The following is a 72,089-nucleotide window of genomic DNA, read 5'->3' as shown; positions in this document are numbered from 1 at the left end:
TGTGGGGCTGTCAAAGCGGCCACACAGTCCTCCGCTTGGGGAGGCGCACTTTAGTGCTTCCCATTCAAAGAGATGATGCCTCGTGGACCGGGCATCTTAAGCGTGAGAGATGCATAATGCGGTATTGCGTTAAAGCGGGCGAAAGCTTCGTGTCCCAGTAGTGCTTGATAGCGACTTGAGAACGGGACAATATGGAAGGTCAGCTTTTCACAGCGGAAGTTATCGGCAGAGCCGAATATAACTTCGAGCCGGAGAAAACCCATACAATGGGTGTCCGGACCAGGTGTTACCCCTTGAAAGGTTTCTTGCTGGGTTTATCCCCATGTGATGGATTGTATCCTGATATATCAGGTTTAGTCCACTGCCGCCATCCATAAGGACATTTGAAAACCGGAGTCCGCCAATTATTGGATCGAGTATCAAGGCAGTCTAGCCTGCATTCTTGATATTTCTAGAATAATCTAGCTGATCGAAGATGATTGGTTTTGACAACTAGTGGCGGGACCCTTTGGGGATAGGCCGTGTGGTGCGTACCTTTATGGGCACCGCACGTTTTGTTATGTGAAGTAAGTTCACTGTTTTTACTTCTTGTGGGAAGTTCTTTTGTTTCCTGGTGCTCTGCTTTTGGGGTTCGTCCTCGTCTTCGCTTGGTGTGTCGAGCCCCTTGTGTTCGGCATTGAGTCTGCCGGATTGTTTGAAAACCCAACAATCTCTGTGGGTATGGTTAGCAGGCTTCCCGGGAGTACTGTGTATCTGACATATCCTGTCCAGGATTTTATTTAAGTTGGATGGATCATCCCTGTTATCCTGGAGGGGTGGTTTTGTCTGATTTTGTCGTGAACCTTTGAATCTGGCATTGACTGTCGTGCTCTTCGGACTTTTTTCCTTAGTCCGGCGACGATCCTTGTTGCGTCGTGGTTTTCCGTTTCCATCCCTAGTTTCGGATGTACTTGGGTCGCTGGGGCTGCACCTTGCCAACCAGCTGTCCTCTCCTACACAAAAGCGGGTCATGAGGCTTGTTAGTGCGGCCATTGTTCTTGGCTTTTCTTGGCCGAGGTGTCTGGAGAGCCATTCATCTCGGACGTTATGCCTGAAAGCTGCTAAGGCTTCGGCGTCCGGACAGTCAACTATCTGATTCTTTTTAGTGAGGAATCTATTCCAGAACTGCCGAGCTGATTCTCCGGGTTGTTGAGTTATGTGACTAAGATCGTCTGCATCCGGAGGGCGGACATAGGTCCCTTGAAAGTTTGCTCGGAAAGCATCCTCGAGCTCTTCCCAGCTTCCAATTGTGTTTTCGGGAAGGCTTTTAAGCCAATGCCGGGCTGGCCCTTTAAGCTTAAGGGGTAAATATTTTATGGCGTGGAGATCATCTCCTCTAGCCATGTGTATGTGGAGGATATAATCCTCGATCCAAACTCCAGGGTCTATTGTTCCATCATATGCCTCTATGTTTACGGGTTTGAATCCCTCTGGAAATTCATAGTCCAGGACCTCATCGGTGAAACATAGGGGGTGTGCGGTGCCCCTGTATTTGGGTGTGCCGGATTCTGATGATGGCTTCATAGTGTTGCTTACGAGAGCTTGCTTTCTTGGCCCATAAATGGACCTGACTGGGCCATGATGTGAATCCTTAAGTGGGTCGCATGCCGATTTAGGTGCGGTGCCGCTTGCCGCTTTATGCGGTCGTCTATCTGACTGTGTGGCTTTCTCATTTTTTGAATGCGAGGGCTCTAGGGCCTCTTCATTGAATTCAGGCAGTAGCTTTCTTTTCGGATAGCTTTTAGTGCGGCGACTGTCGCCGTATTTATCTGCGGTATTGATTACTTTGCTCCATCTAATCCGGAGTGCATCTTCTGCAGTTGCAACGAGCCTCTCGTGGAGATTCTTCTGCTCCATAGGTTTATCCGGCGTGAGGTCGTCCGGAATGCCGTTTTCGCCGGAGGAGGGATGTTCGGTTTCTCTATCCGTGTTGCCCTGTTCGAATGGTTGCTCTAAGGCCTGCTCGTCGTCTACCGGCTCGTCCTGCTCTATGGCTGGGTTTTTGTCGAGGCGGGGCTTGGGTCGGTGTTTACGCTGACGCTTTGATTGCTTTTCGGGGGGTCGATCTCCCGTCCCATCCCCTTTTTCCTCGTTGTCGCTTCCTTTAAGGGTATCCACCATGTACACATCATGAGATGAGGTGGCTGTCCAATGCCCTATGGGCGTTGGTTCGTTGGTATCTCCTGCATCATCATCCATGCTGTCGATGTCTCCGGAGTCGAAGTTGAGCACGTCGTTTAAATTGTCGACAGTCGCTACCAAGTGGGTGGTGGGTGGGCTTTGAATTTCTTCATCATCCGTATCCCATCCTCGCTGACCGTAGTTCGGCCAGGGCTCTCCTGATAAGGAGAGAGACTTGAGAGCGTTCAGGATATCGCCACAAGGCGAGTGCTGAAAGATGTCTGCGGCGGTGAACTCCATTATCGGCGCCCAATTGGATTCGATCAGCAAGGGCGCGGGGGGTTCGGAGTTCGGAAAGGAGTCCGGATCCTCGGAGTCACGGATCATGCAGAGTGCGGGGCTAGCATTCGGCTCGATCGCCTTTGAGATCGAAGCCCCCGAGGTGACGTCCAACCGCTCATCCTCGATTGGCACAATAGGCTCCGAGTTAGGGGTCGGAACCGATGTGTGTGCGGCCTCCAGGACACTGTCTGGAGGCAGAGCTAGATCATGCCCCTCGAGATAGTGCGGCGCGCTTGGCCTTGGCTCGAACCCGTCGAAGATCAAGTCTCCGTGGATGTCAGCCATGTAGTTTAAGCTTCCAAACCTGACTTGATGGCCAGGGGCATAGCTTTCGATCTGCTCCAGGTGGCCGAGCGAATTGGCCCGCAGACCGAAGCTGCCGAAGACAAAGATCTGTCCGGGGAGAAAAGTCTCACCCTGGACCGTATCGTTGTTGATGATCAAAGGAGCCATCGGGCCTAAGGGCGACGACACAGAGGAACTCTCAATGAAAGCACCAATGTCGGTGTCAAAACCGACGGATCTCGGGTAGGGGGTCCCGAACTGTGCGTCTAGGCCGGATGGTAACAGGAGGCAGGGAACACGATGTTTTACCCAGGTTCGGGCCCTCTTGATGGAGGTAAAACCCTACGTCCTGCTTGATTAATATTGATGATATGGGTAGTACAAGAGTAGATCTACCACGAGATCAAGGAGGCTAAACCCTAGAAGCTAGCCTATGGTATGATTGTTGTATATGGAGTTGATTTTCTACGGACTACAACCCTCCAGTTTATATAGACACAGAATAGGGTTAGGGTTACATAGAGTCGGTTACAATGGTAGGAGATCTTGAATATCCGTATCGCCAAGCTTGCCTTCCACGCCAAGGAAAATCCCATCCGGACACGGGACGTAGTCTTCAATCTTGTATCTTCACAGTCATGGAGTCCGGCTGAAGGTATAATCCGGCTACCCGAACACCCCCTAATCCAGGACTCCCTCAGCCCCCCTTAGAAGGAGGCCGCCTGCCCGAGTCTGGAACCGCTGGAGGGTCCGGCACGGGGTTCGGCTAAGGGCCGAACTCGGAGCTCTCGGGGGCCCCGTCCCCACGGCTCCCGAAGTCCGGAAGGTCGCCTTGAGGCGCCTCCGGGACTGTCTCCCCTCGATCCGGTGCCTCTTGAGACAACACATCGGCATCGTCGGCGGGATGGGGGGAGGTGGCGGTCGGGACTGGATCGCTATCCATGTCCGACGAGCCCAGGGAGCCGTCTGATGATACCTCGATATTGGCTGAGGGCGGCCTGCATAATTGTGTTCGGTGTTAGGGAAAGCAGTGCGACAAAGGAATCATATGGGTAACTTTGGCATCTGAATACTTACGATCTCCCCAGGGGCTTGACCCTGGGCAACCACTCGCCTTTGCCTTCATCGGCGACGGTGGAACTGTCCGGAAGGAGAGTCCTTCCCTTCTTCGACCCTCCGGCCTCTCCGGTTGGGGCGGCCTTCCTTTTCTTGTCTCCCCCAGTCAGTGGGGAGCATCTTCCTCCTCTTCTTCCTCGTCTTCAGGGGAAGAGTGCGCCGCAGAGTCATCGGATGGCGAGTCCGACGACGCCTGGCGTCGGGAACTCTTTCGAGCTCCCTTCGCCTTCTTGGTCTTCTCCAGCACCTTATAAGGGGCCGGAGTCAGCATCTTCGTGAGAAGAGCATCTGCGGGGCCTTCGGGCAAGGGTGCCGGACAGTCAATCTGTCCGGACATCTTCTGCCAGTCCTGTTAAAATTATGGTGGTTTAGATCCCGCATAGAGTCAATCTATATAAAAAACAAGTATCCTGTAAAAGGTAAATCAGCTTACCGCACTGGCTTGGCGCTTCGCGCTGAATCCCCGATCCTCAGTGATAGGGGCAGGGACCTCGACACTCTTGAACAGCACCCTCCAGGCATCTTCATGAGTCGTGTCAAAGAGCCTGTTTAGAGTTTGGTGCTGGGCCGGATTGAACTCCCACAAGGTGAACTCCCGTTGTTGGCACGGGAGTATCCGGCGGATGAGCATGACTTGGACTATGTTGACCAGCTTGAGCTTCTTGTCCAACATGTTTTGAATACATGTTTGGAGTCCGGTCAGCTCCTTCGAACTACGCTAGGACAGTCCCTTCTCTTTCCAGGAGGTGAGCCGCATGGGGATGCCAGATCGGAACTCGGGGGCCGCTACCCATGCGGGGTCGCGTGGCTCGGTGATGTAGAACCACCCCGATTGCCACCCCTTTATGGTTTCCACAAAGGAGCCCTCGAGCCATGTTATGTTGGGCATCTTGCCCACCATGGCGCCTCCGCACTCCACCTGGCGGCCGCCCACCACCTTCGGCTTGACATTAAAGGTCTTCAGCCATAAGCCGAAGTGGGGCTTGATGCGGAGAAAAGCCTCGCACACGACGATAAACGCCGAGATGTTGAGGATGAAGTTCGGGGCCAGATCGTGGAAATCCAGGCCGTAATAAAACAAGAGCCCCCGGACAAAGGGATGAAGAGGGAATCCTAGTCCGTGGAGGAAATGGGTGAGGAATACCACCCTCTCATGGGGCCTGGGGGTGGGGATGAGCTGCCCCTCATCTGGGAGCCGGTGCGCGATGTCGTCAGGCAGGTATCCGGCTCTCCTCAGTTTCTTAATGTCTCCCTCCGTGACGGAGGAGACCATCCACTTGCCTCCCACTCCGGACATGATTGGAGAGAGTTGAGGTGGAAGTGAGGACTTGGGCGCTAGAGCTCGAGTGTGCGGGAGCGGATGAGCAAAGGAGGAAGAAGGCATGGATAGAAAGGTGAATCCTTATGCCTTTATATGGGCGGACGAAACCGAGTGTCCCCACCTGCCTGGTAAAACTCACTTATCCCCCAAGCGCCGCAATTGATGGCGCGGTTGGGTTACCCATGCCCGTATTGATGAGAATCCCGTAATAAGGGGACACGATCTCTGCTTTAACAAGACGTGTCGAAAAACTGCCTCGCGTTATGTGTGGGGCTGGTTAAAAGAAACGGTTTGAATAATCACCGGGCCATGACATAACGTCATTTTGCCAGAACAAGCCAGCAAATTAGATCTGCAAAAATAGTATTCTCTCTACGGTGAAATGTGGAACTTATTTTGGAGGGTCAGACACTATCCTCGTATTCAACTTCTTCTGTGATGTAATCGGAGAAGGAACCCGCCTTGCAATGCCGAAGACAACACTGCACGCCGGACTCATCGTCATCGAAGCCTGGTTCAGGGGCTACTGAGGGAGTCCTGGATTAGGGGGTCTCCGGACAGCCGGACTATCTCCATTGGCTGGACTGTTAGACTATGAAGATACAAGACTGAAGACTTCGTCTCGTGTCTGGATGGGACTCTACTTGGCATGGAAGGCAAGCTAGGCAATACATATATGGATATCTCCTCCTTTGTAACCGACCTTGTGTAACCCTAACCGTCTCCGGTGTCTATATAAACCGAAGGGTTTTAGTCCGTAGGAAAACAATCACAACATACAATCATACCATAGGCTAGCTTCTAGGGTTTAGCCTCTCTGATCTCGTGGTAGATCTACTCTTGTACTACCCATATCATCAATATTAATCAAGCAGGACGTAGGGTTTACCTCCATCAAGAGGGTCCGAACCTGGGTAAAAATCCATGTCCCCTACCTCCTGTTACAATCCGGCCTAGACGCACAGTTCGGGACCCCCTACCCGAGATCCGCCGGTTTTGACACCAACATCGGCGAAACTTAGGTATTCCAGAACTGCAACGATAAAATTGTGACGACAACACCTCGGAGCTCAACTCCCCGGGACACTGCCACAACCCCTAAATGTCAGGAGGCACCAAGAACAATGTTCTCGTCACAAAGCCATCGGAACGATTCCAAGATACCCGCGTGATCCTAAATTTTTTTTAGTGAAATTTGAGAAGAGAAGAGTCAAAACTCTACGTTAGGATTCCTCACCAGAGCGACGAAGGGACTGAGGAGTAAAAAGAATCCTACTCTCCGATATATATATATATATATAATCCTAAATGACTCAAAACATTTTTCTAGACTCAACAATGCCAGCGATTCGGTCAAGCAGGGGGGCTCCTAAGTTGGGGAAGGCTCTGATTACCAACTTGTAACGCCCACGATGCGGCTATATCTCCCACGTGTCGAAGCACGACTTAGAGGCATAACCGCATCGTAAGCAATGTCGCAAGCGGGGTAATCTTCAGACAACCCATGTAATGAATAAGGAAAAGAGGTACATAGTTGGCTTACAATCGCCACGTCACACAATAGCATAAATATCATTACATTCATCCAGATACAATCAAGGTCCGACTACGGAACCAAAATAAAGACAACCCCAAAATGCAACAAAGTCCTCGATCGCCCCAACTGGGCTCCACTACTGATCGTCTGGAAAACAAACGCAGTATCGTCCTGAGTCCTCATCGGACTCCCACTTGAGCTCAGTCTAATCTCCTGGAGCGGTATCATCGGTCCCTGCATCTGGTTCTGGTAGTAATCTGTGAGCCACGGGGACTCAGCAATCTCACACCCTCGCGATTAAGACTATTTAAGCTTATAGGAAGAGTAAAAGGTATGAGGTGGAGCTGCAGCAAGCACTAGCATATATGGTGGCTAGCATACGCAAATGAGAGCGAGAAGAGTAGGCAAAGGCACGGTCGAGCAACTATGATCAAGAAGTGATGCTAGAACAACCTACGTGCAAGCATAACACGAGACCGTGTTCTCTTCCCGGACTCCGCCGAAAAGAGACCATCACGGCCACACACTCTGTTGATTCATTTTAATCAAGTTAAGATTAAGGTTTTCTACAACCGGACATTAACAAATTCCCATCTGCCCATAACTTCGGGCACGACTTTCGAAAGTTCAAATCCCTGCAGGGGTGTCCCAACTTAGCCCATCACAAGCTCTCACGGTCAACGAAGGATATTCCTTCTCCCAAGACAATCCGATCAGACTTGGAATCCTGGTTACAAGACATCTCGACAATGGTAAAACAAGTCCAGCAAAGCCACCCGAATGTGCCGACAAATCCTGACAGGGGCTGCACATATCTCGTTCTCAGGGCACACCGGATAAGCAATCCGTACAACTAAAACTAGCCCTCGAGTTTCCCCGAGGTGGCGCTGCAAGGGGCTCTAGTTTGGACCAACACTCAGAGGAGCACTGGCCTGGGGGGGTTTAAATAAAGATGACCCTCGGGATCAGAAAACCCAAGGGAAAAAGAGGCTAGGTGGCAAATGGTAAAACCAATGTTGGGCATTGCTAGAGGAGTTTTATTCAAGGCAAGCTGTCAAGGGGTTCCCATTATAACCCAACTGTGTAAGGAACGCAAAATCAAGGAACATAACACCGGTATGACGGAAACTAGGGCGGCAAGAGTGGAACAAAACACCAGGCATAAGGCCGAGCCTTCCACCCTTTACCAAGTGTATAGATGCATTAAAATAGACAAGATATAATAATGATATCCCAACAATAAACATGTTCCAACAAGGAACAAACTCCAATCTTCACCTGCAACTAGCAATGCTATAAAGGGGCTGAGCAAAGCGGTAACATAGCCAAACAATGGTTTGCTAGGACAAGGTTGGTTAGAGGTTTGACATGGCAATATGGGAGGCATGATAAGCAAGTGGTAGGTATCGTAGCATAGGCATAGCAATAGAACGAGCATCTAGCAAGCAAAGATAGAAGTGATTTCGAGGGTACGGTCATCTTGCCTGCAAAGTTCTCCGAGTTGACATTAGCTTGATCCTCATAAGCATACTCAACGGGTTCCTCGATCACGTACTCGTCTCCCGGCTCTACCCAAAGCAATAACACAAGCAAAGGGATACACAATCAACCACATGCAATGCGCAAGCAACAATGATGCAAAACTTGGAATGATATGCGGGATGTGATATGCGATGCATATGCATGTTTCGGAAAGGAAAGATTGAACCTGGCCTCATCTTGGAAAACCAAGAGTGCCACTGGAAAGATGAGTTGATTTTGGTCGAAATCGATATAAAGATCACCGGAAACGGATGCACGGTTTGCAAATGGCAAGCAAAACAATAATGGCACCGATCTGCGATTAACAGCACGAGGCCAGCTAAATGCAACAAGAACAACAAGCTACTGCACTCTAACGTAGCAACAAAATGCATGGCAGGGATCCACTCAAGATGGTTGACAAAAGATGAACACTGAGCTACGGCTAATTCACTCAATAACAGGTTCAAACAAGCATGGAAAAAGTGCAAAAGATATCAGGTTACAGACTTGGTGAAAATAACAACATGTCACGAATCTAACATCAGGAAGCAATGTTTAGAGCAAGATAACAACATGCTACAGGATCGTATCATGGCAAGGCAAGGCATGGCATGAAGCTACTCAAAGCATACAACAAAAGTCCCTTACTGACCATAAGCCAAAAGGGATCAGAAAATACAGTGGCAACCATGTGAACATAGCAATTATCGTTAACAGATTCAGACTTAGAAGAAAAACTGGAACATGGCAAAACAGATTCACATAGGCATGTTTACGAGCTCGATGCACTCACCACAAGGCATTGGATGACAAACTAAGCATACACCCAACAAGTAGACATGGCATAGAAGCTAAACATGGCAAGAACACTCTCATAGCATGAACGGATCAACTACAACAACCTCGGCAAAAATGCTTAACACGTAAACATTCTGCCAGGAACATTTTATAGCAAAAGTAGAGCTCAATTGAGTCAAGCTAGGGTGCTCCAAAATTACAGACAAAGACATGGATGGATAGAGCACAACAATATCTACCAAACATTCTTACTGATCATGCTTCAAAGAGGCATGGATCACTTTGTATCAATATGAATACATGGCATAAAAATATTGACAGGACAAAGACTTGGAATATTTCTAAGTCCCTGAAATCAGCAACATCACGAGAGCTACTTAGCATGCTTGTGCTAGTCACCACAAAGATCACAAAAATACATGGCATACACCCCTATAAAGATGGCATGGCATACTTCAAAACACATGTAGGGCTCAAGTTCATAGGAGGCACACAATAATCATGGCAAAAATGACAAATGTCCAATTACTGATAAGAATCTGAAACTAATATAAACTAGCACTCTTGCAACAGCATTTAGGGCATCAAGATGAGCTCAAATGAACATGGTGCAATGGAATGAAATGAAGTACTCGTCGAGACGAACAATTTGATATTCTACACGACCGAAACGGAGCCACGGTTGCAGAGATATGACATGATGATAATATGCAAAAATCATCGGGAGTTGGACAAAAAGTCAACCTAGGGTTTTTTTCAGATCCGGATCGGCATGGATGACGAGGCGCTGGCCGGAGTTCCACCGGAGTCGAGAAAGAGGGGCCCTAGGGCGCCGGAGCAGGGGGGCGCCGGAGAGGAGGGTCGCGGGACGTCGCCGGCGAGCTCCTGCGGCGGCGCGGCAAGGCGATGTGGTGGCGGGTCGGGGCAGTGCGGGGCGGCGGCCGCCAGCGATGAGGTGGTGCGGCGCCGGCAGGGAAGGTAGCCGGGCGGCGCGGCTGACGACGCAGCGGCGGAGAAGAGGCGAGGAGGCGCGGTGGCGGTGACGGGCTTCGGGGGCCCCGGTTCGGGCTCGCCCGGGCTGGCTGCAGAGAGGGGGCGGCGCGCCACGTGACAACGCGTGATTGGTAGCGGCGGTGGCGTCCGGCGTGGACGGACGTGTCCGGCCGCACGGAGAGGAGCGGGGATAGGTCTAGGGTTGGAAGGGATCCAAAATTTTCGGGGGAGAGGCCTTTTTATAGGTAGGAGGAGCTAGGAGGCTCCAAATTGAGCAATGTTTTCGGCCACACGATCGTGATTGAACGACCTAGATGATGGAGGAGGTTTAGGTGGGTTTTGGGCCACTTTTGAGGGGTGTTGGGCTGTAACACACACGAGGCCTTTTCGGCTCCTCGGTTAACCGTTGGAGTATCAAATGAAGTCCAAATGGCACGAAACTTGACAGGCGGTCTACCGGTAGTAAACCAAGGACGCTTGGCAAGTCTCGGTCCAATCCGAAAACGGTTAATACCCGCACACAAAAAGAGACAAAAGGGGACACCGGAGGACATAGGAGCGCCAGAATGCAAAACGGACAACGAGGAAAATCACTACAAGAAATATGTCAACTTGTGACCTTGACTATTGGTCACTGAATGGTCATTATTTTCCATTTGTGACCAAAAATAGATGGTCAAAAGCTGGCAGTCGTAAACTGAAATTAACGACCTTCTTTGTGAAAGGTCGTAGATGTTTATGACCAAAACAAAAGGTAGTGGAACCCATGACCTTATGTTTTGGTCACTGACTGTCTGCCCAGGCCATGTCGGATCCGATGTGGCAATCTGACGTGGCAAAACTACGACCAATTGAATTGGTCGTTGGTAAGATTCAGCCCGGTCCAATTTGGTGTTCTACGTGGGCCAAGCCCATTAATTTAGCGTTTTATATATTTTTCCCTATTAATTTTGGTCAACTACATGGGCCAGGCCCAACATTATAGCCTTTTTATTTTTGGGCTGTAGCCTTTGTTTTTCTTTTTTTATGCACCCCAATTGTCACATTCTGGTAAATAGGTCCCAAATGTGGCGTTTTGGTTCGTGGGACCCTGCTATCAAGGTCGTGTTCTTCAGATTTGAATATACCAATACAGAAAACTAGCACAATACTTCAAGTAACAGCAAGAAGCAATCTGCTACATCATATAACGTACTTACAATGTGATCAACATCAAGTTTACAATTGGATAACAACTCTACAAGTGTACAGTCTACCACATGATTATCACATGAGCCATACAAGTGTACAGTCTACACCATGATTCTACCACATGAGTCTACAAGTGTAGAGTCTACATCATATAACACACATACAAATAGGATCAGCCTAAAGGGCTTCATTACTCCCAGAACTAGCTCCAGTGAGCTAGAACTATGCTTCTTCCAACTTCTTTGTCCTGATGCTCGCGAAGAAACATGAAAGGCCAGCATCTGCACGTTATAAAAAATGATTAGGAACAAAATAAAAGTAAATCTGACGGCATATTTACTTTGCAAGGAACCAAAACATATTTCTGCAGAAAAAGAACATGTATGCAAACCAACCACCAAACAAATAACGAGCTGGTTCATCTTATACCAGAATAAAAAGAACACCGACAAGGAATAGAAGCATTCCTTGGTTTTCAAGCACACCAATTCATAGACATTATTTGGATATGGAAAAGACAAACATAGCAACAAGAGCTAATCATAGAAACTCGGCCATCCTACTATTCAATAAATGGTTCAGATTTCACCGTAACAAAACACTTAACAAGCTCAACACTTGTATTTTTGCTTGCTGCAATCTAAACATCATCACCACAAGTTCTATGATGCATCCAAACTAGTGAACTTTGTGCATAGATCGGATCGAATCGAAGAGAGAAGGGGAAGGGAAGGGCTACCTTGAGGATCGAATCGAATCAGCCTGCTTCTTCCTGCCATCTTCTTGTGAACAACCTTCTTCTTCCTGCCATCAACAGAAAGCTTTTTAAGAAGTACAACAGGAGAAATGTTTCATACAGTGGAAAGGGGGACTTGATCAACATCCACTAACTTCACAAAAGAAAACACCTATCCAGGCAATAATTTCCCCCTGATTTAATAAGACAGCATGCCTGTTAAAAAACTAGGCTCATTTACTTTTTCATGGGATTCAGATAAAAAAAGGTTCAAAAAGGGACCTATCCAAGAACCACATGCTAAGATCTAGAGAATGGACGTAAATTATTTGACCATCGACATTCCCTCATTAAGGTAAACTGTAGCTAACTAGCTGATTGACCAATCAGAAAATGTATAAAGTAACTACCAATGCAACCGATTATGTTCTATTTCTAATGCATTCATTCATAAGTGAAACATGGTGAACTGGAATCTAGAACTCATCGACATAGGGAGACCTGATCCACATCCAACAAATAAACACGAGCTATATTTGAGGAAGTCAGTCAAACAAATCTGTAAAAGTAAGCATTCATGCCTGCTGGATTTGTAAGAAATTAGTTGATCCACCAAACGGGAAAGAGCATTGACAGCATTAAATTGTAGAAGCAAAACTAACAACAACCCAAAATCACCCAAATCACTAGTTGATTAGCAACAAACAAGACGCGCGTGCGTGGTAATTCGAAGAAGAAACGGCCCTGCCGACAACGGCGCCGCCCATGACAAGGAGCTGCCCTGTACAATCCACCAATTAGTATAGATTACATGACAGGTTATTTACTACTCCATAAGTACATAAGTAGTATTTGTATCAGTACAGCTACACTGGCACGTAGTAAAAACATGGTATCTCAGCATTCACTTGTAGGTGGCATCTGTATATACCTAGAGGTTAGCTCATCTTTTTATGTCAAGAATAGAAATCATATAGATTTCCTTGAATAACATAGGAGAAGAAAAATGTTCAGCAAATATGTATCACAAATTTAATGATGAGACAAGGCTAGATGAAGACATTTTCTAATTGACAAGCACCCAAATATATACAGGCACCAGTTCAGGAAATTCATGACTTGGACAGTGTATTAATAGCAGATATGACGACTTGTACTTGATCTAGTTGAATACATGTAGAATAAGTTCATGGTACAATTTGAATAGGATCAAAAAGCCATTTATGTTGCCTTTCATCCAAATTTGATGTATTTCCATGCTAAGGTGCATACGGTTGTATTTCCGTGAGGGGGGTTATTTCATATCCCTTAATTTTAATACATTGGCATGATAACATGCTAGCTTTGGCAACAATGAGACAATCAATTAATCTGCACCGAGCAATTATGAATAGGATTGAAGGAATAAATTTTGTTCAGATTCAATTATATATAACACATTCACAGCAGATTTAATTGGAAGCAACTTAAACTGCTGCATGAAGGAAACATCTGTGGACCGCTCCACCATGTAAACAACTGAATTTGAATAAATATAAACATGTAACAAAATGGAAATGTTATGATATCTCTGTTGCATGAGTTTTTATCATCAATTGCATCTCGACTCGGCAGATCTACCCGACTTCGTACCCGAAAGTCCCCATCACCAGCGTAGACACATGGCTGTGTTGTCTTCGTGCTGGATCTTGGCCAGACCAAAGTCAGCAACCTGCACAAGATAGAAAAAGCCCCATCACACTCTGAGATGAAAATTCAGAATATATCTTCCAAGAACATGTACGCATGCATGTCCCAGTTGAATAAAAGACTTCATTTTAATAGTTGGACTCCATAGACAATTCTTAGTGCTTCAAATCATTCAGTTATCTGAATTAATAGTATAGAAAAGAATTGAAGATCTCAATGACAGTAGTAATTGGAGGGATAAATCAACACTTGTTCTAAGGACAATAAGATGATTGGTGCCAGGCAGTGTGGGGTCTCATCAGTCACCAAGCTGAACATGAGTGTTTAAATTTGCCAACTAGGACTAACCAAAGTGCCAAATGTAAGTGCAACTAGTGCCCCTTAGTGATTTTGGTGTATTGAAGACTTATAGGTTAAGGGACTAATGCGTTTGTGAGTGTACACAGGTCTATAAGCCTATGAGGAGTTTGATATTTACAAAGAAAGTCGACCAATAAAAATGAAGTTCTTCGACTGAAGACTTTGAATCACTGAAGACTTTCTGAAGACTTTGAAAGTAAAGAAATTGGTGTGACCTTGAAGACTTGGTATTCGTTCGAGGAACATGAAGCGTGAAGACTTTTTGTTTTCGTAGTTTCATTTTCTCTTTCTTGAGTCATAGGAAACACCATACTGTTAAAGGGGGTCGAGGAAATACTAAGGAAAAATTTCTATGTGATGCTCAACTCAAAATCCTACACCTACCAATCCCTTCGAGTGAAGCCATTGGAAATCTCATACAGTTCATTCAATTTATTCAGTGACAGAGACGAAGTTCTTCTGGTCTCTGAGGAATTTGTCCTGACTGAGGAGTTAGGAATTCGCCAGTGCGGATTGCCTACACAGTGAGGAACATGATAGCCCTGAGGATTTTGCTACTAAAAATTCCGACCGTTGTTGTGCTATGCGCCAACTGTCCCAAAATATCTATCCACCTAATGGTCATATCATTGAAGGGCATTTATGTCTTATCATGTCCGGCTGCTCCCTAGGCTATAAATGGCCGCCCCCTACAACCACTAGCTGGTTGGCTGCTCCGAGAGAAACTCTCACTTGTCATTTGAGAGCAACCCATCCTCCAAGGACTTTGAGCGAAAATCATCAAGTGAGGAAAAACCCAAAACCCTAACACCTACAAACCCCAAGTGATTGAGCATCACTGAAGAGATTGATCCTGCATGGATCCGACGCTTGTTAGCTTTGAAGATTGTGCTTCTTCCAGACGGTTAGGCGTCATGGTCTAGAGCATCCAAGAGGAATTGTGGATCGCCGAGTGACCAAGTTTGTGAAGGTTCGGAAGTCACCTGAAGACTTACCATGAGTGATTGGGCGAGGTCTATGTGACCTTAGTTCAAGGAGAATACAGTGAGGACTGGGTGTCCTGAGCTGCGTGTTCAGGACTGGGTGTCCGGAACTGTGTGTCCTCGAGTTTAAATACTCAGCCGCTCCAACCAGACGTACAACTGAGACAGCAGTTGGAACTGGTCTACCAAATCATTGTCTTCACCAAGCTCACTGGTTCCATTTCCTCAACTCTTTCATTTCCTCATAATTGAGTTGTGTACTTGTTCATATCTGTGTTTGAAGACTTTGACTGAAGACTTTCTCAATTTCCTCAGTTCAATTTCTTCAGTCTGTTTGTCTTCATCCTTTGTTACCCTGTGCTTACGCTTCCTGTACTCTATGCCTGTCTTCATTTCATCATGATGACTATGCTTGTATTCTGTTATGTTTACTGTTGAGTACTTATTCTGTTGCTAGTAGTTCTTCGCTAAGGAATTTCCTAACCGGCAAATTCCTCAGTGAAGAATTTCATAAAAATCGGCTATTCACCCCCCTCTAGTCGATATAACGCACTTTCAATTGGTATCAGAGCAAGGTACTCCCTTGTTCTGTGTGATTTTGGTTTAACCACCTGGAGTTTTAGTTATGTCGACCGCAGGTATGATGAAAGTGACATGCCCCATCTTCGACCGTCACGAGTATCCCAAGTGGAAGGACATGATGAAGAAACGCCTCATGGCAATGAACAGCGAGCTGTGGACTATCACTGAGATTGGTCTGACCGATCTATGCAAGATGGCGGAAGCTGATGACATTCGCAAGTACACTCATCTCAACCTCACGGCGAAGGATGTCATCTGCTCCAGTCTGTCACAAAATTAGTTCAGGAATAGCATGCATCTCGATCATGTGAAGCTCACATGGGACCGTCTCTCTGATGTCTATGAAGGTCATCGAACCTGTCATGATCCTTGGATTGAGGACTTCAAGGAATCTCTCAAAGCGATGACATTCGAACCAGAATCATCATCTTCTGCATCATGCCTTATGGCAAAAGAGGCTGAGGTAACTGAATGCTACCTATCCGAGTCCAGTGATGATGAATCTGGTGATGAATTTGGACCCAGCTATGTCAAACTTGCTTCCCTTGCCACTAAACAACAAAGAGCTTTGGAAAAAGTTTACTTCATGCTAAATAAGAGTGATGATATGTTGGGTGAAGAAATGGATCAGTCAAAAGCTTTGGCTGAAAGTCTTCAGAGACTTCATACTAAGTATGACACCCTTCAAGATCAACATAACACTCTCTTATCCGATCATGAGAAGCTTTCTTATGAATTTCTTCAAAGAAAGCAAGATCTTCAGAAGCTAAGAGTGAGTTATGAAGATCTTCAGAAGGAGCGTGATTCATTACTTGCTCAACAAATCAGCGCATCTCAGGAAGAATTTGTTCCTCCATGCTTGAAGTGCATTGAACTTGGATCTGCTAATTCTTCACCTGAATGTTCAAATCCTGCTAATGTTTCAAATTCTTCACATGCCACTGCTATCACTAATTCCTCATCTGAGGACATTGCTAGTATCACTGATGATGCAGGGTTGAAGGAATTGTACATGACAGGCATGTACAAAAGCCTCAAAGGGCATCAGACTCTTTGTGATGTGCTTAAAAGGCATATCCTCAACAGGAACCCTAGGAAAGAGGGTATTGCCTTTGAGAGGAAACTCAATGCTGATGGTACATATTGGAAGCCTGAGCAGTACCCCAAAACTACATGGGTTGCTGCAAAGGGACCTCCAGTTGATCCATCTAACCTATCTGGATATGCATGTGAATCTCCTCATTATGATGATGAGTCATTTGACTCCAACTACAAACTATTCAAAAATCAGAATGGTGAAGTATTTGCTAGATATGTTGGCACTAACTGCAGGAACGGTCCCCCTATGAAGAAAATCTGGGTTCCCAAAAGATGCCTTGAAAATCTTCAGGTGAATGTCATCATGACGCCACCTGTGAAGAATATGAACCCCGGATCAAATGCTTCATATGGACCAAATTCTTCATATGGATCCAAGTCCTCATACGGACAAAACTCCTCACATGGATCGAATTCCTCAAAAGGATCAAAGTCCTTATATGAACATCATCGTACTAACCCGTCTGTTTCGCAGGGAAGACCTAAGGATTATGGATATGTGCATTATTCTTCAAATTATTATGTCCATAAGTCCTCAAAGAATTTCTCTGCTTACTCTTATGCTTATTCTAACCCCTCTTATGTGAAACGAAATGGACTGGCTTCTATGCCATCCTTCTCGTATGGAGCTCGCAGAATGATGAACTCTTTGCCACCCCTTCAGATGTGGGTGGTGAAGAAAAAGAAGTAATCTCTTCTGCAGGGGTCAGGTCTCCAAACGTACGTAATCGTCTGAAAAATTTGCTGGAGACCTGAGTATGCCTGATAGGACGCAGACTAATCATGAAGAAATGAACTTTCATTTCTCACATCCTCATATTTCTTTATCTGTTCTTTTGCTTGATGAAATTGATCTGATGAATTGATGTCATATTCTTCACTGATGAAGTATATGAGTTTGTAAGCTGCACTAATTCATCTGCAGGATGATCAACCCAAAGCCACTGAGTGGGTCCTCGATAGTGGATGTACAAACCACATGACTGGTGACAAGAATCTATTGATGGATGCTCCATTATCTCCGTCGCATCTGAAGCATATCATCTTTGATGACAAAGGCAAAAGTCAGGTATTGGGTGTAGGTAAGGTTGCGATCACAAAGGATCGACACATGGACAAAGTCATGCTTGTTGAGTCCTTAGGATACAACCTTATGTCTGTCTCAATGCTTTGTGATCTTGATATGGTTGTTGTCTTTGGCAAGTACCATTATGTTGTGGTTATGGAAGCTGACAATTCCAGAGTCTTCGAAGGCTTTAGGAGAGGAGACCTGTATATTGTTGATTTCTCTACAGGACCACAACCAGCCGTGTGCTTACTAGCAAAAGCTTCAGAAGGCTGGCTCTGGCATCGACGACTTGGTCATGCAGGCATGAGGAATTTGCACACGCTTGCAAAGAAGAAGCATGTCATTGGCATCGAGAATGTCAAATTCCTCAAGGATCACCTATGCGGAGCCTGTGAAGCTGGGAAGATGACGAAGGCCAAGCATCCAGCGAAGACTATCATGACCACCACTCGCCCATTTGAATTGCTTCACATGGATCTCTTTGGTCCTAATCATTATTCTGCTATTTCAAATGAAGCGTCTCAATATGGCCTTGTTATTGTTGATGATTATTCTCGTTACACATGGGTACACCTTGCTACTTACAAACATGAAGTGCAGGAAGTCTTCAAACGATTTTCCTCGAGGGCTTCAACCAACTTTGGTGTGAAGATCAAGCACATCAGAAGTGACAATGGCACTAAGTTCAAGAATTCTGGTCTCGATGACTATCTTGATGAACTTGGTATTACTCATGAGTTATCTGCTCCTTATACTCCTCAGCAAAACGGCGTCGTGGAGCGTAAGAACAGGACTCTTGCTGAGATGGCTCGCACTATGCTTGATGAATACAAAATGCCTCATCGGTTCTGGACTGAGGCAATTGATACTGCATTCCACATCATCAACAAAGTATATCTTCACAAATTCTTCAAGAAGACTGCATATGAACTCCTCACTGATAAGAAAGCCAATGTAAGTTATTTCAAAGTCTTCGGTGCTAAATGTTGGATTAGAGATCCTCATCACAACTCAAAATTTGCACTGAAAGCACATGAAAGTTTTATGCTTGGTAACGGAAAGGACTCGCACACCTACAGAGTCTTCAACAACGTTCTTCACAAGGTTGTTGAAACTGTAGATGTGCGGTTCGATGAAACTAATGGCTCGCAAAGAGAGCACCTACCTACTGTGATAGATGAACCAGCACCTGAGGAAACTATCAAGTTCAAGGCTACCGAGGATGTCATTCCTACTAAAGAATCTACTAAAGAATTCATTCCAGAACATGAAGAACGTCGAGCTAATGCACCTGAAGAAAATGCTGAAGAAAATGGTGCTGAAGAAAACACTGATCAAATTCTTCAACGACAACCAGATCATCCTCGCATTGCAAAAGAAGTGCAAGTTGAAAAGATCATCAATGACATCAAAGCGCCAGGTCCTCTCACACGCTCAAAAGCCTCACATTTGTCTAAATTTTGTGGGCACTATGCTTTTGTCTCTATTACAGAGCCCACTAAGGTAGATGAAGCATTTCTGGAGCCTAAGTGGATTCAGGCCATGCAAGAAGAATTACATCAGTTCGAGCTCAACAATGTCTGGGAACTGGTCAAACGTCCAGATTCTCGCAAGCACAATATCATCAGCACAAAGTGGATCTACCGCAACAAGCAAGATGAAAATGGCCTTGTGGTGAGGAATAAGGCATGGCTTGTAGCTCAAGGCTACACACAGGGTGAAGGAATTGATTTCGATGAAACTTTTGCACCTGTTGCTAGGCTTGAGGCTATTCGCATATTACTTGCTTATGCTAACCATCATGATATCACTTTATATCAAATGGATGTGAAAAGTGCATTCCTCAATGGTAAGCTTGAGGAAGAAGTATATGTTGCTCAACCCCCAGGTTTTGAAGATCCAAAGAATCCTGACAAAGTCTTCAGACTCAACAAGGCCCTCCATGGCCTCAAGCAGGACCCACGGGCGTGGTATGATACTTTGAAGGAATTCCTCATGACGAAAGGCTTCAAACCCGGTTCACTCGACCCTACTGTTTTCATTAAATCTTATGATGGTGAATTGTTTGTGTGCCAAGTATATGTTGATGATATTATCTTTGGCTGTACTGACCAACGTTATAGTGATGAATTTGCCTATATGATGAGTGAAGAATACCAAATGTCTATGATGAGAGAATTGAAATTCTTCTTAGGTCTTCAAATTCGTCAACAACGCAATGGCATATTCATATCTCAGGAGAAATACCTCAAGGATGTACTGAGGAAATTCGGCATGCAAGATTGCAAAGGCGTAAAAATTCCTATGCCCACAAATGGCCATCTGTGCACTGATGAAAATGGTATTGACTTCGATCATAAGGTATACCGCTCCATGATTGGTTCTTTCTTGTACTTATGTGCATCTAGGCCAGATATAATGCTTAGTGTTTGCATGTGTGCCCGATTTCAAGCTACACCGAAGGAATCACACCATAAGGCTGTGAAGCATATTCTTCGATATCTAGCTCACACACCAACACTTGGATTATGGTACACCAAGGGCTTGGCTTTTGATCTCATTGGATATTCTGACTCTGACTATGCTGGTGACCATGTGGACCGCAAGTCAACATCTGGTACATGTCATTTCCTGGGACGATCTTTGGTCTGTTGGTCCTCGAAGAAACAGAACTGCGTATCACTATCTACTGCTGAAGCTGAGTACATTGCTGCTGGTTCTTGCTGTGCTCAAATGCTATGGATGAAGCAAACTCTCAAGGACTACGGCGTCAACATGAAGAATGTGCCTCTCTTCTGTGACAATGAGAGTGCCATCAAGATTGCTCACAACCCAGTTCAGCACTCGAAGACAAAGCACATTCAGATTCGTCATCATTTTCTTCATGATCATGTGTTGAAGGGCGACATTTCTATTGAGCATGTGAAGACTGAAGAACAGCTAGCCGATATCTTCACAAAGCCCTTGGATGAGAAGAGATTTAGCAAGTTGCGGTGTGAGCTAAATATCCTAGAATCTTCGAATGTTCTTTGAAAAGGACACTCATCCTAACACTTATGCAAAATTGATGACTTAGATGTGCAACACATGAAGAAACGTTTTTCTTCAATTCAATGAAGAACAACACTCTTAATGTGAAGAAATTAACAAAGAATTTGATTCTCAGAACCCTACGATAATTGTACGCGGTGTCTGAAATCATCATTCTTATACGGTGGGTCACGCCACCACCAAAAGTTGAAATTCCTCAATTATTCATATTCTTCAACTTTCCATTGTCTTCACTGCTTCCGTCGTTTTTCTTCATTGGCTATATATATATATATAGTGTTACTATTCATCACCCAGGGTGCATAATAAGTTATTCTTCACCCGAGGTAATCTTATGATCATTTCATAATTAAATTACGTTTGGATTTCAAATAGTTATATTCCTATTGATCCACTACGTAAAATTTGACATAAGAAAATAAAAATATAGGTCATAAGACAAGAAAATTTACAGTTTATGTGTATTTTAGACTATGTTTTTACGTTTGTAATTTTACATAACATAAAATATTTTTTATGGCGATTATATATTTTCTTACGGTCCCTTTTTGCGTCGGAAATAAGACAAAACTTACGGAACGTAAAATTACGGTGCATTGATGGTAAAATAGAAGGGGGTGAAGAATAACTATTCCTCACCTAGAGTGACGAATAGCGCATATATATATATAAGTTTATGTCCTCTACAGCATTCACTTATTGCTAATTCTTCAAGTTGGTTTTTCTGCTAAGTGAATGTGATCGGACCCTTCCCCCTCTATGCTATACTCAACCCAATCTATTCACAAATTCTTCATGTGCGTTCTATTTGAAACTCATTCTAAATCTTCACTATGTCCTTGTCAGCTGAAGAAATTGCAAACGGAACTTTAAAACCTATCTTATCAAAATTTTCGGCTTTGCTGCTCAAACAGTTCCGCATCCCACATTATACTTATCCACTCACCCATGATCGCAGACGATCTCCACCTCTCAGTACTTGGGTGACACATGTCAAGCGAATGAGAAGGGTCAGGGGCACGTTCGTCCAATTTCTTTGGGCGAGCAGTTTTTCACCGTGGCTATAAATACCCCTCCGCCCCTTCGTCACTTCTTTTACTCCGCTCGACCACTCTCTCCAGCTCAAGCTTCTCAAACCCTAGCGCCGCCGCTACTTCATCGCCGCCGGTGAGGAAGAGCTTCACTGCCTCGACCTCGTCGCTGACGTACTCGTGCCGACCGTGTAAATCTTCACTCCACCGCCGCCGTAGCCGTCTTCCTCCGCCAAGTTAGGGCGTGGAAGATCTGCACAGACGAACTTCACATCTCCTCACTCCAGTTCATCATGTTCTTCGTCCAGGGTAATTAAAAGTTACTTTGACTGCCCTCGTTGATTCGAATGATTATCTTCAAAATCTTCAAAAGTGTTTTTCTTCATAGCTTCACACACTAAACACCTCACAAGTCATCTGTTCTTGATTCGTTTCTCTAAGCATCATTTTTCTTCAAGATTCCTCAATTGTGTGGATCTTTGATCTATACAACTCTGGAACCTAAGACAAAGAACGCTTAGTGAAATTCTTCAAGACTCATCTGGTCAAATTCCTCAAACTTTTTCTTTTGAAAAACCCTCTGAGAACGCATATGACCTCTCCAAATTCCTCGCAACTATACTCTGTTCACAGGTACACATGTCAGCTGCTGAATCACTAGGTTCTCATCAACTTAACTCATTTGCAGCGTTCCTCGAAGAAAAGGTGCATACTTCTTCAGAAAATTCAATTGTCCAAATTCCTCAATTGAAGAAAATGGCTGACAGTGAGAAGCCACAGAAGGGAGGAAAGAGGCCTGAGGTCAATACATTGTTTGAGATCCCTGATGAAATATATGCTGGTACTGCACACCTACTGAGGAAACCAAGAATGAGCGCAAGGTGCGCATTCAGAAAATAGAAAGGAGATGGGCAAGAGAGTGGAGGGAGTATAGGTATGTCACTCCAAAGTACATGAAGAAATTCACACTCAATCCTCCATGCCCAAGAGCTCCATTGGCACCTGGCCAAATCGCTGATCGCACCAGCCTCAAGCGTGGCGAGGACTATCCTAATGAATGGGTCAAGCGCCAAGCCAAGTTGGCTAAGCAAGCCAAAGAAGCAGTGAGGAAATTCAATGAAGACTCTGTTGCTACTGCTGCCTCTGCTGAGGCCTTTGCTGTCAAGCCAAAGAAGGCTATGTCAAAGAAGCCTGCGCGCAAGCCAAGTGCTTCACCAACAATGCCCTCAAGGCCAAGTTCCTCAACAATGCCCTCAAGGCCAAGTTCCTCAGCACTGCCCTCACGGCCAGAATCCTCAAAGCCCGCACGACCAATTCCTCATGCTGCTCCTGTTCCTCCAAAGTCCTCAGCTCCTCCGCCAAAGCCCTCAGCTATTCCGACTAAATCCTCAGCACCTGTGCATCTCGCCTTGTGCCAAAGGACTGCAGGCATCTCCATTGCCTCAGGTGTCTCAACTAGTTCCTTAGCTGCACCAAGTTCCTCAACTGGCCCCTCACTGCTGAAGACAAAGGCTACTGCTGGATGAGGTCCTCGCCCAAGTCCTTAGAAGAAACAAGTCTCTTTCCAAGTGTCGTCTGAAGAAGACGAAGCTGATGATGATGAACTTGCAGAAATCATCAGAGACAGGCAAGTCAGGGCCGCTAGAGCCAAAGGAACATGGGTGCCACTTCTTTTGGATCCCAAGTTGATCATCGACTACATTGATGTTTGGCACAAGGACCCCAACACTCCCATGCCTGACTTCAAGCTGACTCCTGGCCAAAGTCACATGCTGACCCACTTCATTCAAGAAGAAAAGTGGAAATTTGAGAAGGCCAGGCAGATCAAGAAAGCGCAGTACAAGAAAGAGCGCTATCTGAAGAAAAACGTTGTCTCTATGAGAACTGAAGAACTTGTCACTATTCAGACTGAGATCAAGAAACTCAGTAATGACTTTGACGCATATCGCGCTGATTGTCTTGGAGCCAAGGTTCGTTTTGTGAAACTTGCGGATAACTTCACTTCCAATGTTGTAGCCCCAACGCAACAGGAAATTCCTCAGGCTGAAGCATCTGCTCGGCCTATTGAAGAAAATGCCAGCACCGCTGATGACAATCAGGCTGCTGAAGAAAATGTGAGTTCCAGGGCTGATGACTGCATTCTAGCCGCTGAAGAAATTGCCAGGGCACCCACTAGTGGTGCGCCTGAAGAAAATGAAGAACTCGGGGCAACTGCACCAGTTGTGACTGAAGAAAATCAACTAGATTCCTCAGCTGCTCCTGCACCAACTTCAACTCCAATCCTTCCATCTGCATCAGATGTGAAGAAGACCAAGGTTGCAGAGCATGCTGCAGTGAAGAAAAGGAAAGCATCAGCTGCTTCAGATTCTTCAGCTCCGAAGAAGATGAAGCCTATGACAAGTTCATTTGATAATCCGATTGAAGATGTTCCCATCTCAACCAGGCCATCAAAGGACCTTGTTCCTTTTGATGAAGAATATGCGATCCCCAGCGGATCAGATGAAGAAACTCCTTCTGCTGCTTCGTCAGAGCAGATTGATGAAGAAATTGAAGTGGATGCGATCCCTTCAACACCTGTCATCTCCTTGCCCATGCCTCAGTTCATAGCTGAAGAGGCTGGCGTTGAAGAAATGGAAGATGAAGATGTGGACGTTGGCTGCTCCACACCCATAATCAGTGATGAATTTTGGGAAAGTCAGCATCCAAACTCTCCAATGTTCACACCGCTGCAACAAATACCTCAGTCGCCTGCACCAAATGTTCAAATGGGCTCTGAAGAAACTCATCCCACTGCATCTGTCCATGAGGAAATTCCAGCCACTAGCGCTGAAGAAACTGCTGCTGCTGAACAACCAACGACGCAGACTACCACTGAGAAGGAACCCGAAATTCCTCAGCCTGAAGAACCTGCGATTGAGATTCCTGAGGTCATGATGCAACTCACTGACACTCCTCTCCCGAAGCCAAAGGATCCATTCTCACGCAAGAAAAAGTTCAAGGATGATGATTTCTTCGGCAAGCACGTATTCTTCGAAGATTACAACCCATATAACTCTGCTCGCATTAGGAAGAGGCGTTTTTGGACTGCTAGTCAAGCCAATTTGTATTCCTCGGTGCTGTTCAACAAGAGACAATCTTCTACCATGAGCATATTCCTCACGTGGATATGGAATCTCTGCCGTGCTTCGCACCAGTCCTCAGTGTTCTTCACGATGCTGGACTGCTAAACTTTTGCTCTGACATCTTCTATTGGAATGAAGAACTGATTCTTCAATTCTATGCAACGCTGCACATCACCGGAGATGCTGAAGATGTGAATTCATGGGTGTTGGACTGGATGTCTGAAAACACTCACTACACCGCACCAGCATCTGAATTGCTTCGTGCTCTACCACTTAGTCCTTCCCTTGAAGAAGCTCGCTGCATCTACAGTGAACCTGAGCTCACACATCATTACATGCAGGTGCTGATGAAACCTTTGAAGCCAGGTCAAGCACCAAGAACCAAATTCCTCGTGAAGGAATTACTGTACGTGCCCAGAACTGTCTATCATATTCTTACGAGGACAATCAGTCCTATCAAAGGCCATGACTCATCTGATGAGGAAATTGTTGGCATCATGAAGAATCTGGTATTCAACATCGTTCATGGAATTCCTGTCAATTATCACGATTTCTTCATGAGGACTATGGCAAATGTTGCACTGTCTCCGTTTGAGCTGAAGCCTTATGCACCTTGGATTATGAGATTCCTCAGGACAAGGTCTTCACTCAACTACAAAGCTGATTTCCAGAATCACCTCAGCTACTTGCCCCCAATTGAAGTCCTCAAGCAGACATAATCCTCAGTTGATGGAAAGAGCAAGGCACCAGCTATAATAGATGAAGGCATTCATCCATTGGATGGTCAGTTTCGCAAAGCTGCATCTTATTCCACCAATGATGACTCTGCCACACATGACTCTGCCAATGCACCCAAGTCCACTCCTCAAGCCACTGCTCCGCGCCTGATGACTGACCGTGAACTTCTGCTTAGTCTTCACCAGAAGGTGGATCAAAATCGCAAATGGGTTAAGCGTCAGTTTGGTTTACTTCTTCACAACATGACTACCACACATAATGCAGTGAAGAAAAACCACTACTACCTCCATCAAGTCTTCGGTCGCACCTGGGCAATCCTGTCACATATGTATGGTGAAGAAGATCTGAAGAAAATGGCTCTCAATGAAGATTTTGACTGGTCTGCACCTCCACCGAAGAAATTCAAGAAGGTCAAGGTTCCTTCTCTGGTGGCCAGCTCATATTCTTCATCGCACGACACTGATGAAAATGAAGACTTGGACGACACTGTGACATGCCCTACTACAACAACGCTGGCGCTCCTTCATCAACTTGATATTCTTCAAGGGCGTTAGTCCTCATATTCGATCCTTTTGGTCATTTGATGACAAAGGGGGAGAATTTTGAGTTAGTCCTCAAGCGGGTCTTTCTATATGGGAGTTTTTTTGTTAAGTTACAACTCTCGCTCTTCTGAGACTTTATTGGATTGAGTTGTAAACTTAAAACCGATGGTGCTCTGATACTTTTGATATGTTTTTCTGCATGCTTATTCCTCGTTAATATTATTGCACGCATGCTGAATTACATCAGTCACCGTATTTCATCATGCATTTCAAATTCTTCTCTGTTAGATGTCAAATGCGTGTATGAATTACAAGATATAAGGGGAGATCTCCATGATTCAACTCTTCAAGTGTGCATTGCTTCAAAAGCAAATTCCTCACTATGCACATCTTCAGGGGGAGTTCTCCTATATCTTGCAATCAAATTCCTCAATATCAGTAGTTACACTTCATATGTTTATCCCCGTTGAAAACTTAACCTATATTGTCATCAATCACCAAAAGGGGGGAGATTCTAAGTGCATCTAGTGCCCCTTAGTGATTTTGGTGTATTGAAGACTTATAGGTTAAGGGACTAATGCATTTTTGAGTGTACACGGGTCTATAAGCCTATGAGGAGTTTGATATTTACAAAGAAAGTCGACCACTAAAAATGAAGTTCTTCGACTAAAGACTTTGAATCACTGAAGACTTTCTGAAGACTTTGAAAGTGAAGAAATTGGTGTGACCTTGAAGACTTGGTATTCATTCGAGGAACATGAAGCGTGAAGACTTTTTGTTTTTGTAGTTTCATTTTCTCTTTCTTGAGTCATAGGAAACACCGTGCTATTAAAGGGGGTCGAGGAAATACTAAGGAAAATTTTCTATGTGATGCTCAACTCAAAATCCTACACCTACCAATCCGTTCAAGTGAAGCCATTGGAAATCTCATACAGTTCAGTCAATTTCTTCAGTGACAGAGACGAAGTTCTTCTGGTCTCTGAGGAATTTGTCCTGACTGAGGAGTTAGGAATTCGCCAGTGCGGATTGCCTACACAGTGAGGAACATGATAGCCCTGAGGATTTTGCTACTCAAAATTCCGACCGTTGATGTGCTATGCACCAGCTGTCCCAAAATATCTATCCACCTAACGGTCATATCATTCAAGGGCATTTATGTCTTATTATGTCGGGCTGCTCCCTTGGCTATAAATAGCTGCTCCGAGAGAAACTGACACTTGTCATTTGAGAGCAACCCATCCTCCGAGGACTTTGAGCAAAAATCATCAAGTGAGGAAAAACCCAAAACCCAAACACCTACAAACCCCAAGTGATTGAGCATCACTGAAGAGATTGATCCTGCGTGGATCCGACGCTTGTTACCTTTGAAGATTGTGCTTCTTCCAGACGGTTAGGCGTCATGGTCTAGAGCATCCAAGAGGAATTGTGGATCGCCGAGTGACCAAGTTTGTGAAGGTTCGGAAGTCACCTAAAGACTTACCACGAGTGATTGGATGAGGTCTGTGTGACCATAGTTCAAGGAGAATACAGTGAGGACTGGGTGTCCTGAGCTGCGTGTTCAGGACTGGGTGTCCGGGATTGTGTGTCCTCGAGTTTAAATACTCAGCCGCTCCAACCAGACGTACAACTGAGATAGCAGTTGCAACTGGTCTACCAAATCATTGTCTTCACCAAGCTCACTGGTTCCATTTCCTCAACTCTTTCATTTCCTCATAATTGAGTTGTGTACTTGTTCATATCTGTGTTTGAAGACTTTGACTGAAGACTTTCTCAATTTCCTCAATTCAATTTCTTCAGTCTGTTTGTCTTCATCCTATGTTATCCTGTGCTTACGCTTCCTGTACTCTATGCCTGTCTTCATTTCATCATGATGACTATGCTTGTATTATGTTATGTTTACTATTGAGTACTTATTCCGCTGCTAGTAGTTCTTCGCTAAGGAATTTCCTCACCGGCAAATTCCTCAGTGAAGAATTTCATAAAAATCGCCTATTCACCCCCACCCCCTCTAGTCGATATAACGCACTTTCACCAAACAGAGCTTTTCAGGCTACAGCAGCAACATATTAAACTACCATGGACCTACCTAACTCTCAAAACACTAATCCATACCCAATTAGTTCAAATAAAAAAATCCCACATGGCTAAATGGTCATGCACCTCTCTGTACTTCTGCAGATAAACCTTGAGGGGCTCAATGTACTCCTGAAAGCCTAGCGTGGCCATCGCCCAGAGCAGGTCATCGATGTTGATGGTCTTGCGCTTCTCCCTCTGGCACTTGTCTCTCATCCTATAGTACAGACAAGACAAAACGGCCGCCGAAGCCGCCGCCGTCGCCGCCTCCACCTCCGCCCGGCGGGCTCGCCGGCGCGTTCGACATCCGGCCGCCCTCCTGCAGCACACCGGCAACCACGCCAGATCCATCAGCGCACCGGCGCACCAAACCCTAGACCCCGACTTTTAGAAGCCCGGGGAGAGAGGTGAGGGGAGAGGGAGGCATACCTTATATAGAGGGTGGAGGGGAATGGAGGTGTGGTGAGGGCGGCGAGCGACGTCCCTGTGCTCCGCGAGCCTCCGTGGCGCCTTTCTGGCCACCGGCAGCGCGGCCATCACGGCGAAGGAGCTGAGGGTTGAATCCGCTGCGGTTGGCTCGCCTGCTCAAGCCCCATCGGTGGAGAGCGCCTGCTTGATCCAGACCGAGGTCCTGATTGGCGTGGGGTTGCCTGCGAATCTTGGGGACGGCTCTGGGCATGGGCTCGATCTTGGGTCGGCCTCAGCCTCGATCTTGGTGGTGGTGGGGGTGGGATTGGGGGCGGCGGCAGATCGAGATCTGAGGGAAGGAGAAGGGGTGGGGTTGGGGGTGTGGGCGCGGGGCATGGGTGGGAGGGAGAAGGGGCAGCGGCGGTTGGAGTGGGAGAGGAGTTAGGGCGGGACGAGCGCGACGAGTGAGGCATCAGGGACGGGGTGGGTCGGCGGGCGGAGGAAGAGCGGCGTGGGGTTTGCGTCCTACGGGCGCGGGCAGCGGAGTGTGGTGGCGCGTGGGCGGCGGGATCTGAATCGGGGGCGGGAGGTAGGTGGCGGCTACGAGTGGATCTGAATCGGGGGAGAGAGGGGAGAGGAGTGGAGTTAGGGTTTTGGTTGGCCTGCTGAGAGGAGAGCGAGAGACGTTGGATTCGCCTAGTGTGGACGGTTCAGATCACATAGAGTGGGGTGATCCGTGAGAAGTGTTCTGATTGGTCCGAGAATCTGTGATTTAAAATAATTTCCAAGTACTAAAGATAGAGCTATTTTGTGAAGCAACTATCAAAAATATTTTGCAAAAGTGCACTATACAAATTTTCGCTCAAGTTAGACCACATTTTATGGATGAGCACCAATTTGTATGCATTTCTGATCTTTCCACCTATTTTAATCATTTTTCGAGTGTCCAACCTGAGTTTTTTTGTGAAGGACCTATAATATATTTGTTGCAAAATTGGACCAAATCATTTTTCTGAAATACTAGGTCATATTTAATGCACAATTGACCAAAATATTGGGTGTAAAAAGTTTTGATACACCTCTGGTGAAAAAGACAAAATTTCGCTGATTCAGTTAGAAGCGGGTCAAATTTGAACTGCGGCTGCCACATAGTTTGCTATTTATTTTTTACAAAAATCATTTCTAGGTACAAAAGTATCTATTTAATTAGAGAAATAGCAAAAAAAATTCCAAGATTCAACCACTAGCTAGGAACGGTCATTCCCGCTGTTTTGACTGCATTTTGAAATGGGCATAAAAAATAAAAAAAATAAAAAAATTGGAAAACCTTCGCATTGTGTCATCATATGTGACCAAGTTACCAGGAAAAATAATAAAATTGTAATACGTCAATTCTTTTAAAAAAGTGTTCTCAGAAACGAGCTATCATTTGTGGAGATCAATGGCTTTCAAGCTAGATGATCAATATTATGGCCACATTCATTGCCTAGTTTGTTCAAATGATCTCATATTGTGAACAAGGGTGCATATTGAAATGGCAAACAATGTTGCCTAAGGAAAATTTCATTTTCTTTGGACGAAAAAGTCATTTTCCATTTTTCAAGTGCCCCAAAATAGGGTTTTTTGTGAAGAACCTACCAAATAATTGTTGCAAAATAGGACCAAATCATTTTTCTAAAATACTAGGCCATATTTAATGGACAATTTACCAAATGGTTGGGTGTAAAAAGTTTTGATCCACCTCAGATGAAAAAGACAAATTTCCGCCGTTTCGGCTGGTAGCGGGTCAAATTTGAACTGCGGCTGCCTCATAGTTTGCTATTTATTTTTTCCAAAAATCATTTCTAGGTACAAAAGTATCTATTTAATCGTAGAAACACCAAAAAAATTCCAAGATTCAACCACTAGCTAGGAACGGTCATTCCCGCCGTTTTGACCGCATTTTGAAACGGGCATAAAAAATTCAAAAAAATATAAAAAATTGGAAAACCTTCGCATTGTTTCATCATATGTGACCAAGTTACCAAGAAAAATAATAAAATTGCAATACGACAATTCTTTTAAAAAAGTGTTCTCAGAAACGAGCTATCATCTGTGGAGATCAATGGCTTTCAAGCTAGATGATCAATATTATGGCCACATTCATTGCCTAGTTTGTTAAAATGATCTCATATTATGCACAAGGGTGCATATTGGAATGGCAAACAATGTTGCCTAAGGAAAATTTCATTTTCTTTGGACAAAAAAGTCATTTTCCATTTTTCAAGTGCCCCAAATGAGGGTTTTTTGTGAAGAACCTACCAAATAATTGTTGCAAAATTGGACCAAATCATTTTTCTAAAATACTAGGCCATATTTAATGTACAATTTACCAAATGGTTGGGTGTAAAAAGTTTTGATCCACCTCTCGTGAAAATGACAAATTTCCGCCAATTCAGTTGGAAGCGGGTCAAATTTGAACTGTAGCTGCCTTGTAGTTTGCTATTTACTTTTTCCAAAAATCATTTCTAGGTACATAAGTATCTATTTCATCAGAGAAACACCAAAACAAATTCCAAGATTCAATCACTAGCTAGGAACGATCATTCCCGCCGTTTTGACCGCATTTTGAAACAGGCATAAAAAATTCAAAAAAACAAAAAATTGGGAAACCTTCACATTGTGTCATTATATGTGGCCAATTTCCCAGGAAAAATAACAATCTTGTAATACAGCAATTATTTTAAAAAAGTGTTCTTAGAAACGAGCTATCACGTGTGGAGACCAATGACTTTCAAGCCAAATGATCAATCTTATGGCCACATTCATGGCATAGTTTGTTCAAATGATCTCATATTATGCACAAGGGTGCATATTGGAATGGCAAACAATATTGCCTAAGGAAGTTTTCATTTTCTTTGGACGAAAAAACCATTTTCCATTTTTTTTGAGTGCCTAAAAGGAGGTTTTTTTGTGAAGGACCTCCCAAATAATTGTTGAAAAATTGTACCAAATCAATTTTCTAAAATATTAGGACATATTTAATGCACAATAGACAAAATGGTTGGGTGTAAAAAGTTTTGATCCACCTCTCGTGAAAAAGACAAATTTCCGCCGTTTTAGTTGGAAGCGGGTCAAATTTGAACTGCAGCTGCCTCATAGTTTGCTATTTATTTCTTCCAAAAATCATTTCTAGTTACATAAGTACCTATTTAATCATAAATACATGGTTTGGTGGCGATACGTCGAGGTTTGGGCGGTGGCCGAGGGCCCCAACTCTAGAGCGCGTAAACTCGCATGCCCGCCGCATGGTCACCGCGTGACCGTGGCTTTGCCATGTGTTCTGGGCGGCCTAGGCATGTCTAGTGGGTTGGGCACTCCCTAGGTAGGTGATAGGAAGAAAATTACAACATAAGATTCTCACGAGGAGACCGATCAATGCTCAAACATGAATTTAGCAGCCAAGTGTTTGATTAGCGGTACAGGATATGTACATGGCTAATGGGCGTGAGTTTTGGCTGAGGATGATCAGTTACTAAGAAGACCGTCTTCACAAATTTTCATCTCAAAAGGAGGAGCCTAGGTGGTACTTGCTTTGCAAAGTACCACACTGGACATAAATACGAATGTTGAAGCTGGGATCAAAATAATGAATGGATTGAGCTGGCGTTTGGTGGAGGATAGTTATTTGGGCATAGGAAAGCACTGTAGAAAATGGATAGTATTTGGACGTGCCAAAGTGGTACTTCCTTCACAAAGTGCTGCTCTGAACAGAATAGGGAAATGAATATTGTTGAAATATTTTTGAACTAGGCAAGGAAGGTTTTTGACATATTTGATGAAGATATGATCCAAACAATTTATGAGAATTTTTTGGGAATTTTTGGAATAAAATAAATATAGGTTGCTTCACAACCTAGGGCAAAAACTGCCACATGGAAATGACACATAGGCAAAACTGATGAGGTGGCGCCTAGTCATAGCAACCCACCACAATTTACAAGGTTATGACCATCTATATTGGTCGTTAACAACTAGAAATAAGGCAGCGTACTAGCGCTGTCTGCTTTATGACCATTTCGTGTAAGGAAATTACGACCTTTCTGACCAAAATGGTCGCAATGATTTAGGGTTTGGAGCCCCCCGAACAGCTTTTGACCAATTGGTCTCAAATGGTCATAGATCTATGACCAATTCTTCCAGGGTCACTGACAGAAGGTCATTAGTTGACATATTTCTTGTAGTGAATGCTCGGATGCATGAGACGAACATGTATGCAAATGAGATGCACATGATGACATGATATGAAATGAATGACACACAAGCAAATGACAAGGCAACAACAACGAATAACTGGAAGACACCTGGCACATCGGTCTTGGGGCGTTACAACACTCCACCACTACGAGAGGATCTCGTCCCAAGATCTAGAATGGCACCGGACGGAAAACGGAAGAGAAAGAGAAGAGGTAAAACTAAGTTGCTTCTTTCAAAAACGAGTGAAACCAAAGAACGTTGAAAAAGGTTGAACAACTTGAAAGAAAGAATTCAACAGAGATGAACAAAGTTGATAACTCCCTGTTAGAAAATAGGAACAAGGAAGAACAAATTCGGGCAGCACTCCGGTTGAAAAGTGATAAGCAGCTTGATAAGATGAAAAGAACTAGAAGGGATGACACAACACTCTGATTAACTGGTTAAGCAAAAGAAAGAACGTGATCTTTGATAAAACGAGATGATGGGCTCCGGAGAATCAAACTGAAAAGACTCTTGAATTGCTCTGAATGGTTGAAAACAATTATGAGAGGATGGCATCAAGGTTGAACCAAGAATCTTGAAGAGAATGGGGCAAGATTGAGAGAAAAATCTTCTTCGGTCTTCAAATGCAGAGAATGACGACGAGAAACACCATCAAGAATTGTTGAGACACTCCGGAATGAAAAATTAGAAAGGTTGAACCGAAGATGAAAAGAGTTTGAGAGATCTTGGAGAAGAAGAATTTGAGAGTAACTCCGGGAAAATAGGAGAGTCAGGTAAGATCCTGGAAAAAGACCTGTGGGTCAGGGCCCACTCAAAAGAAACATCGTTGAAATGGTTTTCAAAAGAGATCGCACCGGTTGAATTAAACGGCTTGAATGAGATAACAACCTCGAAATAGGTTGAATGGATCTTGAATGACAAGACGAGCCTTCTGAGATATCTTCAGCACTCCGGAACAATAGAATAGCGAGAAGTGGATGATTATGAGGTGCAACAGCATGGGAAAGCATTTGAAACGAGGAAAAGGGATATGATCGACACCAAAAAGCTTGAATTGAATCCACCGGAGAAGAAAAGATTGAAGAAAGATGAACTTGTAGAGAAATCTTCACGAGAATCACCGGATAAGAACATGGACGGAAAAGAATGGAGGGACTTCTCATCAATAAGACGACACTTGATTAGAATTCCGAGTCCTCGAAGAAAAAGGGTGGGTGGGCGGGAAAACAGAGGAAACTTAGGAATCGATGAGACGAACACCGCTTAGGAAAGGTATGGAATCAACACTTGACTTTGAAGCAACTCGAATACCACAACTGAAAACAAAACAAAACAAAGGATTGGCTTGCAGAATAAGCTAGAACAAACATATGATAGAGATTTCGTCTGAAGTTTTCATGGTGGGGCCTACACGGGCTCGATCGTACAGCACCATCATGTACAAGGCAGTGCACATGACAAACGAAGCATCCCCGAGTCAGCATAGCCAAGGACTCTTTAAGACACAATGAGACCACTGTAAAACCAACCGTGAATAGGCGGACCACTAGACGTCAAATCCCAATTTCATATCATACATCTGTCGGAAAGATATCCTAAGGACTACTTGAATTCCCCACTTATAATCTCCCGAAACTTTCAGGTTATGCAATCAGGTGTTGGGGATACAGGGGAAGCATAATATCTCACCCAAAGCTAGCAAATCCTACATCCAGCTGTATCCATCCTTCAACACATAACCAAGAAACCTTCGGAAAGCATTTACCTCGACCTTCGAAAAGCATCCGTTATATGAGTTATGGCAATACTCCCGAACTCCCGCCCCAGTACTGGGTGGCGTTGAGGTTATCTCACCAACAACTGCATAAAAGAGATTTTCGATGTCGACGAGACTCAGGTATTCCAGAACTGCAACGATAAAATTGTGACGACAACACATCGGAGCTCAACTCCCCAGGACACTGCCACAACCCCTAAACGTCAGGAGGCACCAAGAACAATGTTCTCGTCACAAAGCCATCGGAACGATTCCAAGATACCCGCGTGATCCTAAATTTTTTTAGTGAAATTTGAGAAGAGAAGAGCCAAAACTCTATGTCAGGATGCCTCACCAGAGCGACGAAGGAACTAACAAGTAAAAAGAATCCTACTCTCCGATATATATAATCCTAAATGACTCAAAACATTTTTCTAGACTCAACAACGCCAGTGATTCGATCAAGCAGGGGGGCTCCTAAGTCGGTGAAGGCTCTAATTACCAACTTGTAACGCCCACGATGCGGCTATATCTCCCACGTACCGAAGCACGACTTAGAGGCATAACCGCATTGTAAGCAATGTCGCAAGTGGGGTAATCTTCACACAACCCATGTAATGAATAAGGAAAAGAGGTATACAGTTGGCTTACAATCGCCACGTCACACAATAGCATAAATATCATTACATTCATCCAGATACAATCAAGGTCCGACTACGGAACCAAAATAAAGACAACCCCAAAATGCAACAAAATCCCCGATCGCCCCAACTAGGCTCCACGACTGATCATCTGGAAAAGAAACATAGTATCGTCCTGAGTGCTCATCGAACTCCCACTTGAGCTCAGTCGAATCTCCTAAACCGGTATCATCAGTCCCTGCATCTGGTTTTGGAAGTAATCTGTGAGCCATGGGGACTCAGCAATCTCACACCCTCGTGATCAAAACTATTTAAGCTTATAGGAAGGGTAAAAGGTATGAGGTGGAGCTGCAGCAAGCACTAGCATATATGGTGGCTAACATACGCAAATGAGAGCGAGAAGAGAAGGCAAAGGCACGGTCGAGCAACTATGATCAAGAAGTGATCCTAGAACAACCTACGTGCAAGCATAACACGAAACCATGTTCTCTTCCCGGACTTGGCCGAAAAGAGACCATCACGGCCACACACTCTGTTGATTCATTTTAATCAAGTTAAGATTAAGGATTTCTACAACCGGACATTAACAAATTCCCATCTGCCCATAACTGTGGGCACGGCTTTCGAAAGTTCAAATCCCTGCAGGGGTGTCCCAACTTAGCCCATCACAAGCTCTCACGGTCAATGAAGGATATTCCTTCTCCCAAGACAATCTGATCAAACTCGGAATCCCGGTTACAAGACATCTCGACAATGGTAAAACAAGTCCATCAAAGCCACCCGAATGTGCCGACAAATCCCGATAGGAGCTGCACATATCTCGTTCTCAGGGCACACCGGATAAGCAATCCATACAACTAAAACCAACCCTCGAGTTTCCCTGAGGTGGCGCTGCAAGGGGCTCTAGTTTGGACCAACACTCAGAGGAGCACTGGCCCGGGGGGGTTTAAATAAAGATGACCCTCGGGCTCCGGAAACCCAAGGGAAAAAGAGGCTAGGTGGCAAATGGTAAAACCAATGTTGGGCATTGTTGGAGGAGTTTTATTCAAGGCGAACTGTCAAGGGGTTCCCATTATAACCCAACCGTGTAAGGAACGCAAAATCAAGGAACACAACACCGGTATGACGGAAACTAGGGCGGCAAGAGTGGAACAAAACACCAGGCATAAGGCCGAGCCTTCCACCCTTTACCAAGTGTATATATGCATTAAAATAGACAAGATATAATAATGATATCCCAAAAATAAACATGTTCCAACAAGGAACAAACTCCAATCTTCACCTGCAACTAGCAACGCTATAAGAGGGGCTGAGCAAAGCGGTAACATAGCCAAACAACGGTTTGCTAGGACAAGGTGGGTTAGAGGTTTGACATGGCAATATGGGAGGCATGATAAGCAAGTGGTAGGTATCGTAGCATAGGCATAGTAATAGAGCGAGCATCTAGCAAGCAAATATAGAAGTGATTTTCAGGGTATGGTCATCTTGTCTGCAAAGTTCTCCGAGGTGACGTTAGCTTGATCCTGGTAAGCATACTCAACGGGATCCTTGATCACGTACTCATCTCCCGGCTCTACATAAAGCAAGAACACAAGCAAAGGGAGACACAATCAACCACATGCAATGCGCAAGCAACAATGATGCAAAACATGGCATGATATGCGGGATGTGATATGCGATGCATATGCATGTTTCGGAACGGAAAGATTGAACCTGGCCTCATCTTGGAAAACCAAGAGTGCCACTAGAAAGATGAGTTGATTTTGGTCGAAATCGATATAAAGATCACCGGAAACGGATGCACGGTTTGCAAATGGCAAGCAAAACAATAATGGCACCGATTTGCGATTAACACCACGAGGCCACCTAAATGCAACAAGAACAACAAGCTACTGCACTCTAACATAGCAACAAAATTCATGGCAGGGATCCACTCATGATGCTTGACAAAAGATGAACACTGAGTTACGGCTAATTCACTCAATAGGAGGTTCAAACAAGCATGGCAAAAGTGCAAAAGATACCAGGTTACAGACTTTGTGAAAATAACATGTGAGGAATTTAACATCAGGAAGAAATGTTTAGAGCAATATAACAAAATGCTAAAGGATCCGATCATGGCAAGGCATGGCATGGCATGAAGCTACTCAAAGCATACAGCAAAAGTCCCTTACTGACCATAAGCCAAAAGGGATGAGAAAATACAATGGCAACCATGTGAACATAGCAATTATCGTTAACAGATTCAGACTTAGAAGAAAAACTGGAACATGGCAAAACAGATTCACGTAGGCATGTTTACGAGCTCGACGCACTCACCACAAGGCATTGCATGACAAACTAAGCATACACCCAGCAAGTAGACATGGCATAGAAGCTAAACATGGCAAGAACACTCTCATAGCATGAACGGATCAACTACAACAACCTCGGCAAAAATGCTTAACACGTAAACATTCTGCCAGGAACATTTTATAGCAAAAGTAGAGCTCGATTGAGTCAAGCTAGGGTGCTCCAAAATTACAAACAAATACATGTATGGATAGAGCACAACAATATCTACCAAACACCATTACTATTCATGCTCCAAAGAGGCATGGATCACTCTGTATCAACATGAATACATGGCATAAAAATATTGACAGGACAAAGACTTGGAATATTTCTAAGTCCCTGAAATCAGCAACATCACGAGAGCTACTTAGCATGCTTGTGCTAGTCACCACAAAGATCACAAAAATACATGGCATACAACCCTGTAAAGATGGCATGGCATACTTCAAAACACATGTAGGGCTCAAGTTCATAGGAGGCACACAATAATCATGGCAAAAATGACAAATGTCCAATTACTGATAAGAATCTGAAACTAATATAAACTAGCACTCTTGTAACAGCATTTAGGGCATCAAGATGAGCTCAAATGAACATGGTGCAATGGAATGAAATGAAGTACTCATCGAGACGAACAATTTGATATGCTACATGCCCGAAACGGAGCCACGGTTGCAGAGATATGACACGATGAAAATATGCAAAAAATACTGGGAGTTGGACAAAAAGTCAACCGCTAGGGTTTTTTTTCAGATCCAGATCCGGATCGAAACGGATGACGAGGCACTCGCTGGAGTTTCGCCGGAGTCAAGGAAGAGGGGCCCGAGGTCGCCGGAGCAGGGGGGACGCCGGAGAGAAGGGTCGCGGGACGGCGCCGGCGAGCTACTGTGTCGGCGGTGCGGGGCGGTGGCCACCGGCGACGAGGTGGCGCGACGCCGGTGAGGAAGGGAGCCGGGCGGCGCGGCTGATGATGCGGCAGCGGAGAAGAGGCGAGGAGGCGCGGGGGCGGTGATGGGCTTCGGGGGGCCCAGTTCGGGCTCGCCCGGGCCGGCAGTGGAGAGGGCGGCGGCGCGCCACGTGGCAGCGCCTGATTGGCGGCGGCGTGGCGTCCGGCACGGACAGACGTGTCCGGCCGCGCGGAGAGGAGTGGGGATAGGTCTAGGGTTGGAAGGGATCCGGAATTTTCGGGGGAGAGGCCTTTTTATAGGTAGGAGGAGCTAGGAGGCTCCAAATTGATCACGGTTTTCGGCCACGCGATCGTGATCGAACGACCTAGATGATGGAGGAGGTTTAGGTGGGTTTTGGGCCACTTTGGAGGGGTGTTGGGCTGCAACACACACGAGGCCTTTTCGGCTCCTCGGTTAACCGTTGGAGTATCAAGCGAAGTCCAAATGGCACGAAACTTGACAGGCGGTCTACCGGTAGTAAACCAAGGCCGCTTGGCAAGTCTCGGTCCAATCCGAAAACATTTAATACCCGCACACGAAAAGAGTCAAAAGGGGACACCAGAGGACATAGGAGCACCGGAATGCAAAACGGACAACGGGGAAAATGCTCGGATGCATGAGACGAACATGTATGCAAATGAGATGCGCATGATGACATGATATGAAATGCATGACACGCAAGAAAATGACAAGGCAACAACAGCGAATAACTGGAAGACACCTGGCACATCGGTCTCGGGGCGTTACACCTTGAGTTGGTTAATTTGATTGGGGATTGATCAATACAAGCATAGAAGCTCAAATCAGAATATTGGCATCTCTACGAATAAAGCTATCCCATTATCCAAACATAGGAGTATTCAACTAGTTAATGCTACATGCATGGCCCTCTCTCTCCCCCATTTCATTGGTTTACCAACTTCATGTTGTCCTTTACCTAAAACATATATGTTAATAGGAAAATATATACCTACAATTTATAGTTTAACTCCCAAAAAACTTATATATATATATATATATGTTTTGGGGTTGAAAAAAATGCAAGACTTGTATCGTATTTGTTCACAAATATGATAATTGGTATGATTTAAGAGATTATGTACAGCTCATGAACTTGCTACAAGACAGAATGGATTTCCTAAAAGAATGGGCCTCTTAACATATTTTATTTTATTTTATCAACAAAACAAAATAACGAATCGAACTGGTCATTTCATTTTACTTCCGAGGTGAATTAGTACTGATTGTATCAGTGCTAAAGTTGGAAGCTTGTGATGTCAATCTGGTGTATTTCTTCAGAAAAGTATTTTTTACCTACATGTACCAAGCTAAGGCTATTTTGCAAAAATCTGTGATGTCAGTTGACACCACAAAGATGTGTGTAACCTCACCATTGCTATTGGATCTCTGTCCTTGACAAATCTACTACTGATTTCTAGCAGTAGGATGTGAACCAGAGAGAGCTACTAGCACAAGACAAGAGCATATATAGTGGAGGAAGGGGTCAAAATGAATTACGTACTGAGTTATTGGCTAGCCAGTAAAGTGGAAATGCCCCGTGCAAAATCCAAGCGAGCCTCACCACTTCCTGAACTAGGCAGAGGACGAGATGGCTGAAAAAGGACACATACAAATCCAATGAGGAACATAAAGCACTTGCGTTTGGTGGATATGCACAAATCCAGGGAAGCAAATTGAAAGCATACTGCACTAGAGGTTAATTTCAGAGGAGATGCACACATGACTCACTGTGGCTACCAATTTTGATCGATCGAGCCATGGAGGCCATGATTTTCAGAGCAAGAAAAGCGAGCTCTAGGGTTTGCAGGGAAGGGGATGGAGAAGTGGAGGACAGGGGAGGAATCACCTCGGGAATAACCGGCGGCGGAGGACGTTGACGCTCTGGCGGCGGCGGGGTGGACGCGCTGCTGCTCCTCGGCGAGGTGGACGTGCTGCTGCTTCTCCTTGTCGGTGGGTGTTGACGGCGTTGCTGCTCCTCGCGCAGTGGACGAAGCTGCAGCTCCTGGAAGGGTGGTGCGCAGCGGGCCAAGTAGGGGCGGCGACGCAGTGGGTTGGGGCGTCGCAGTTGGTCTGGGCGGCGGCGCAGTGGGTCGGGGTGGCGGCGCAGGTCGGGGGCAGCGCAGGTCGATCGAGGGTTGAGAGGTTGAGATTGGTGGGATCGATTGGGGATTGGGGATTTTAGTGGGGGCGGGGGGAGGGTTAGCAATGGCGCACCACCTAGTGGTGCGCCATAAGTAACTTTTTTTGGATAGCAATGGCGCACCACCTAGCGGTGCGCCATAAGTAACTTTTTTGTGGACAGCAATGGCACACCACACAGCGGTGCGCCATAAGTAACTTTTTTTGGATATCAATGGCGCACCACCCAGCGGTGCGCCATTAGTAATTTATTATTATTATTAATTTTTGTTGCATCTAATAATTTTTTAGAAAATGAATATGAATATGAAACAGTAATAATTTTTTATAAAAACAGTAATAATTTTTTTAAAAATATCATCAAATTTGTTATTTGAAAATATTTATGAATATGAAAAAATATCATCAAATTTGTTATTTGAAAATATCATCAAATTTATTTTTTTTGGATTTTTAGTTGCATTCATTTGTGAATTGGTAAAACATTTATGAATATGAAAAAATATCATCAAATTTGAAAAAATATTCATGAATTCAAAACGTGCCCATGACATTTAAAAATATTCATGAGTTCAAAAAATATTAACAAATTCAATACTTTTTGTGAGTTAGAAATTCAATACCATAATAAACATAAGTAAATATTCATGAGGACTAGAACAGAAGAAATATCATTTCAATATGTCAAATTACAATCGAGAAATGAAGACTACAATTTAAATACAATCCATCTTAGTTAGCTATCTTTTCACAATCTTCTTGCCCTTCTTTTTCGCAAATGGAGTTCTTCTGTGGAATGGACGTCCTTTAGGTAGGGTGGTCCTGCTTCTTCTTGTGGTGTATGGCACTTCATCGTCGTCGTCATGTTCCATCTTCGGGTCGCCGTACTTGTCGAAGTCTTGCTCATTGGTGACTCCATCCATTCCGATGATCTTCCTTTTGCCTCTCCTCACGACAACACGACTGGGCTTTGACGGGTCGGTAATGAAGAATCATTGGTCCACTTGGGAAGCCAGTACCCATGGCTCATTTTTCGCGGTGACGTTTGCGCCTGCGGTCTTGGATTTGGCTTCGGGTATAACCATGGTGGTGAAATACCGGTCTTCTTTTATGACGCTCTTGGCCCATCTGACACGGAACATCGGGACCTTCTCTCCAGCATAACTTAGCTCCCAGATCTCCTCGATCCTTCCGTAGTATCTGTCCTTGTCGTTACCGGTGTAGGATTCCATCGTTACCCCAGAGTTCTGATAACCATCACTCTTCATGTCCTTGTCCTCGGTGTAGAATGTGTAGCCATTGATATCGTACGCCTCATAGGTCATCAGGTTGTGCTCGGCGCCCTGTGACATGGCGAATATGAGTTTTTCGTCCACGGAAGAATCCTTGTGTAAAGGGTACGACAGAAGCTTCTCCTTGAACCAACGCGTGAAACATGAGTTGTGCTCTTTGATTATATCTCCGTTCGTCCTCTGTTGGCCTCGGTCATTGTACGTCTTCTCAATAAAGGTTTTGTGCTCTACCACCCAAGGATCGAGCACGTCTATGTGTTGTAGCGCGACTAGGTTTGCTCTTTCAAAGTCGGCGAGTCGACCCTCGAAGTCGACATGCATTTCGCGACGACCATCACGGTGACCCCATCCAGCGAGCTTGCCGAGGTGCCTGTTGACGGGCATACCAACGGGGTTCTCGATGCCTAGATAATTCGTGCAGTAGAAGATGCACTCTTCGGTCAGAAAGCCCTGGCTATGCTTCCCTCTGGACGTGACATGTTGCGAACGTATCCTTTGATGACACCATTCATCCTTTCAAACGGCATCATGCTGTGCAGGAACGTCGGCCCGAGTTGGATGATATCCTCCACGATATGGACCAGCTGATGCACCATAACATCGAAGAATGCAGGCGGGAAGTACATCTCAAGCTCGCATAGTATCACCACGATCTCTTCCTGTAGCCTTCTGAGTTGCCTCACGCCAACCGACTTCCGAGAGATGACGTCGAAAAAGTTGCATAGGCCAAATAGCATTTCACGGACGTGCGCGTCCATGATCCCACTGATTGAACCTGGAAGTATCTGCGTCATCAGCACGTGACAGTCGTGAGACTTCATCCAGCTGAAGTTCTGCTTCGCTGAGTCTAGGTATCTGCTTATCGTCCCCGCGTAACCGTAAGGAAGTTTTACTTCTACGAGGCAGGTAAAAAACTGCTCGATCTCCTCCTGACTTAGAGTGAAGCACGTGGGAGGGTAGTCATTTCTGGTCTTCTTGGCCTTTTTGCCTTTGCGACAACTTTCCGTGTCCTACTTCACCTCATCATCATCATCATCATCATCATCATCATTAGCGTGAAGCTCCTCCCTGATGCCCATTGATTTCAAGTCTACCCTTGCTTTTGGCCCATCTTTGGTCCTCTCTGGCATGTTGAGCAGGGTACCAAGCAGACTCTCGCACACGTTCTTCGTGATATGCATGACATCAAGGCTGTGAGGCACACGGTGGATCTTCCAGTACGGCAAGTCCCAGAAAACAGACCTCGTTTTCCATACCTTCAGCAGCGGCTCTGGCGCCTTTCGCTTCTTTCCCGGCTCTGGCGCCTTTTGCTTCTTTTCAGGCAGTGGGTAATCTTTCCAATTTTTCAACAGCTCATCTATTTCCTCGCCGCTCCTCGTATGCGGGCGCCTTCGGGGTTCGGTTTCACCATCGAACAGATCCTTGCGTTTTCTCCATGGGTCATCGTCATGAAGCCACCTTCGATGTCCCATGAACACGGTTTTCGAAGACCCGGGATCTCTATCTAGCTGGCGATACGTTGTGTCATCCATGCACCTGACGCATCCAGAAAATCCGTGGACCACGTGCCACGCAAGATATCCGTAACCAAGATAGTCGTGCACCGTCGTGAGCAGTGCGGCTCTCATAGGAAATATTCTTTCTCTGCGGTGTCCCACGTATTGGCTGGCGTTTTCCACAGCGTGTCTAGCTCCTCTTTCAGCAGCCCCAGATATAGATTGATGTCGTTACCTGGTTGTTTCGGCCCTTCAATTAGCATACTCATGTGGATGTACTTCCTCTTCATGCACAACCAGGGGGGAAGGTTGTACATCCACACAAACATAGGCCAGGTGCTATGTGTGCTTCTCTAGCTGCCAAACGGATTGACTCCATTGGTGCTCGCGCCCAGCATGATGTTCCTTGGATCGGCCCCAAATTCTGGGTGTTCGAAGTTCAACGCTTGCCACTGGCTTGCATCCTTAGGGTGACTCAGCATCTTGTCTTTTTATTTATCTCCGGATCATTTCCGTCATCTTCTCGCTTCTTCTCCTCCCTATCCGCGTGCCAACGCAGAAGCTTTGCTAGCTTAGGGTCCATGGAATACCGCTGCAGACGAGGAGTGATCGGAAAGTACCACACCACTTTTCGAGGAGCTTTCTTCCTCTTCTTGTATCGAGTGACGCCGCACATGGGACATATGGTATACTCTGCATGCTCGTTCCGATAAATGATGCAATTGTTCATGCACACATGGTATTTCACGTGCGGTAAATCCAGAGGACACATGATTTTCTTCGCCTCCTCAAAACTGGTTGGGCACTTGTTCCCCTTGGGAAGGCGTTCGTGCCAGAATGACATGTTCTCATCGAAGCATGCGTCGGTCATTTTGTGTTTTACCTTCATCTCCAGAGCCATGAGCGTTACTTTCAGGCGGGTATCCTCGGGCCTGCATCCTTCATACAATGGAGTAACCATGTCTATCTCCAGTTGATCCAGCTTGGCTTTCTCTCAGGCGGCAGCTCTTGCATTATCCGTCTGCTTGAGAAGCAGCTCTTGAATATGAGGGTCCTGCACCCAACCCATCGATGGTCCATCGTCGTCTACTCCGGCATCTTCATCTTCATGATCATGCCCTTCGTCTTGATCTTCCTCATCATCATGTCCGACATCTTCTACATGATGACTGTGTACAGCATCACCGTCATGATCATGTCCTGGAGATTCTTCGTCTTCTCGCCCGCCCTTGCCGTGGTGGTTGTCTTGCTGCCCTTCCTCATTTCTTGCCCGGCCCCCATGGACGACTTCATAGTAATCTCCATCACCTTTCCACCGATAGCCATCCATGAAACCACGCAAGAGCAGGTAGTCCTGCACCTTTCCGAAATCCAGGTCCGCAATAAGGCTCTTCAGCTTGCATCTTTGACACAGACATCTTATCTCCGTCTTGTTCTTTTGAAGCATCTCGGCCTTCGCGGAGCTCAAAACCCTATTCACGATGCCTTCGGTCATCATGCGGACCATGGTCGCCTACGGGGTAGAGCAAAACGATAGTTTAGAACCAAGAAAAAATTTGGCATGACTTTGCCTAAAAATAGGACAAAAAAGAATGCATAGTGCCAAATTCTCGCCGAAACGGAAATGAATCAACATTCCGGTAAAATATTGGCAACTATCGCATTTCAAATACCGGTACCTGCAAACACAAACATATATGCAACACCACAAACATACATAGATCTAGCTAGGGCATAAAAAGTGCTTGTGAACATTGTTGGAGGGAGAAAAAAGTAGATCTACAACATAAAGAAAGCTTTCCCCTTACTTACCTATCGAAAAAAGGTAATAACCACTTAATTTGGGTGAATCTATGGTGCAAATGAGGTGAGGAGTAGGAGGCAGCCGAGACAAGCATGGAGGAGGAGGTGGAGAGAATGAAGTGGGGAAAGTGAGTGTGGTAGGTGGCTGTACAAAATATCTAGCTGGTCTTAGGTTACTAATGGCGCACCACCTAAAAATGCGCCATTAGTAACCCTGGTTACTAATGGTGCATCAATTAGGGATGCGCCATTACTAGTTTTGCAAAAAAATATAATTGTTAGTAGTGGCGCACCGTAGTTGTGGTGCGCCATTACTAGTTTTGAAAAAAAAGTAAAAAAAAATTGTTAGTACTGGCGCACCGAGCGTGTGGTGCGCCATTACTAGTTAGGGAAAACTTTTTTTTGCCACTCTAGCTTTTGTCCATTATGCTTATGCCACTCTAGAATTAGACATCTCACTTTTGCCACTCTTTGCTTTTGACAATACATCACAAATGCCATTCCGTGGCAAAAACGATAATTTTTTATTTCACTTTTGCCACTCTTAGCTTTTGACAATGTATCACAATTGCCACTCTAATTTTTTTGCTTTTGCCACTGAATGGAAAAAGTGATATATTGTCAAAAGCTAAGAGTGGCAAAAGTGAAATGTCAAATTCTAGAGTGGCATAAGAAAAGTGGGCAAAAACTAGAGTGGCAAAAACAAAGTTTTCCCTACTAGTTAAAACTAGTAATGGCGCACTGTGCCCGTGTGTCTGGTGCGCCATTAGTAATCAGGACACTAATGGCGCACCTGTATCTGGTGCGCCACTGCTATATAGTAGTGGCGCACCACATACATGGTGCGCCATTAATGTCCATATTAGCTATAGCCCTTTTCCTAGTAGTGGTAGCACCATGATCTTCATGATAGAGAGTCTCTTGTTTTGTCACTTTCATATACTAGTGGTAAAATTTCATTATAGAACTTGCCTTGTATATTCCAACAATAGGCCTCCTCAAGTGCCCTATCTCTTCTTGAGCAAGCAAGTTGGATGCACACCCACTTAGTTTCTTTTGTTGAGCTTTCATACATTTATAGCTCTAGTGCATCCGTTGCATGGCAATCCCTACTCACTCACATTGATATCTATTAATGGGCATCTCCATAGCCCGTTGATACGCCTAGTTGATGTGAGACTATCTTCTCCCTTTTTGTCTTCTCCACAACCACCCTTCTATTCCACATATAGTGCTAAATCCATGGCTCATGCTCATATATTGCGTGAAGATTGAAAAAGTTTGAGAACATCAAAGGTATGAAACAATTGCTTGGCTTGTCATCGGGGTTGTGCATGATTTAAATATGTTGTGTGGTGAAGATGGAGCATAGCCAGACTATATGATTTTGTAGGGATAGCTTTCTTTCGCCATGTTATTTTGAGAAGACATAATTGCTTTGTTAGTATGCTTGAAGTATTATTATTTTTATGTCAATATTAAACTTTTGTCTTGAATCTTATGGATCTGAATATTCTTGCCACAATAAAGAGAATTACATGGATAAATATGTTAGTAGCATTCCACATCAAAAATTCTGTTTTTATCATTTACCTACTCGAGGACGAGCATGAATTAAGTTGGGGATGCTAATACGTCTCCAACTTATCTATAATTTTTTATTGTTCCATGCTATTATATCATCAACTTTGTATGGTTTATATGCTATTTTATATGATTTTTGGGACTAACCTATTAACCTAGAGCCTAGTGCCAGTTTCTGTTTTTTTTTCTTGTTTTAGAGTATCACAGAAAAGGAAAATCAAACGGAGTCCAATTGACCTGAAACTTCACGGAACTTATTTTTGAAACGTAACCAATCCAGAAGACTTGGGGTGTACGTAAGGGAAGCAACAAGGAAGGCACGAGGCAGGGGGCACGCCCACCCCCCTGGGCGCGCCCTCCACCCTCGTGGGCCCCTCGTGGCTCCCCTGACGTATTTATTCCTCCTATATATACCAATATACCTTAAAACCATCGGGGAGCACAATAGATCAGGAGTTCCGCCGCCAGAAGCCTCCGTAGCCACCAAAAACCAATCTAGACCCGTTCCGGCACCCTGCCGGAGGGGGAATCCCTCTCCGGTGGCCATCTTCATCATCCTGGTGCTCTCCATGACGAGGAGTGAGTAGTTCTCCCTCGGGGCTAAGGGTATGTACCAGTAGCTATGTGTTTGATCTCTCTCTCTCTCTCGTGTTCTTGAGGTGGTACGATCTTGATGTATCGCGAGCTTTGTTATTATAGTTGGATCTTATGATGTTTCTCCCCCTCTACTCTCTTGTGATGAATTGAGTTTTCCCTTTGAAGTTATCTTATCGGATTGAGTCTTTAAGGATTTAAGAACACTTGATGTATGTCTTGCACGTGCTTATTTGTGGTGACAATGGGATATCACGTGATCCACTTGATGTATGTTTTGGTGATCAACTTGCGGGTTCCGCCCATGAACCTATGCATAGGGGTTGGCACATGTTTTCATCTTGACTCTCCGGTAGAATCTTTGGGGCACTCTTTGAAGTACTTTGTGTTGGTTTGAATAGATGAATCTGAGATTTTGTGATGCATATCGTATAATCATACCCACGGATACTTGAGGTGACATTGGAGTATCTAGGTGACATTAGGGTTTTGGTTGATTTGTGTATTAAGGTGTTATTCTAGTACGAACTCTATGATAGATTGAACGGAAATAATAGCTTCTTATTATTTTACTACGGACTCTTGAATAGATCGATCAGAAAGGATAACTTTGAGGTGGTTTCGTACCCTACCATAATCTCTTCATTTGTTCTCCGCTATTAGTGACTTTGGAGTGACTCTTTGCTGCATGTTGAGGGATAGTTATATGATCCAATTATGTTATTATTGTTGAGAGGACTTGCATTAGTGAAAGTATGAACCCTAGGCCTTGTTTCAACGCATTGCAATATCTTTTGTGCTCACTTTTATCATTAGTTACCTTGCTGTTTTTATATTTTCAGATTACAAAAACCTTTATCTACCATCCATATACTACTTGTATCACCATCTCTTGGCCGAACTAGTGCACCTATACAATTTACCATTGTATTGGGTGTGTTGGGGACACAAGAGACTCTTTGTTATTTGGTTGCAGGGTTGCTTGAGAGAGACCATCTTCATCCTACGCCTCCCACGGATTGATAAACCTTAGGTCATCCACTTGAGGGAAATTTGCTACTATCCTACAAACCACTGCATTTGGAGGCCCAACAACGTCTACAAGAAGAAGGTTATGTAGTTGACATCACCTGATCATATGGACTAGGAAAGATCTGGTGGCCGATTCGACGTAGTGGGATCTTAGTCCAAATAAGGTCTGAGTCGGACAGACCCGACGATGAGACACAGTGAAAAGTCATATGTGATTCTCTAGTCCGACATACGTTCTATGCCCTAAGACCTAAGCTGACGCATGTACTTGGGATGGTGACAGACCTACTTTGGGCCGACCAAACGCTACTCCGTAACTGGATAGTTATAAAGGTAGGTTTCGGACTAGACATGGTATAATAAGATGGGATTTGCCTCTCCAATAAGGAGAGATATACTCTGGGCCCCTCATGTGATCCGACCAAGATAAGCATGGCCAGGCGACAAGGATTATGCGATAATCATGTTTGTGGTCGGCATCACTAGAACAAGAAAGATGTTGGGCTAGCACAAGGATGACAGACTCGCCTTGAGCCCGACAACATATAGTGTGTGGCAAAGGGAACATAAGTGTGACACGTTGTACAGGTTCGCCAACCAGCATCATTGTCTACTTTACGGTCGGCACGCCTTGCTAAAAGCCGCTACCAACCGAGCAGGTCACATGTGATCCGACCTACGACCAAGCCGACTTGAACCTAAGGGGTCGCGCGCTTAGTTGAAGGAACCCGTGAGGCTGGATCTGATTCCACGAGTAAGATGTGATCCTATTTGGACTCGGATCTAGGACGGACAAAGAGCTTTAGGATCTGTGCGAGGCCCAAGTGTTGAGCCCACGATATATGCCTATATATATAGTGGTGGTGTGGCATATGGTTTCAGTTGATCGCTTTGGCGCCATCACTAGGGCTTTGCATTTGTTACAACTAGCTGCTTCCACTCATCGCCAGTTGTGTGATCGGACCTAGCAGTCTGCCGCACGGTGTTTCTCCTGCACGCGCGGTTAACTTTGGATGCGATGCACTTGTGCCGCTCCGGCGAACTTGTTCGTGGGATCCGATTGGCTATGTGGGAGATTGCTGAGGAGGAGACAACTCTGGAGACACACTGCCCCCACTCTACTTCTGCTGCACGGCACTGCACATCTAGTGTTAATGCTACGTGATCCATCTCATATAGCATGTTCCTGGTTGATCTACGCATAGGGAAAAGTTTATATTGCAGCTGATGCACCTAGCGTTAGCCCAACAATGTGATCTTCCTCGGACTCGGATCCAGGCTGAACAGACTATGGGCTTTAAGGTTCGTGCAAGGGCCAAGTGTTAAGACCACGACAGATGCCTATATATAGTGGAGGCGCTGCATACTGCTTCAGTTGATCGCTTCAGTGCCATCATTAGGCCTTTGCATGTGTTGCAACCAGCCACCTCCACTCGCCGCTAGCTATGCAATCGGACCTAGCAGTCCACCGCATGACGTTCCTCATGCACACGTGGATACCCACTACTAGGGAAAAGGCTATAGGTAGATGCCTAACAGTAGCGATGGGTAACATACCCACGCTACTGTTAAGTAATAGTAGCACGTGAGTAAGACCGACGCACATGTATATGTTAGTAGTAGCGCGTGATGGCCCAACAATAGTTTCTGCTAAGTGGGGCCCCAAGTGCCTGTGGGTCGAGCATTAATAGCAACGCAGGCTCTACACCACGCGTTATAACAAATCATGTAGCTGTTGTAGGTCACTAGCCCCACACTACTACTACGCTTACACGGGGCCAGCTGGTGGGCTTCAATTAGCAGCAGCGTTGGGCTGCCGGCCCCCACTGCAGGTACTTCCATTAGCAGTTGCGCTGTTAACCCCCACTACTACTAAGTGGACCTCTCCCTCTCCATTCTTCACACTCTTACTCACTCTCCCTATAAGAAGAAATGTTGCTATTGATCCAGGGAACACATTACTAAGAAATTATATTTGTTTAAGGCTAAACAATAACTGCAAATAGTTAATTGGTATAGCTATTTGCCTAAGCTAGAATAAATATTATTGCTACCGATTCGCTACATGTTACTAAGGAAACATAATAGCTCAAGGCTAAATGTAACATCCCAAAATTCTAAATTTTGGAATGTTATTTAAATAAGTAGTTTTGATTGTTTGTTTGATTATGGTGTGGTTGCTTGAGGGAAACTGAGTGAAATTTGAAAACTTTTTGAAAGTTAAATGAGAGGGAATAAAAGAACTTTCCCAAACTTTCATCTTGCATTTATGATCTCCATGAATTCAAATTCTTTTCAAATACAAATCCGTAGAGAGAAGATGACATGACTTCTTCCATTTATTTAAATGAAAAAGTTTGTTGAAAATATTTGAATTTCATTTGAAAATATTTTAAATTCAGAAACTTTAAGCAACTCAATGATTTTCATGAGAGAAGATAAAATGACTTCTTCAAAACATATGAAATATGAGTTCGAGGTTTAAAATGATCAAATTTAAAGTCCTTTTGAAATTATTTTCAATTTGGAGTTATTTGGGGTTTTATTCAAATTACTTTTCTCCAAAAATAAAATATATGTAAAATAGGGTAAAATGATTCCCTACATTATAAAATTGTAGAGAAATAAATTTGAAATAATTTTGGTATTTTTAAAATGATTTTTATTGGATTTTATTAGAGCAGTAGCACTCTTTGCTTTACTTGAATTTGTGTGAAATTTATTTGCCGCTGAAAATATGTTCATTATTTAGAAAATATTTTTTGAAAATTCTGATTTATAATATGCCTATGTAAAATTTTATTTTTATTTTCATTTTTCAGTTTATTGTTTTCTGTTTAAAAAACAAAAGCTGCACATGCACCTGGAACTAACTGTCGCCTACGTGCGCAGCATAGTGGCAGCAGGCACCCCATCTTTTCTTTTTCTTTATCCTACATGGGCCAGGCCCAGCCAGCCATAATCCTTCCCAGTTTTTTTTTCTTTTCTTCTTTAGCCACAAAAAAAGTGCAGCGTGCAGTGTACGCATGCGGCCGGCCCGTGTTGTTTCTTAGCCCACGTGGTTCGTCTTTTCTTTTCTTTTCTTTTCGTCTACTTTTAGTCCCACATTGCACAACTGTAGACCTCTAAGTCTCTTTTCCACCTATAAATATAAACCCATAGATCCTCCAAAAATCATCCGATTCGGATTAAATCAATATTTTGGTTTGACTAGATTCACTAAAGAAAAATACATTTTTCTCCTCTTCGGTGGGATTTCTGGAAGTTGTCTCCTCTCTCCGAAATCGTTTTTTCTCTACCTTATAAAGGTATCTTTCTTTTTCTTCTTTTTATACTTCCATACATTATTATTTCTAGACTAGTACAGTAGAATAATTTGATTATCAACTAGTCTCTGTATTTATACATGAAACCGACAATTTTTTTAGCCGTAGCTATTTTTCGTGCGTAAAACAGCTTGGCCCTGATTTTTCAAATAGCCATAATTTTTTACTGTTCAACCAAATTAGATGAAATGAGCGCCTATAGTTTTGTCTTGTTTTCACCAATCCAGTGAACCTATTACACCAAATTTTTTTTGAAAATTTCAAATTTCGAAATTTGTTTAGATTCATATTCAAACTTCTTTTGATCACAACTTGAGTTTCGTAACTCCGATTTAGTTGATTCTTTTTGCAAATCAAAGCTCTTGACCTAAACTTTCTGATAAGACCAAATCTACTCAATTTTGGTACTGTTAGAAATTGTTTTCTATTACAAGAGTTAATTGCTTGTTTTCGAAGTTCTCCGAGATCTTTTCTTCGATTCTTTTGCATGATTGCTTATGTGTGGTTACTATTGCTTGCTGATGTCTACTACACAACCTTTTTCTTGTAGACGTCGATGGGCCTCCAAGTGCAGAGGTTTGTAGGAAAGTACCAACTTTCCCTCAAGTGGATGACCTAAGATTTATTAATCCGTGGGAGGCGTAGGATGAAGATAGTCTCTCTCAAACAACCCTGCAATCAAATAACAAAGAGTCTCTTGTGTCCCCAACACACCCAATACAATGGTAAATTGTATATGTGCACTAGTTTGGGGAAGAGATGGTGATACAAGTGGTATATGGATGGTAGATATAGCTTTTTGTAATCTGAAAATATAAAAACAACAAGGTAACTAATGATAAAAGTGAGCACAAACGGTATTGCAATGCGTTGAAACAAGGCCTAGGGTTCATACTTTCACTAGTGCAAGTTCTCTCAACAATAATAACATAATTGGATCACATAACTATTCCTCAACATGCAACAAAGAGTCACTCCAAAGTCACCAATAGCGGAGAACAAACGAAGAGATTATGGTAGGGTACGAAACCACCTCAAAGTTATCCTTTCTGATCGATCTATTCAAGAGTCTGTAGTAAAATAACATGAAGCTATTCTTTCCGTTCAATCTATCATAGAGTTCGTACTAGAATAACACCTTAAGACACAAATCAACCAAAACCCTAATGTCACCTAGATACTCCAATGTCACCTCAAGTATTCGTGGCTATGATTATACGATATGCATCACACAATCTAAGATTCATCTATTCAAACCAACAAAAAGTACTTCAAAGAGTGCCCCAAAGATTCTAACGGAGAGTCAAGACGAAAACGTGTGCCAACCCCTATGCATAGGTTCATGGGCGGAACCCGCAAGTTGATCATCAAAACATACATCAAGTGGATCAATAGAATACCCCATTGTCACCACTGGTATTCCACACAAGACATACATCAAGTGTTCTCAAATCCTTAAAGACTCAATCCGATAAAATAACTTCAAGGGAAAACTCAATCCATTACAAGAGAGTAGATGGGGATAAACATCATAAGATCCAACTATAATAGCAAAGCTCGCGATACATCAAGATCGTACCACCTCAAGAACACGAGAGAGAGAGAGAGAGAGAGAGAGAGAGATCAAACACATAGCTATTGGTACATAACCTCAGCCACGAGGGAGAACTACTCCCTCCTCGTCATGGAGAGCACTGGGATGATGAATATGGCCGCCGGAGAGGGATTGCCCCCTCCCACAGGGTTTCGGAACGGGTCTAGATTGGTTTTCGGTGGCTACGGAGGCGTCTGGCGGTGGAACTCCTGATCTATTGTGCTCCACGAAGTTTTTAGGGTATATGGGTATATATAGGAGGAAGAAGTACGTCGGTGGACCTCTGGGCTATCCACGAGGCAGGCGGGCGCGCCCCCACCCTTGTGGGCAGCCCAGGACTCTCCTAGTACATGTCCGATACTCCGTGGGCTTCTTCTGGTCCAAAAATAAGTTCCGTAAAGTTTCAGGTTAATTGGACTCCATTTGATTTTCCTTTTCTGCGATACTCTAATACAAGGAAAATACATAAACTGGCACTGGGCTCTGGGTTAATATGATAGTCCCAAAAATCATATAAAAGTGTATAATAAAGGCCATAAACATCCAAAAAAGATAATATAATAGCATGGAATAATCAAAAATCATAGATACATTGGAGACGTATCAACATCCCCAAGCTTAATTCCTGCTCGTCCTCGAGTAGGTAAATGATAAAAACAGAATTTTTTATGTGGAATGCTACCTAACATATTTATCCATGGAATTCTCTTTATTGGCGCAAGAATATTTATATCCATAAGATTGAAGACAAAAGTTTAATATCGACATAAAAATAATAATACTTCAAGCATACTAACTAAGCAATCATGTCTTCTCAAAATAACATGGCTAAATAAAGCTATCCCTACAAAATCATATAGTCTAGTATGCTCCATCTTCACCACACAAAGTATTTACATCATGCACAACCCCGATGACAAGCCAAGCAATTGTTTCATACTTTTGATGTTCTCGAACTTTTTCAATCTTCACGCAATATATGAGCGTGAGCCATGGATATATAGAACTATAGGTGGAATAGAATGGTGGTTGTGGAGAAGACAAAAAGGAAAAGATAGTTTCACATCAACTAGGCGTATCAACGGGCTATGGAGAAGCCCATTAATAGATATCAATGTGAGTGAGTAGGAATTGCCATGCAACGGATGCACTAGAGCTATAAGTATATGAAAGCTCAACAAAAAGAAACTAAGTGGGTGTGCATCCAACTTGCTTGCTCAAGAAGACCTAGGGCATTTTGGGGAAGCCCATCGTTGGAATATACAAGCCAAGTTCTATAATGAAAAATTCCCACTAATATATGAAAGTGATAGCATAAGAGACTCTCTATCATGAAGATCATGGTGCTACTTTGAAGCACAAGTGTGGAAAAACGGATAGTAGTATTGGCCCTTTTTATTTTTTTGGGCCTTCTTTTTTTTGGCCTTTCTTTTTTTAGTACAATACTCTATGAATGATGATCATCACACTTCTATTTATTTACAACTCAATGATTACAACTCGATACTAGAACAAAGTATGACTCTATATGAATGCCTCCGGCGGTGTACCGGGATAGCAATGATGCATGAGTGACTTATATGAAAGAATTATAAACGGTGGCTTTGCCACAACTAAAAAGTCAACTACATGATCATGCAAAGCAATATGACAATGATGGAGCGTGTCATAGTAAACGGAACGGTGGAAAGTTGCATGGCAATATATCTCGGAATGGCTATAGAAATGCCATGATAGGTAGGTGTGGTGGCTATTTTGAGGAAGGTATATGGTGGGTGTATGATACCGGCGAAAGGTGCGCGGTATTAGAGAGGCTAGCAATGGTGGAAGGGTGAGAGAGCGTATAATCCATGGACTCAACATTAGTCATAAAGAACTCACATACTTATTGCAAAAATCTATTAGTTATCGAAGAAAAGTACTACGCGCATGCTCCTAGGTGGATAGATTGGTAGGAAAAGACCATCGCTCGTCCCCGGCCGCCACTCATAAGGAGGACAATCAATAAATACATCATGCTCCGACTTCTTAACATAACGGTTCACCATACGTGCATGCAACGGGAATCACAAACTTCAACACAAGCATTTCTCAAATTCACAACTACTCAACTAGCATGACTCTAATATCACCATCTTCATATCTCAAAACAATCATCAAGTATCAAACTTCTCATAGTATTCAATGCACTTTATATGAAAGTTTTTATTATATCCCTCTTGCATGCCCATCATATTAGGACTAAATTCACAACCAAAGCAAATTACTTGCTGTTTAGGACTCTCAAAATAATATAAGTGACGCATGAGAGTTCATCTATTTCTATAAAATAAAACCACCACCGTGCTCTAAAAAGATGTAAGTGAAGCACTGGAGCAAGAACAAACTACTCCGAAAGATATAAGTGAAAACCAATGAGTAGTCGAATAATTATGCAACTATGTGAAGACTCTCTAACATTTAATAATTTCAGATCTTGGTATTTTATTCAAACAGCAAGCAAAACTAAATAAAATAAAATGATGCTCCAAGCAAAACACATATCATGTGGCGAATAAAAATATAGCTCCAAGTAAAGTTACCGATGAACGAAGACAAAAGAGGGGATGCCTTCCGAGGCATCCCCAAGCTTAGGCTTTTGGTTGTCTTTGAATTTTACCTTGGATGCCTTGGGCATCCCCAAGCTTAGGCTCTTGCCACTCCTTATTCCATAGTCCATCGAATCTTTACCCAAAACTTGAAAACTTCACAACACAAAACTTAACAGAAAACTCGTGAGCTCCGTTAGCGAAAGAAAACAAAACACCACTTCAAGGTACTGTAATGAACTCATTATTTATTTAAATTGGTGTTAAACGTACTGTATTCCAAGTTCTCTATGGTTTATAAACTCTTTTACTAGCCATAGATTCATCAAAATAAGTAAACAACATATGGAAAAACAGAATCTGACAAAAACAGAACAGTCTGTAGTAATCTGTAGCTAACGCAAACTTCTGGAACCCCGAAATTTCTAAAATAAATTGCTACACGTGAGGAATTTATCTATTAATCATCTACAAGATAATTAACTAAATAGTATTCTCCAATAAAACATGGCAGCAATTCTCGTGAGCGCTAAAGTTTTTGTTTTTTACAGCAAGATCAACACGACTTTTCCCAAGTCTTCCCAACGGTTCTACTTGGCACAAACACTAATTAAAACATAAAAACTCAATCATAACAGTGGCTATATAAATTATTTATTACTAAACAGGAGCAAAAAGCAAGGAACAAAAATAAAGTTGGGTTGCCTCCCAACAAGCGCTATCGTTTGATGCCCCTAGCTAGGCATGATGATTTCAATGATGCTCACATAAAAGATAAGAATTGAAACATAAAGAGGGCATCATGAAGAATATGAGTAGCACATTTAAGTCTAACCCACTTCCTATGCATAGGGATTTTGTGATAAAACAATTTATGGGGACGATAATCGACTAGCATAGGAAGGTAAAACAAGCATAACTTCAAGATTTTCAACACATAGAGAGGAAACTTGATATTATTGCAACTCCTACAAGCATATATTCCTCCCTCATAATAATTTTCAGTAGCATCATTAATTAATTCAACAATATAACCAGCACCTAAAGCATTCTTTTCATGATCTACAAGCATAGAAAATTTACTACTCTCTACATAAGCAAAATTCTTCTCATGAATAATAGTGGGAGCAAACTCAAGAAAATAATTATCACATGAGGCATAATCCAATTGAAAACTAAAATCATGATGACAAGTTTCATGGATATCATTATTCTTTATAGCATACAAGTCATCACAATAATCATCATAGATAGCAATTTTGTTCTCATAATCAATTGGAACCTCTTCCGGAATAGTGGATTCATCACAAAATAAAGTCATGACCTCTCCAAATCCACTTTCATAATTATCACAATAAGATTCAACATCCTCCAAAATAGTGGGATCATTACTTCCAAAAGTTGACACTCTTCCAAACCCACTTTCATCAATATAATCATCATAAATAGGAGGCATGCTATCATCATAATAAATTTTCTCATCAAAACTTGGGGGACAAAAAACATCATCTTCATCAAACATAGCTTCCCCAAGCTTGTGGCTTTGCATATCATTAGCATCATGGATATTCAAGGAATTCATACTAATAATGTTGCAATCATGCTCATCATTCAAAGATTTAGTGCCAAACATTCTAGTGCATTCTTCTTCTAACACTTTGGCACAATTATCGGAATCCTTATTTTCATGAAAGATATTAAAAAGATGAAGCATATGAGGTACCCTCAATTCCATTTTTCGTAGTTTTCTTTTATAAACTAAACAAGTGCTAAAACAAGAAACAAAAAGATTCGATTGCAAGATCTAAAGATATACCTTCAAGCGCTAACCTCCCTGGCAACAGCGCCAGAAAAGAGCTTGATGTCTACTACACAACCTTCTTCTTGTAGATGTTGTTGGGCCTCCAAGTGCAGAGGTTTGTCGGACAGTAGAAAATTTCCCTCAAGTGGATGACCTAAGGTTTATCAATCCGTGGGAGGCGTAGGATGAAGATGGTCTCTCTCAAACAACCCTGCAACCAAATAACAAAGAGTCTCTTGTGTCCCCAACACACCCAACACAATGGTAAATTGTATAGGTGCACTAGTTCAGCGAAGAGATGGTGGTACAAGTGGTATATGGATGGTAGATATAGGTTTTTGTAATCTGAAAATATAAAAACAGCAAGGTAACAAATGATAAAAGTGAGCACAAACGGTATTGCAATGCGTTGAAACAAGGCCTAGGGTTCATACTTTCACTAGTGCAAGTTCTCTCAACAATAATAACATAATTGGATCACATAACTATCCCTCAACATGCAACAAAGAGTCACTCCAAAGTCACCAATAGCGGAGAACAAACGAAGAGATTATGGTAGGGTACGAAACCACCTCAAAGTTATCCTTTCTGATCGATCTATTCAAGAGTCCGTAGTAAAATAACATGAAGATATTCTTTACGTTCAATCTATCATAGAGTTCGTACTAGAATAACACCTTAAGACACAAATCAACCAAAACCCTAATGTCACCTAGATACTCCAATGTCACCTCAAGTATCCGTGGGTATGATTATACGATATGCATCACACAATCTCGGATTCATTTATTCAAACCAACACAAAGTACTTCAAAGAGTGCCCCAAAGATTCTAACGGAGAGTCAAGACGAAAATGTGTGCCAACCCCTATGCATAGGTTCATGGGCGGAACCCGCAAGTTGATCACCAAAACATACATCAAGTGGATCAATAGAATACCCCATTGTCACCACGGGTATCCCACGCAAGATATACATCAAGTGTTCTCAAATCCTTAAAGACTCGATCCGATAAGATAACTTAAAAGGGGAATCTCAATCCATTTTAAGAGAGTAGAGGGGGAGAAACATCATAAGATCCAACTATAATAGCAAAGCTTGCGACACATCAAGATCGTACCACCTCAAGAACACGAGAGAGAGAGAGAGAGAGAGAGAGAGATCAAACAGATAGCTATTGGTACATACCCTCAGCCCCGAGGGAGAACTACTCCCTCCTCATCATGGAGAGCACCGGGATGATGAAGATGGCCACCGGAGAGGGATTGCCCCCTCCGGCAGGGTGCTGGAACGGGTCTAGATTGGTTTTCGGTGGCTGCGAAGGATTCTGGCGGCGGAACTCCCGATCTATTGTGCTCCCCAAAATATTTAGGGTATATGTGTAATATAGGAGGAAGAAGTACATCAGTGGACCTCCGGGCTGTCCACGAGGGAGGGGGGCGCGCCCGGGGGTGGGCGTGCCCCCACCCTCGTGGGCAGCCTGGGACTCTCCTGGTCCATCTCCGATACTCCGTGGGCTTCTTCTGGTCCAAAAATAAGTTCTGTGAAGTTTCAGGTCAATTGGACTTCGTTTGATTTTCCTTTTCTGCGATACTCTAAAACAAGGAAAAACAGAAACTGGCACTGGGCTCTGGGTTAATAGGTTAGTCCCAAAAATAATATAAAAGTGTATAATAAAGCCCATAAACATCCAAAACAGATAATATAATAGCATGGAACAATAAAAAATTATAGATACGTTGGAGACGTATCACTTGCTCACGATAGATTGAACGGAGTGTGACGAGTAGAACTATCAGGAGTTATGAGTGTGAATCATCTTCATCAATAGTACAAGGCAAGTTCACACTTTGATCATACCTTTTTCATACCCAGTTTTACTTGCAATAGAATCACCCTCAAACATTGCATGGTTACGATTTGATAAACATGTGGGTATTTGGAAGTACTTGATGAGGTAGGAACCTATTAACTTTTATTCAAACCCTGGGAATTCTATGTTATGCTTATACTGTTATGCTATGCTAGTAGACGTGGTTTGGTTTGAGTGATCCATGACAGATGTGAGAGTTATTATTAATGGTTAACCTTAATGTGGCTACTTTAATACACATCTAGGTGGATTGGTTGGGGCACCCTGGAGCACCCAGTGGTTTGCCCGGGCACTTGGAGAACCCAGTGCTTGCCCAAGGGGATCCCGGAGTACCCGTGTGATCACCCTATGGAATGCCACCCAGGATCAAAGGGATCATAAGATTATTCATGCTAGAAAGTTCCGTGTGCAGCCCTGACCTCTTCCAGTGGTAGGCTAGCAGATGTAGGGGATCTAGGTTGGTACGGTCTACCTGGGGTTAGAGTCAATGCTTTTGAAAGACTGTGTCTCGGTCATCCGTTTCTCCACCATGTAGTGCGAGAAATCCAACGGAGGAGATCGAGTCTTGTGGGGAAAAGTGCGCAAATCTCTACAGAGTGTACAAACTAATCATGATTAGCCGTGTCCCCGGTTATGGACATCTTGAGTATCTGGTTCTTGGATTATCATGTTGATCTCATCACTTTACTTAATTAATTTTTTGGGTTATAATTATTACTTTGGGATTGAGTTGGAGGAACCTTCTCAATAATTTTCAACCAAGTAGTTAAATAAAATATATTCCTTTGTTGTAGGGAAAAAATGTCTTTTCGCAAAAACATGATAACCATAGAGCTTTTCCAGCAGCCAAATATGCATGTAGTGATAGCCATTATTCAGCATTGCTCTATAGTGTGAAATTGCCAGTACATTCAATGTACTGACCCATTGTGGCTACAACGTCTCATATTGCAGGTATCTTATGATGAGTAAGTGATACGTTAGGGTTACGATTTCTACACTCAACTTTGCCGTTGGTGTTGATGGGAATACACAACCTTGTTGTTACTTCCACTATTTGGATTGAGGTAATAGTATTTATGTTACTTTATACATGTGACTTACCTCTATTATAAATCCTCGAGTACTCTGTGTGTTAGCATACCGATCCAGGGATGACACTTAAGCACAGAGACTTGATCCATTCTGGTCGGGTCGCTACAAGATGGTATCAGAGCACATGTTGACTATAGGACGTGACCCCTAGAAACTGGCAAGCCCATAGGAAAGATTTTTCTCTATTTTTTTCAAAAAGATCTTTTACATCTCTTCTTTTCTGAGCTTTATCAAATATTCCCTTTTAGTTAGACTATACCCCTTTCCACTTTTGACCACACAAAGATTCGACTGATGAGACCACTCTAAGAAGTACAAGATACCGGATAGCTAAGACCACTTTGGAATGAAGAGGATTTTACCGAGCATTATAATAATGGAACTACAATGGTTGAAGATTCCGAAGACTAGGAGAATTTGAATGGCTCTGAAGAATTTCCATATTTGTATGACATATGTAGGCTACCCTTATGGAACTTGTCGGACTGGTGAAACTGTCAATACCCGAGATCAAGGTGTGTCAGAGAAAGAGTGGAACATGGAGCGTTAAAACTCAAAGTTGTGTCAAGAAAACACTAAGGCAGGAGATATCAACTATGGACTGATAGCTCATGGCAGAGACATGGGCATAGACATGGCTATTCATGATGTTATTACCCACTTATGCTATTGTCACCATGCTCAGTTGAGCTTGCATTTCTTCGGGAGGATTGAATGAAAAAGGGCTAATGGAGCACCTATCAACAAAATATGAAGTTTTAACCTTAGCTGGTGTATCACCAGGATCTAGAGTATTACATCAAGAAGTTTAGGGTGGACCTTTAGGAAGCCGTATTCGACAAGGAAGCATTTCATGAAGAACTCAGGACCCAGAAGCTGAAAGTAGCCAAGCTAGAGGAGCAAAACATCGAGATACCGGAGATTCGTCAGGAACTGAGGGACAGTAGGACCATGGTTCATGACAAGGAAGTTGAAACCAGAAGTTTGGAACGCAACTCCAGAATATTGAAGGATGTCACAGGACACTTCACATCAACAGAGATAATCTGGCAACAGAAGTAGAGAAGGACAAGCACGATCGGAAGTAGCCATCGGAGACATGAACCAGACTTGAAGAGTTGGTGACGTTGAAGATTGATTGACCTTTAGAAGACCAAACCCCTGATATATACCTACGTTGGATACGATGATTGTGAGCTGTCATTTGTTTGATGTTTTTCTGACAGCCACAAATAAAATCCGTCTCTTCAAAACTATTGTTTGTATTGTGTGTATGCCTCCCTACCTTTCTTTCTTATCTCACCCCAAAACCCTTGGAACCAATAGAGGATGAATGGAGATGAACTCATGTTTCCTGGACCGATAAGTCAATTGGAGACGGACCGATGGATTTAGAACATGGAGGTCCCTCCAGTATCATCTCATTGATGAGAAGTCCCTCCATTCTTTTCTGTCCATGTTCTTATCTGGTGATTCTCGTGAAGATTTCTCTACAAGTTCATCTTTCTTCATTCTTTTCTTCTCCGGTGGATTCAATTCAAGCTTTTTGGTGTCGATCATATCCCTTTTCCTCATTTCAAATGCTTTCCCATGCCGTTGCACCTCATAACCATCCACTTCTCGCTATTCTATTGTTCCGGAGTGCTGAAGATATCTCAGAAGGCTTGTCTTGTCATTCAAGATCCGTTCAACCTATTTCGAGGTTATTATCTCATTCAAGCCATTTAATTCAACCGGTGCGATCTCTTTTCAAAACCATTTCAACGGTGTTTCTTTTGAGTGGGCCCTAACCCACAGGTCTTTTTCCAGGATCTTACCTGACTCTCCTATTTTCCCGGAGTTACTCTCAAATTCTTCTTCTCCAAGATCTCTCAAAGTCTTTTCATCTTCGGTTCAACCTTTCTAATTTTTCATTTCGGAGTGTCTCAACAATTCTTGATGGTGTTTCTCGTCGTCATTCTCTGCATTTGAAGACCGAAGAAGATTTTTCTCTCGATCTTGCCCCATTCTCTTAAAGATTCTTGGTTCAACCTTGATGCCATCCTCTCATAATTGTTTTCCATTGTGAGAATTCTTTTCAACCATTCGGAGCAATTCAAGAGTCTTTTTAGTTTGATTCTCCAGAGCCCATCATCGCGTTTTATCAAAGATCATGTTCTTTCTTTTGCTTATCCAGTTAACCGGAGTGTTGTGTCATCCCTTCTAGTTCTTTTCATCTTATCAAGCTGCTTATCACTTTTCAACCGGAGTGCTGCCCGAATTTGTTCTTCCTTGTTCCTCTTTTCTAACAGGGAGTTATCAACTTTGTTCATCTCCGTTGAATTCTTTCTTTCAAGTTGTTCAACCTTTTTCAACGTTCTTTGGTTTCACTCGTTTGTCAAAGAAGCAACTTAGTTTTACCTCTTCTCTTTCTCTTCTGTTTTTCCCTCCGGTGCCATTCTAGATCTCGGGACGAGATCCTCTCGTAGTGGTGGAGTGTTGTAGCGCCCCGAGACCGATGTGTCAGGTGTCTTCCAGTTATTCGCTGTTGTTGCGTTGTCATTTGCTTGGGTGTCATGCATTTCATATCATGTCATCATGTGCATCTCATTTGCATACATGTTCGTCTCATGCATCCGAGCATTTTCCCCGTTGTCCGTTTTGCATTCCGGTGCTCCTATGTCCTCTAGTGTCCCCTTTTGCCTCTTTTCGTGTGCGGGCATTAAACGTTTTCGGATTGGACCGAGACTTGCCAAGTGGCCTTGGTTTACTATCGGTAGACCGCCTGTCAAGTTTCGTGCCATTTGGACTTCGTTTGATACTCCAACAGTTAACCAAGGTGCCGAAAAGGCCTCATGTGTGTTGCCACCCAACACCCCTCCAAATTGGCCCAAAACCCACCTAAACCTCCTCCATCATCTAGGTCGTCCGATCACGATCGCATGGCCGAAAACTATGCTCAATTTGGAGCCTCCTAGCTCCTCCTACCAATAAAAAGGCCTCTCCCCCGAAAATTCCGGATCCCTTCCAACCCTAGACCTATCCCCGCTCCTCTCCGCGCGGCCGGACACGTCCGTCCGTGCCGGATGCCACCGCCGCCGCCAATCACGCGCTGCCATGTGGCGCGCCCCCGCCCTCTCCGCCGCCGGCCCGGGCGAGCCCGGCCCGGGCGAGCCCAAACCGGGCCCCCCGAAGCCCGTCACCGCCCCCGCGCCTCCTCGCCTCTTCTCCGCCGCCGCGCCGCCGCATCATCAGCCGCCCCACCCGGCTCCCCTCCCCGCCGGTGCCGTGTCACCTCATCGCCGGTGGCCGCCGCCCTGCGCCGCCTCGATCCGCCGCCACATCCCCTCGCCGCGCCGCCGCAGGAGCTCGCCGGCGTCGTCCTACGACCCTCCTCTCTGGCGTCCCCCCTGCTCCGGCGCCCTCGGGCCCCTCTTCCTCGACTCTGGCGGAACTCCGGTGAGCGCCTCGTCATCCGTGCCATTCCGGATCTGAAAAAAACCCTAGCGGTTGACTTTTTGTCCTACTCCCAGTAATTTTTGCATATTTTCATCATGTCATATATCTGCAACCGTGGGTCCGTTTCGGGCGTGTAGCATATCAAATTGTTCATCTTGACGAGTACTTCATTTCATTCCATTGCACCATGTTCATTTGAGCTCATCTTGATGCCCTAAATGATGTTGCAAGAGTGCTAGTTTATATTAGTTTCAGATTCTTATCACTAATTGGACATTTGTCATTTTTTCCATGATTATTGTGTGCCTCCTATGAACTTGAGCCCTACATGTGTTTTGAAGTATGCCATGCCATCTTTACAGGGGGTGTATGCCATGTATTTTTGTGATCTTTGTGGTGACTAGCACAAGCATGCTAAGTAGCTCTCGTGATGTTGCTGATTTCAGGGACTTAGAAATATTCTAAGTCTTTGTCCTGTCAATATTGTTATGCCATGTATTCATGTTGATACAGAGTAATCCATGCCTCTTTGGAGCATGATTAATAAGGATGTTTGGTAGATATTGTTGTGCTCTATCCATCCATGTCTTTGTTTGTAATTTTTGAGCACCCTAGCTTGACTCAATCAAGCTCTACTTTTGCTATAAAATGTTCCTGGCAGAATGTTTACGTGTTAAGCATTTTTGCCGAGGTTGTTGTAGTTGATCCGTTCATGCTATGAGAGTGTTCTTGCCATGTTTAGCTTCTATGCCATGTCTACTTGCTGGGTGTATGCTTAGTTTGTCATGCAATGCCTTGTGGTGAGTGCATCGAGCTCGTAAACATGCCTACGAGAATCTGTTTTGCCATGTTCCAGTTTTTCTTCTAAGTCTGAATCTGTTAACGATAATTGCTATGTTCACACAGTTGCCATTGTATTTTCTGATCCCTTTTGGCATATGGTCAGTAAGGGACTTTTGTTGTATGCTTTGAGTAGCTTCATGCCATGCCTTGCCTTGCCATGATAGGATCCTGTAGCATGTTGTTATCTTGCTCTAAACATTGCTTCCTGATGTTAAATTCCTGACATGTTATTTTCACCAAGACTATAACCTGATATCTTTTGCACTTTTGTCATGCTTGTTTGAACCTGCTATTGAGTGAATTAGCCGTAGCTTAGTGTTCATCTTTTGTCAAGCATCTTGAGTGGATACCTGCCATGCATTTTGTTGCTATGTTAGAGTGCAGTAGCTTGTTGTTCTTGTTGCATTTAGGTGGCCTCGTGTTGTTAATTACGGATCGGTGCCGTTATTGTTTTGCTTGCCATTTGCAAACCGTGCATCCGTTTCCGGTGATCTTTATATCGATTTCGACCAAAATCAACTCATCTTTCCAGTGGCACTCTTGGTTTTCCAAGATGAGGCCAGGTTCAATCTTTCCTTTCCAAAACATGCATATGCATCGCATATCACATCCCGCATATCATGCCATGTTTTGCATCATTGTTGCTTGCGCATTGCACGTGGTTGATTGTGTCTCCCTTTGCTTGTGTTCTTGCTTTGGGTAGAGTCGGGAGACGAGTATGTGATCGAGGAACCCATTGAGTACGCGTACGAGGATCAAGCTAATGTCAACTCGAAGAACTTTGTAGGCAAGATCACCATACCCTCGAAATCACTTCTATCTTTGCTTGCTAGATGCTCGCTCTATTGCTATGCCTATGCTATGATACCTACCTCTTGCTTATCATGCCTCCCATATTTCCATGTCAAACCTCTAACCCACCTTGTCCTAGCAAACCGTTGTTTGGCTATGTTACCGCTTTGCTCAGCCCCTCTTATAGCATTCCTAGTTGCAGGTGAAGATTGGAGTTTGTTCCTTGTTGGAACATGTTTATTGTTGGGATATCATTATTATATCTTGTCTATTTTAATGCATCTATACACTTGGTAAAGGGTGGAAGGCTCGGCCTTATGCCTGGTGTTTTGTTCCACTCTTGCCGCCCTAGTTTCCGTCATACCGGTGTTATGTTCCTTGATTTTGCGTTCCTTACGTGGTTGGGTTATAGTGGGAACCCCTTGACAGTTCGCCTTGAATAAAAATCCTCCAGCAATGCCCTATGTTGGTTTTACCATTTGCCACCTAGCCTCTTTTGCCCTTGGCTTTCCGGAGCCCGAGGGTCATCTTTATTTAACCCCCCCCCCCAGGCCAGTGCTCCTCTGAGTGTTGGTCCAAACTAGAGCCCCTTGCAGCGCCACCTCGGGGAAACTCGAGGGCTGGTTTTAGTTGTACGGATTGCTTATCCGATGAGCCCTGCGAACGAGATATGTGCAGCTCCTATCGGGATTTGTCGGCACATTCGGGTGGTTTTGCTGGACTTGTTTTACCATTGTCGAGATGTCTTGTAACCGGGATTCCGAGTTTGATCGGATTGTCTTGGGAGAAGGAATATCCTTCGTTGACCGTGAGAGATTGTGATGGGCTAAGTTGGGACACCCCTGCAGGGATTTGAACTTTTGAAAGCCGTGCCCGTGGTTATGGGCAGATGGGAATTTGTTAATGTCCGGTTGTAGAAAACCTTAATCTTAACTTGATTAAAATGAATCAACAGAGTGTGTGGCCGTGATGGTCTCTTTTCGGCAGAGTCTGGGAAGAGAACACGGTCTCGTGTTATGCTTGCATGTAGGTTGTTCTAGGATCACTTCTTGATCATAGTTGCTCGACCGTGCCTTTGCCTTCTCTTCTCGCTCTCATTTGCGTATGTTAGCCACCATATATGCTAGTGCTTGCTGCAGCTCCACCTCATACCTTTTACCCTTCCTATAAGCTTAAATAGTCTTGATCGCGAGTGTGTGAGATTGCTGAGTCCCCGTGGCTCACAGATTACTTCCAAAACCAGATGCAGGGACCGATGGTACCGCTCCAGGAGATTCGACTGAGCTCAAGTGGGAGTTCGATGAGGACTCAAGACGATACTATGTTTCTTTTCCAGACGATCAGTAGTGGAGCCTAGTTGGGGCGATCGGGGACTTTGTTGCATTTTGGGGTTGTCTTTATTTTGGTTCCATAGTCAGACCTTGATTGTATCTGGATGAATGTAATGATATTTATGCTATTGTGTGACGTGGCGATTGTAAGCCAACTATGTACCTCTTTTCCTTATTCATTACATGGGTTGTGTGAAGATTACCCGACTTGCGACATTGCTTACAATGCGGTTATGCCTCTAAGTCGTGCTTCGACACGTGGAAGATATAGCCGAATCGTGGGCGTTACGCAAGGCCATCTTACATTTGAACCTATTTTGCTGTATGCTGTTTTTGGCATAGTTTCACACTAGTAAGGCATACAGATGCATTTCAGTTTAATCTGGGCAACAGGGGATTGCCATCTTACCTGTGCTGCTAATGAAAATGGTTGTGAGTTTTTTGCATCGGGTGACCCATCAGACATATAGGAGGGATCACCAGACAGTAAATGATGCTGGCTCTGCCCTACCATTTTTCTTCAGTTTTGTTTGGAGTTTCGGTGTTAGGTGTCATTTTCTCAAGTTTTGTGTGCTACAAATTCACTTTGTGCACAATACTCCTTCCAAGCACTCTCTGTTTCTTTATTTTACTAAAGCAGTCACATAAGCTTTTAAGTAATTATAGCAACATTGCTAGTTTGTTTGACTGCATATTTTTCTAGGAACTACACATTTACATCCTCTGAAGTACACAACTTCTTATTTGGCTGCATATTTTTCCTTGCATCTATATTTTCACAGGAACTTTGCCTATTTTTGTGTACTATAATGCACTAAAATACAGGGTATTTTCTTTCCAACAACTTTTGAGGGCACAACCATAGCCCTCCATTAAGAATGTAATCTCCAGAAAATAGTGGTAGGTACAACTTCCAAGCTAGAACACTAAACAACCAAAAGATTTCAATATATAGGATTGTTGGTTTTTAACCTTGGTTGCCATTGTTTCTATTTGTAACGGTCTGAAGAATGACTCATGTTGTTTGTGCTATCAGCTACCTAATAATCTCTAAGTGAAAGCAACTAGCTGGAGTAGATTTGTGCACACAATACTCCTTCCAAGACAATTTGCTACCAAGGAGTAGTTTCAGTAAAGTTTCAGCATGGTTTCAGTATAGTTTCAGTAGCCGATTTGCTATTCACTTTGTGCTATTAGTTTGCTTCCATCTTTGTGCCCACTCTGAAGAGTATTCATATATGCTTGGAACTAAACAGAATTATACAATGAACTTCTGCAGGCTGATCTGAGTTGGACCATCCTCTGCAGCCAACTTCTCTTCGGCAAGAGGAAGAAAGGAGAATCAGGGTAGGGTTTCATGGCTAGAAGATATATTGCTATACCCCGAGTGAAGGGAAGGAGTTTGATGGGTTTTGTCTCCGACCATCATGTCGTGATGATTTTGCAGGTACCCCGAGAGGCCCTTGAGTTTGTCGAAATGTCGATTAACTTCCGTTCCGGCAAATTCGAGTACTCCATATGTCCTATTTTCAGCAAAGGTCATGCTGAAATTTTCAGTGAATTTTAGCATGACTTTGCTAAAAATAGGACATATGGGGTACTTGCGACTAATGCATGGGCCGGGGTTTCTTAGTACTTAATTAAGTAGGATCCACTGCCTCTTGTGTTATACATATAGAAGTGTGATATCAACTCATAGTTATTACTCTATCTGTCACCATATATATATGTATCCAACCTTGTGAACTTGTTTCAAGTGATATATATACATATGTGTGTGCCTGTGATATAATACTCTGTTTGGGATAGTTTAACCTGCAAGTTGCCTTCTCTGTTTCTCTAGCTGTGAGGGGGTAGCATGATCGGAAGCACCAGTGCTCTTTTCCTAGGCACTCGAGTAGGCGGTGCTACCGATGCGATCTGCCATTTAGAGTACCCATATATATCAGTCAACCTAGGGTGCCTTGGGATTGATAAACCCTAAACGATGAAAACATACTTAGCATTTAGAGTGCCTCAGCGTCGACAAACCCTAAATGATAAAACCTTGGCTTTTAGGGTGCCTCAGTGTCGATAAAAACCTAAATGATGAAAGCTTAGGCTTTTAGGGTGCCTCGGCGTCGACAAACCCTAAATGATAAAAGCTTAGCTTTTAGGATGCCTCGGTGTCGACAAACCCTAAATGATGAGACCATGATAATTCCTCACAAACCCTAAATGATGAGATCTTGTTCCTTGACAATAACCAACTTTTTGACCAAACTTTTTTCCTATTTAGAGTAAAACATGGCCAACAACAATGAGGCCGGCGGTTCGGGCAAGGCATTCTGGGAGCTGTCCCAGGAGATGGAGGAAGAAGCTCACCGCTATGAGGACGCTGCCCCCGACACCGATCCTGACTACACAACCCCTAGTGGCGACGGGGATGACACCACTGATGGTGCCGCCGAGCATGCCACCACTGATGATGGCAGCGCACGCACAGATGGCAGCCAACCGAAGAGGCAACGGAAGGACCTGCGCCTGAACGTACTCGGCACCGTCAAGGAGGAATTTACTGAAGTGTCCTCCGAAGGGCATCCAACGGCGCCCCTAGAAATAGTCAAGGGGTACGCGGGATAGCTCGGGTGCATTCTCCGGAGCACCGTCTCGATCAACACTGAGAATCTAAGGCATCGTGACCGAGGGAATTTGTGCAACCTCCTCTTCATGAAGCTGCACGAACAACACAAGTTCCCCGGTGACTTTGCAAACACACGTCTCTCAGGGAATAAATTGAATAGTGCTGCCCTCACGAAGATGAGCACGGCCCTGGCTACTTGGAGAGCCTCGATGAAGAGCATGATTGAAAAAGGTGATAGTTATGAGAAGATCAAGGAGAAAAATCCTTCGATCAGCGAAGATGACTATCGGGATTTCAAGATCAAGTGCGAGAGCAACGCATCTATGGAATCAAGTCAATGGGGGAAAGAGATGCGAGACTTGAACTTAGGGGTCCACAAACTCGGCCCCGGCGGTTATAGAGTGGCGGAACCTATATGGGACAAGGAGGACACGGAGCGTGCCGAGCAAGGCCTACCGCCCCTCTTCGACAAATACCGTGACAAGCAGACCAGGAACTATGTCAGGGCCCGTTACGAGATTGACCCGGTAACCAAGGAGCTTACCACAGATCTGAAGACCAAGGCGCTTGAGTGTGTTCTGGTAAGGAATACACCCCCGTGTAATTAGCTCCATATGGTTGCATTCTAATTAATGAAGCCAAATTTCTAAATGGTTCACGTTCCTTCCGCAAGACACTGAAAGCAGTAGCGCGGGGTCGTCTCAGAGCTCCCCTTTCGACACCCCTTTAAATAGGGCGTTTAACGTAATGAAAAACAAGGATAAGCTCAGTAAGCCGACGTCAGTTGGTCGTGTGGCCGGCAAAGGCTTGTCCACGAAATGGTCGGAGTACTATACCGCTGGGTGAAAGGAGAGAAAGACCAGCTCGGAAATCCAGCAGCGAGAGGTTCAACAACTCAAGGCACAAGTGGCGCGGATTCCGGAGATCGTCGAAGAGCAAGTGAGAGACCAACTGGGAGCGACGATCACCACCATTATGCCTACCTTGGTTTCTGGGCTACAAGAGTGGATTGCGGGCAGCCAACAGGGGCCGCCCCTGATTCCTAGCTTCACGGGCAGCAACTCGGGCAATGCACTGGCGGTGCCACTGGTGTCTCCGGCGGAGGCGGCATTGGTGTCTCCCGCGGCGGTGCCGACATTGCAGGTTAATACACCCGGGTGTGGGAAGAATACGCCGGCCGGCACCTCGGCAGCAAGCCGCCCCTCTATCACTTGCACGCCCGATGTTGGCGGTGCCTCAACATTAGCCGAGCTCGACGCCATCACGGTAACTAATTAAGCCTCTCGGCCGATGACTTCATCTCCTTGCCTTTGACTGGGCATCCCTGATGCCCTACATGTTTTCGCAGGGCGCCGCCGACATTTTGTGCACTCTCCTGCACTTCATGAATGACGATTTGGTCGATGTCTCCAAGGGTAGAGTCGTTCAACCAGGCAGCCGCGTGTTCCACGGTAATCAGATGGCACCCACCGTTTATAGGGTTCAACTGGTTTGGGTGCTGCCGGGCTTCGATGACATGTTACCTTCGTATTGACCCCATGGGGCTGACGAAGATGATGTGATGACCCTCAGCGCCTGCATAAGCCGGCCCATGCTTTGGCCGAAGAGCCAGATTCGTTTGGGGCGGGGGACACCACCCCACAGGCAACACCGCTAGTCGTGCCGGTGCCAAGCCATGGCAAGACCCCCGCAACGCTACCGGACATGTCGGACATGGATATGGCACAGGATCCAGACATGCATATGGCACAGGATCCGGATGACACCGACGACGACAACGATGGTACATTTACCAACGTCGATAAGTACTTCAATGAACATGGGTACGGTGATGAATTCTTGGGGCCTCCTTCTCAAGAACCCAACCCTGCAAAAGACGATCTAGCTGGTACTACGAAGAAACCCAGTTGCAATAGGCGTCGTCTGGCGTTCAGTTCTTAGGAGACGCCTCCAGCTACCGCCTTCACCGAGCCTCAGATAGCCGAGGTGCGAAATATTATCAGCCCTAACACACTCAAGAAGGCTGTCTGTGAGCAGAACTCGATCACATTACAGCAGAAGAAGAAGGGATGGAAAAGAAAGAGTAACAAGGGTGCGAGCCAACCGGCACCGAGTACGATCCGTGCTCAAGACGGGCCACCTTCACCTAAGGATATCTC

This window comes from Triticum dicoccoides, chromosome 5A (assembly GCF_002162155.2).
Source record: "Triticum dicoccoides isolate Atlit2015 ecotype Zavitan chromosome 5A, WEW_v2.0, whole genome shotgun sequence".
NCBI lineage: Eukaryota > Viridiplantae > Streptophyta > Magnoliopsida > Poales > Poaceae > Triticum > Triticum dicoccoides.
Note: the sequence above shows the minus strand (reverse complement) of the source record.